The following is a 67,909-nucleotide window of genomic DNA, read 5'->3' as shown; positions in this document are numbered from 1 at the left end:
CCCCTCACTGCAGACGACATAAACTTCTAAACATTGTAAGTGACCAGGAGTTGATAAAAGACTGAATGTCAGGCAAAACATCAAACACGAGAGGCAAGAATACGCTCATGTTCTTGAGTTCTGTCCCTGATGGGACTGGCTTTGTGTTTAGCCAACATGAAGTTTAGAGTCACTTTCCTCTGAATATTTCAAGGGATGCTCAGAGAGGAGCACTGAGGTGTTTCAAACCAAAGAGCAGAAAGCCAGCATCAGGGTAGAAATGACCCTGCCCTTCAATTGTCCCACCAAGGTCAATGGGGTCTGGCCCCCCAGCCACGAGTGCAGTTCTCTGCAGCTGCCTCACCTCCCAGACCCAAGGCTAAGGGAGTTGGTGTTTCTCCCACACGCAGTTTTTGCAAATCCCACTCTGTTGTTGCCCCACTGAAACATCCCACGTCATTACCCCACTGAAACAGTGTAGGGTGGGGCACAGTGGCTCACACCTGTAATCCCAACATTAAGAAGCCAAGGCAAGAAGAGTGCTGGAGGCCAGGAGTTTGAGACCCACCTGGGCAACATAGTAAGACCCCATCTTTACAAAAAAAACTTAAAACTTAGCCAGGCATGGTGGCATGTGCCCATAGTCCCAGCTACTCAGAAGGCTAAGGCAAGAGGATGGCTTGAGCCTAGGAGGTCAAGGCGGCAGTGAGCTATGATCATGCCACTGTGCTCCAGCCAAGGTGACAAAGTGAGACTGTCTCCAAAATAAAACAAAATAAAACAAAAACATGCAGCAAAAATCAGATATAAATATGTCTCCTAGGATCCAGAGCTGTCCAGAGTTGATGGTGACATCTGAAACTGATATGCTTAATCCCCTCCCTCAGGGCCTTCTAGAGCCTAAAAGAGCAGATATAGGGTGGCGTGGGCATCACTGCCACCTGCATCCACAACACCTGCCAGCTGAGTACCAGCCACGCACCTTTCCTATGTACTTTTTAGCAGACAATGCATACTTCCCATCCTCTGCGGTCCATGATATACCAGGGGAGTAAGTTCTTCTTGTTTTTTGTGTGTTTGTTTGTTTTTCCTAAAGATGGATCTTGCTATGTTTCCCAGGCTGGCCTTGAACTCCTGGACTCAAGCAATCCTCCCACCTCAGCCTCTTGAGTAGCTAGGACTACTGGTACATGCCACTCTGCCTGGTTTATGAGCTCTGAGCTCTGATTTTACTTTACATTCCACCTATAAAACCAAATTTCAAACATGGCCTGATCAACCTTTGTGAAAAAGAGAGGTCTTTGAACATAAAGGTAAGGATATGAGCTTTGGGCGAGGTGTGGTGGCTCACGCCTGTAATCCCAACACTTTGTGAGGCCACGGTGGGCAGATCACCTGAGATCAGGAGTTCAAGAGCTGACTGGCCAACATGGCAAAACTCCATCTTTATTAAAAATACGAAAAAAAAAGTTAGCTGGGTGTGGTGGCAGGCACCTGCTACTTGGGAAGCTGAGGCAGAAGAATCACTTGAACCCAGGAGGCAGAGGTTGCGGTGAGCCGAGACCATGCCACTGCACTCCAGCCTGGGTGACAGAGTAAGACTCTGTCTCCAAAAAAAAAAAAAAAAGATGAGTTTTGGACTCAGATTTCATGGGTTCAAATCTTAGATAGATCATTTTTGGTGACAAATCACTTAACCTTTCTGTGATTCGGTTTCCTCACAGATAAAATGGAGATAATAGTAATACTTATTTTTGTGGGTATTAATAAACTCATACTGCTTGCCATATAGCATACACGATATATGCTTGCTGTCATGTGTATATCATATTATTAAATAGTATGGTGGTTAAGAGCTGAGGCACTGCTTAGTCGGGCTCAAACACTCACTAGCGTAAGACTTTGGGAAAGTTACCCTACACCCCTTAGCCTCAATTTCATCAATTACAAAATGGTGTTAATGCCAGAACCTTCCTCATCAGGTTGTTTGAAAAATTAAATTGTGAAGATAAAGCAATTAATACAGGGTCTGATGCAAAGTTATGACTCAATAATTATTAAGTATTTTTAATATTAGTTAATAAAATGGGCCACACTTTGGAGCAAAAGATTTCGGAATTTTTTTTCCTCCCCTTCCCACTCCTCAGATTTGAGAATTTTTAAGGTTTCTTCCCTGAAAGTATATAAATGACTATTTTGCAAAGTCAAATATCTATGGACATTATTTCTTAAATCTCCTGCCTTGGACCGATTTGATAAAAACAGCATGTAACAAACTCCACGTGGCGGAAGCAAAGGCCAAGAGAGGAACACCTGCGAGGGTTTCTCCATGCTGCCTCCAGGTGGCAGTACTTAGCACAGAGGGCGTCAAAAAGCCTAGATGACAGCCTCCACTTCAATCCATCTGAAACCAAGGGTGGAAGCTATGTTCATCCCTGAGAGTCACTGGAGGTTCTCAGATGCACTTGACATTGCCTCTAGGGAAGGCGACTTGGGACACGGATGGACAGGGTTGGGGAGATCAGGGCTGCCCCTAACATATGCAGAGCCCCTGTGTATGTAAATAATTTGAGTCATTCCAAATCAACATGTTCACACACACACACACACACACACACACACACACTCTGCACCAGACCCAGGAGTGACCCATGCATCAGTCAGGTTCTTCCTGGAACCAGAACCTGCAGGATAACCCTATACACCTTGTCCAGGTGGCATTGCCAGCCCTGCCAGTCCCAGGCAACCAGGGAGAGACTTGAACATGAGAAACTTTAGAGGAAGATGCTTCAAAGCACAGACGGGCTTCTGGGTGGGAATAGCCTTTCTTAGGGGCAGGGGTCCTGTATCCCTGGGTCTAAGATAATACGGGATTGGGACTATGGACAGCCCAAGCACACACACTTGAATTATTTCTTTAAGCTCTTGTTAATGTTTAAAATCCCTTCTAAATGAATCGCCTACCAAAGACAGAATCCAAGAAATTGGCAGCTGAGGGTCTTATCAGGAGGGGAAAATGAAGCAGCAAAGATGACTGTGTCCTCTGAGATCTGGAAAGTGACACAACAGTCCCCTCCAAGGTGTGCGCGTCACCTGGGGACATTACTCAGGTTGAGGAGGTGGATCAGCAGCAAGGGACAGAGACAAAGCCACATTCACAGAAGTCTAACACAATGACCTGGGCAGAGATGGGGAGCTTCAGCCTTCATGCACACCTTAGGGACCCTCAGGTCTAGCTGATTCTCTCTTCAAATCACTGGGGAATGTGGAATGGAGAGCTTCTTCGTTCACAGGACATCAAGGAATAGACCTCAGAGGCTGCTGATACCCACTGGCTCCACGCTGTTTGGAGTAAATGCATTCACAGTAGGTTTCCATTGTCACTGACCTGCCAGTCTTAGAACCTTGAGATGAGAAGGAAATTTTTGTGTCACCTGGTTCAGTGCCTTGTTGTGTGATAGAATTCTCTCTACAGTCACGCTGCCAAGATTCATCCAGCTAGAATTCCTTTAGTGAAAGACAATTCACCCTTCCTAAGACAACATACTGCGTGCTGGGACATCACACTCTTTAGAGGCCTTCTCCATGTTGAGCAAAAAGCTGTCCCCCAACAGCCAGATCCAACTGGTTCTCATTCTGCCTCTGGGCCCACGCCTAAGTCCATCCTCCTGCACACTCAGGACCTGCCCCAAACATCTGAAGACTATGATGCTTCTATACATGCCCCCAGCACACACACACACACATACACACACAAACACCATGCACACTTTGTTTCTTGAGACCAAACCTTGCCAAACAAAGAATCGAATTGTTCTTTACTTCTGATGATCTTAGTCCTACCACTGTACTGATCTGTCTCTACTGGTGGTGTCATAAATGGTCCTATTCAAATGTGTACCCAGAAGCAAGCACAATACTCCCCATATTTGGTGGGGGGGTTGGTTTTTTTTTGAGGTGGAGTCTCTGCCACCCAGCTGGAGTGCAATGGTACAATCTCAGCTCACTGCAATTTCCACCTTCCAGGTTCAAGCAATTCTCCTGCCTCAGCCTCCCCAGTAGTTAGGATTACAGACACGCACCACTATACTCGGCTAATTTTTGTATTTTTAGTAGAGATGGGGTTTAACGTTGTTGACCAGGCCGGTCTCAAACTTCTGACCTCAGGTGATCCACCTACCTCGGCCTCCCAAAGTGCTGGGATTATAGGCACGAGCCATGGAGCCCCATGGAATTATATTTTTTTAACCAGTGCACAGTAGAGCAGCAAAATCAGCCTCCATGTTAGGAGCACGCAGCTTCTATTCCTGTGGCCCATGATGCCAGGGGTCACGCCTGTTCCGTGGGCTGCTGTACCTCCCAGAGGCTAGACCATTGTCTGGCACCACATGGACACTCACGAAGTATTTGTTTAATATACACGAATGATATCTTGAAAGCGTAAGTTCATTTTTTGTTTTACCTTTTTGTAGTAGCAGTTACTGATTCTTGTTGCCAACAGTCAGGAGGAATTTTGGGATTCCATATCTGACAGACTCTGCAGTCTGGGCTACTGGCTACCTATAGCAAAGTCTACTAATTATCTCCCGGTATCCATTCTAGGGATCGCAAGGGACTACATTTGTGCAATAGAATGTGAGCAAAATGTAACAGGTGCAATTTGCAGATCATCCTGGAAGGAGAAGCTGCAGCGCTCCCTTTCCACACTCCTGCTGTCTGGGAGACGGGCGACTGGAGAGATCTTGGAAGCCATGTGTTGAGGGTGACAGCGCCACCCCCCTACCCTGGACCTGTTTCTTGACTTGTGTGACACTGAATTTGGGGGGATCTCTTTGTTACAGCATTTCAGCTGGAACCCTAACTATACAACAACACGTCCTGGAATTTTATCTCAAGAACTCTTCATAGCATCAGCCCTCTCTCCCATATTACCCTTTAGTAATATTCCAGAACCCATTACTGCCAATACCATGATCACAAGGTCTCTGAGCAACAATGACAATTCCAAGGACTAACCTTAGACTTACTGTTGTCAATCAACATGTGACACTCTTAACCAGGTGCAGTGGCTCACACCTGGAATCCCAGCATATTGAGAGGCCAATGTGGGCAGATCATTTGAGGTCAGGAGTTCAAGACCAGCCTGGCCAACACAGTGAAACCCCATCTCTACTGAAAATACAAAAATTAGCTGGGTGTGGTGGTGCACGCCCGTAATCCCAGATACTCAGGAGGCTGAGGCACAAGAATTGCTTGAACCTGGGAGGCGGTTACAGTGAGCCAAGATCACACCACTGCACTCCAGCCTGGGTAACAGAGTGAAACTACTTTCTCTCAAAAATCAAAAAAAAAAAAAAAATCTACAATCTAAAAGCTCCAAGGCAAAAATATCTGGACAATAGTTGAAAAATACAAAAATAGAATTTAATTAAAATATTGAAAGTGTTATTATAAGATGAAATCATCAAATAAAGACAAAGATCCCAACTTATTTTCTCATCAAGGTCACTACCAGAGACAGCTTTGCCTTTGATCCTGTTTTTCTTTGATCGATCTATGGCGCATCTACTAGTCTCACAGCAACCGTGCAGTGTCGGTCATTATTATTCACCGATGAAGAGTCTGAGGGTCAGGAAGGTTCACATCATTTCCTCAAAGCCACACAGCTTTCAGGCAGCAGAACAAGCATTCAAGCCTGCCAGTCTCCAGGCGGCAAGTTTCTGTTACCACCCCAACAAGTAAGACTCTGCCGGTAACAAATAGAACAGGGAGAGAACAGGACTGTGCTTTTTCCTCCTTGAGCTGAGTCTCCTCACTGAGGCTCTGGACGTGCCTTTTCAGTGGGTGTTGGCAGGCACCAAGACAGAAGCTGCTAAATTCGGAGAGGTCAGCAGTGAGGGAAGTGTCTGAATCTGCAGTGGTGTGGCAACCATTAAGACAAAAATTCAATTTGCCCTTGAATTTTCACACTCAGGGAAAATATGCATGTGCACATACACACACATCAAAAGAACGTTTGCCAAAGATTCGGGGTAGTAGGCCAGACGTAAGCTGTGATCAGAATCACAGAGGGCAGTGACAGCCTCCACGCTGAAGGCCAGGAGCATGCGACAGTCGTGGATGATGGAGACAACAGAGCAGGTACCTGGAGTGCCACAGAGACCCCGAGAGGGGCCCAGAGCCGCTGACAGCAACAGACGCAGCCCCGCCTGTGCCCACATCCCCTTACCTTGCTTTCGTATCCTCGAATACGCTATATTCAAAGCACTCTCCAGCCAATGGGGCAAACTATATTAAAGGATGTATCACAGCAAATTGCAGACAGAGTGAACTTTCAAAGCCTCAGGGCTCATTGTTTCTTTCAGCATTTTAAAAAATCTTTCAAAAAGACCAAAAGCAAAGCCCAAATTCCTCAATATGGCTCACAAAGCCCCCCAGCTCTGGCCCCTGATCCCCTTCTACCCCACATTTCTCACCACTCCCCTCCTCCTGCTCCCAACCGTCCCCCAGCCTCACTTTATACTGGCCTTTTCCAGCCTATCCACCCTTATTTCAGCTCTGCCAATGGCCTCCTATCTCTTCCAACCAAAACGTTTGTTTTTCTCCTGAGTGAAACCACCCAGCCCAAAAATGCCCTCCATCTGGTTGACTCCTACACATCCTTAAGGGGGTGGCTCTGATGTCACTTCATCTAGAAAGCTTTCCCATGCCTTCCAGGCCAGGGCAAGCTACAGAATTCCATATCTTCTGTCTCCCATATCACAGCACGTATTCCCTATTGGACGGAAGTTCTGTGATGGCACCAAATAAGATGGGACATCTCAATCAGTGCCCAACACACAGTAGGACCTTAATAAACACTTGTTGAATTTGTCTTTCTGAGACCATTCATGAGCTCTGTGAGGGTAGAGGCTACAGGCCCAGGACCTGGTGTGACGCCTTTCATATACTAACCATCATGACTGTTTTTAGATTAATGCTTTTCCCTCATCCCTCCTGCTACCCTGAATCTTCAGCAAACTTTATTTTGATGTGTGTGTATGTACATGTGTGTGTTTCCCCTGAGTGTAAAAATTCAAGGGCAAATTGACTTCTGTCCTGATGGTTGCCAAGGCCCATTCATCACAAGTTTCAATGTTATTGGCTCCCACTGAACCAAAGGCAGGGTTTAGTTGAAACTAACTCATTTGGCTTCCCAGGGAAAAAACTGCTCCAGGCTGGGCACAGTGGCTCACGCCTGTAATCCCAGCACTTTGGGAGGCTGAGGCAAGTGGATCACTTGAGGTCAGGAGTTCAAGACCGGCCTGGCCATCATGGTGAAACCCCATCTCTACTAAAAATACAAAAATTAGCCAGGCATGGTGGCTCATACTTGTAGTCCCAGCTACTCAGGAGGCTGCGGCAGGAGAATCGCTTAAACCCGGGAGGCAGAGGTTGCAGTGAGCAGAGATCACTTCACTGCACTCCAGCCTGGGCAACAGTAAGATTCCATCTCAAAAAAAAAAAAAGAAAAAAGAAAAAAATGCTCCACAAAACAATAGGGCCATTTTATCATGTGTTAATGTGGAACTTATTTTACTCCTAAGAGGTCCTCCTAAATCAACCAAATTAAACTTCCAAAGATACTCTCCCTCTTTGATTCCGTAAGAGTCCTTAAGAATCATGGCAACTCCCAACAACCTAGCACTGAATTCATTGTCAGCTGATAGCTGAGACTAATGTTATTAAGGAGATATGAGACATTTCCTAGACACATCAGAAAGACATGGTACTGAAAAGTCAACAGGTAAATAAAGCAAAAGAGCCCAGTTGAAACTTAGACACATTTCCATCATTGTGGCTTTGTGCACATTTATTGCCAGTAATCTGTCTTTAACATCTTTCCATGAGCTTGACCCAGTGAATTGATCCCGAATACAAGGGATGTTCAATACCTCCCAGAAGCAACTCATCATTGTAGGCTTTGCCATGACTGAGAAATGAAAAAACAGACATCAGGAAACCAAATGGCTTGCAACAGTGGAAAAAAAAAAAAAGGGAAAACTCACACCTCAAGACCATCCATCTGAGCTGGGCTGATTGTGTTTTGTGACAGAAGACCAAGGATTCCAAATCAGACTGACAATGACTGTGCCTCTGATCCGGAGGGCCTTTAACAGCCAGGTACCAAATCACCATGAATGACGCGTTCCTGGGAACACTGTCAACTCTGGAGATGAGGGAGAACGAGCATGGGGTGCAGAATAACAGGACCTGGGATTTTGTCCCATGGTGCCACTTATTGTGTGACCTTGGACAAGCCATTTCAATCCCTCTGGGCCTCAGCATTTCTTATATTAAAGAGTTGTTGAGTACTTATTGAGATAAAGCATACAGAACGCTTTTTAAAGCGCAAAGCGTAAGTATTCAGCACTATGTGATGGCGAACTTTATGTGTCAACTTGTCTGGGCCATGATGCCCAGATACTTGGTCAAATATTCTAATATTTATTTTCTTACAATTCTAGATTGTAGGAAAGGTAAGGAATTAAAAAAAAAAGGAAAATAATGACATCTGGAGAAAGAAGGAAATTATTTTCCGCTGGTACAGCAATCGTAAGCAGTAGTTCCGGATAGTGGAATTTACTCTGCACCAAGAGTGAGGACATTTCGTAAATAGACATAAAGACGGATGTTTGATGAAACATGATCTAAGCAAGTCAACATCATCTTGCATGCTGAATTGATTACAAATGTTAGCACTGACTGAAAAATTAAAATACATCTAATCTATTTCCTTCCTATTACAGATGAGAACTCTAAAGCTCAAGGCTGGAAAGTGGCTGGTCTAAGATTCTTAGGAGAGTTAGAAAGAACGGTTTGTTTAGAATATGCAACACTGCCTCCTGGAGTTTAGTCCTACAATCAGCACTGCAATTCAAGGAGTTCGTAACACTGTTCTCTAATACCACACCAGTATCTTAGTCAGTTGGGCTGCCATAACAAAGTACCATAGACTAGGTGGTTTATACACAACACAAATTTATTTCTCGCAGTTCCAGAGGCTGGAAAGCCCAAAATCGAGGTACCGAAAAATTTGGCATCTGGTGAGGGCCCTCTTCTTGGCTTGCAGACATCTAGCTATATCCGCACAGGGTGGAGAGAAGGCTCTCCTGTCTCGTAGTCTTTTAATGAGGGCATTATGAAGGTCCCACCCTTGTTACCCAGTCTAACCCTAATTATCTCTGAAGGCCTCAGCTCCAAATACCATCACATTAGGGATCAGGGATTTAACATAGGGCTTTGGAGGGATCACAAATACTCAATCCATACCAACCATCGATTACAAAATAAGTGAAATTCTTTCTAAAACACAAATCTCGGCCAGGTGCAGTGGTTCACGCCTGTAATCTCAGCCCTTTGGGCGGCCGAGGCAGGTGGATCACTTGAGGTTAGGAGTTCAAGACCAGCCTGGCCAACATGAGGAAACCTCATCTCTACTAAAAATACAAAAATTAGCTGGGCCTGGTGGTGCATGCCTGTAATCCCACCTACTGGGGAGGCTGAGGCAGGAGAATTGCTTGAACCCGGGAGGCAGAGGTTGCAGTGAGCCAAGATCACGTCACTGCACTCCAGCCTGGCACCTGGTAACAGAGCGAGACTCTGTCTCAAAAAAAAAAAAAAAAAAAAAAAAAAAAAAAAAAAAAAAAAAAAAAAAGATGGGCTAGGAAGTCACGCAGTCTGTAAGGAAGAATGTTCTAGATAAAGGAGACAGTGAGCACAGAGGCTGAGTTGGAGGAACCATCTTCCGGTCATCAGATCCATTTGCGAAAGGAAAATAAGCCTTGGGGCCCCAAAATCACAAAGCTAAAGGAGAAAGTCAAGCTGGGAACTGCTTAGGTCAAACCTGCCTCCCATTCTATTTAAAGTCATCTCTTTGCTCACTGAAATAAATGCATATCTGATTGCCTCCTTTGGAAAGGCTAATCAAAAACTCAAAAGAGGCCAAACTTGGTGGCTCATGCCTATAATCCCAGCACTTTGGGAGGCTGAGGTGGCGGATCACTTGAGGTCAGGAGTTCTAGACCAACCTGCCCAACATGGTGAAATCCCATCTCTACTAAAAATACAAAAATTAGCTAAGTGTTATGGTGCACACCTGTAGTTCCAGCTACTTGGGAGGCTGAGGCAGAAGAATCACTTGAACCCAGCAGGCGAAAGTTGCCGTGCTGAGAAGGAACTACTGCACTCCAGCCTGGGTAACGGAGTGAGGCCCTGTCTGAATTAGAACAAACAAAAACTCAAAAGAATGCAACCATTTGTCCCTTATCTATGACCTGGAAGCCTCCTCCCCACTTTGATTTGTCCTGCCTTTGCTTCCAGTCGTCCGGCCTTTCCAGACTGAATCAATGTTCATCTTACATATATTGATTGATGGCTCATGTCTTTCTAAAATGTACAAAACCAAGCTGTGCTTGGACTACCTTGGGCACGTGTTGTCAGGATCTCTTGAGGCTGTGTCATGGGCATGCATCTTTAACCATGGCAAAATAAACTTCCTAAACTGACTGAGACCCGTCTAAGATAATCAGGGTTCACACATTCATTTGATATTAAAAGCCTGCCTGTTCAGGAGAAAGGAAACTTGGTTTCTTCACCAATTCCTGATCTTTCGCCTTGTGAAGATGGGATAAGAAGTGGATCCTCCCGCTGACAGTGTTGGGTACGTTAGATTAAACACCGTCCAGCTGTGCCGGGACAAAGGTCATCCCAGCTCAAAGACGACTCTCTAAACCCTTATTCCATAATGCTAGTATTGCCAAGCTGTTTGTCACAAAGGTCAGAAAAAAGCCAAGGAAGGAAGAAGCACAAGCACCGCAGTGAGGCCACAGGGGAAGCTTCACAGGGTGGAGGCTTTGGTGTCTAAACTACCACAACCGGGCATGACATCCTATTAGGTACCGTACTGCACTCTACCGCGATCCCCGAGCCAGGCCCCACATACATGTACACGAATCATCTGGTCCTGCCTCCCCTTCACATCTGGCAGCCAACATGTCCCACATGCTGTTCCAGGAGCAAGATACGCAACAACGAACACGACTGACAACACCCTGCTTTTGTGCCATCTACGCCCGCTTGGGGGAAACAATCAAAACCTGGTAATGAGTGAACAAGATAATTTCAGAGCGTAATGAGGATATAAAGAAAATCAACAGAGCAACGTGGTGGTCATCATGAGGGACAGAGGGGTTTCTCACTCAGATGTCATGAGGGCTTGGGAAGATCAGGGAAGGTCTTGCGAGGAGCTGCCATTTGACCTGATAGTTGAGTACAGAAAGAGCTAACCATTGGAAGGTATTCCAGATAGAAGGAGCAGCGAGGTCCTGCTGTGGACAAGCGCTTTGTCTCTGAAAAACAGAGGTGAGTGCATTTGAATCAAAGCCTTGGGGAGGTGGGAGGAAGTGAGATCACACAGGCCTTGCAGTTTAGAGTGGGGAGTTTGGGTTTTATTCCAGGTACAGTATGAAGCCACTGGAGTTCTTACGCCAGTTTCTATGACCTGACCTAGCTTGTTAATGCAGCGCTCTGATTGCGGTGTAAAGAATGGTTTGGAAAGGCGTTAGTGGCTTGGACTGGACTACGGCACTAGAGGGAGGGAGTGGAGGACCTGGGGTGAGGACAGTATTCAGGATATATATCAGAGCCATTTGATGAACTGGATATGGTTGAGGAAAGGAGGAATTGAAGGTGACTCCAAAATTTTCCCTCAAGCAAGTAGGTAGTTTGTGGTGCTATTTTGAAAGAAGGAAAAGAGAGGAAGACTGGTAGGTTAAGGGCATGCCGAGCAAAGAGGAATAGAGTTTTGTTTGGGGTATATTAAACCCCATCCAAGTAGAGATGCCAAATAAACTGCTGTACATAGAACAGTTGTATATAAACAACTGTATATAAACAAGTCTTAGAGGAGAAGTGAGGGCTGGCTAGAGATAGTGGAGCGATCGACCCAAAGAAGGAAGCCATGTTACTGGATAAACTTGGCTAGGAGCTCAACCTTGGCCAGGTCCAGAATTCCACCCTCTTTTCACGTGGCCTCCCAGAGCCAGTGACCAGTAGAGCAGTGAGCATCTGCCTCTCCTCCAACCCCACACGCCACCCAACAGAGACGGCAGGCTTTCTCACCTGCCCCAACTCTCCTCCCCGTGTCCCCAGGAGACTCCTGGTGCTGTACTAAAGGGAGAAGGCCTGCCCTCTCTGCTGACAGGGAGGTTTGATTTGAGCGGCTGATGCATTCTGGGGAGCGAGAAGGTCAGCTTCTACTATCTCTAGGTAAAGGTCGCCACTTCTGACTCAAAAGCTGATTTCTCAGCTCATGGCTGGAAACTGACAGATCAGCAAACTAGGAAGTGGCATTTCTGCTTCCTCTTCACATCCATCAGCCTGCCACAGGCATACAATATTGGAATTGTGGTGTCTCATGGAATGGTGAACTCCCAGGTCCAGGGGTGTCCCAATGGTCCAACGCTGATGATGATGGTGATGGTGCTAATCACTATTACTGACCATTTGCCATGTGCTAGACTTACAGTAAAAATTTTACCCAGATTGTCCCATGTAATACTTAGACTAATCCTATAAAGTTCTACTGTTTTTCTACTGTTTCCCCCATTTTACAAAGGAGGAAACTTACAGAAAAGATTGGTATCTTCCTGGTTATCTACCCTCCTTCTGACTCGAGACAGACATAAGCTGTCCAAGAGGAAAAGGGGAAATTTTTAAATATATGTTGTGTATTATAAAAGTAAATGCGTTACATGTTTTGGAAATAACTGGGAAGAAAAAGAAGTCACCCATTATCATTTTCACAGGCTTCCTTCCAGTCTTTTTCTTTCCCCTTTCATCTTTTTTTCATAACTGTAATTAGTGTATAACCTAAATATATATAAGGTATAATATAAATTCTCCATTGAATTCTTATTTTTTTGAAACAGGGTCTCACTCTATCACCCAGGCTGGATTGCAGTGGCTTGATCACAGCTTACTGCAAACCCTGCCTCCTGGGCTTAAGTGATCCTCCCACCCCAGCCTCTGGAGTAGCTGGGACCACAGGTGTGCACCACCATGCTCAGCTAATTTTTGTATTTTGTGGTAGAGACAGGGTTTTATCATGTTGCCCAGCCTGTTCATTGAATAATATTTTTTAAAGATTTTGTTCAAGCTGGGCATGCCTGTAATCCCAGAACTTTGGGAGGCTGAGGCATGTGGATCACGAGGTGAAGAGATCAAGACCATGCTGGCCAACATGGTGAAACCCCATCTCCACTAAAAATACAAAAATTAGCCGGGCGTGGTGGTGCGCGCCTGTGGTCCCAGCTACTCAGGAGGCTGAGGCAGGAGAAATTCTTGAACCCGGGAGGCGGAGGTTGCAGTGAGCCGAGATCGCGCCACTGCACTCCAGCCTGGCGCCTGGCAATGGAACGAGACTCTGTCTCAAAAAAAAAAAAAAAAAAAAAAGATTTTGTTCAAGCACTTTCTATTGCTAAACGTGATTTCCACAGTTTGGGGTCGAGGGGTATTAGTCCATTCTCTCACTCCTATAAGAAATACCTGAGACTGGGTACTATGTAAGAAAAGAGGTTTAATTGGCTCATGATCCTGCAAGCTGCACAGGAAGCACAGCAGCTTCTGCTTCCGGAGAGGCCTCAAGAAACTTACAAACATAGTGGAAGGCAAAGGGGGAGCAGGCACACCTTTACATTGGCGGGGCAGGAGGGGAGTGGAGGGGTACCACACATTTTTAAACAAACAGATCTGGATAGAACTCTCACTGTCATGGGAACAGCACCTAGGGGGCAATCTGCCCCCATGATCCAATTGCTTCCACCAGACCCCACCCTCAGCATTGGGGATTACAATTCCGTGTAAGATTTGGCCAGTGACTGCAACAGGTATTTGCTTGGACATCCAGGACAGACTTCCATGGCAGGAGCTCTGTCTCATCCCAGCCTGGCCTAGCGCACATCCCACAGAGCCCAGAGACTGCGTATGGACGTGAAACCTCAGGACAGGTCACGGGGTCCACCTGAATGCACTATACTCAGGGCAGATGTCCCAGAGGGAACAAGTGGGGACTTGTGGCTGCCTCACTTCCAGCAGAGGCTAGCACAGAGAGTGACCCAGGCTCCAAGCCTGGTGAGTCCCAGGGCATGAGCCATCCATCGGGCCTGGGATCCTTTTGTCCTGGGCGCCAGAGGAACATGGCTTCCTCACCACACATTTTTTTTTTCACTTTTTTGCAGTTTCCTAAAAAGTGACCCCCTTGCTCATTCGTCAGAAGCCTCTGAGCCTGCAGCTCGCAGTGCCGAGACGTTCCCGACCGGGTGCTGTCCCTGTGAGGCTGTGGCTTCAGAGTCAGACTCGCAAGTCTGCCACTTACTCGCTCTGGGCCTGGGCACTCCTTAACCTCTCGGACTTGCCTCCTTATCTGAAAATGGGACTAATAATCATTCATACCTCACAGAGCTGCTAGGAGGGTTAAATGGGCATTTTCCTGGGTACTGAGCATATCATGGAGGTTCAACAAATGGTGGCTGTTGTTCTAGAAACTTTCTCCATGTAGATAGCTCATAAGGCAGCCATGGAGCAGTTGCCTGTGCAGTGGGTGGCTGGGCATGGAAACATCGCACCCTTCATCTGAAATGTTCAGAGCCCTGTGCCCCTCAGCACTATTCAGGTGTCAGGCGGAGACGGAGACTGCCTGAGTGCCCTCCTGCTCCTCCTGCCACTCTCCCCTCTTCCCTGTGCTATTTCCCAAGGACACAGGAAGGACTTTACCAGGGGTAAAACCAAATTATGTAAACGTTCAGACCAGTCATAGGACGCCAGTCATGGTGTTGACTAGGGGTCCTGGGAGCCCTCTGCTCCAGGTGTCACCCCCCTATTTCTTCACCTGACAGTGGAGACTATTCGAGTGTCTACCTTGGCCCCTAGTGGTGGTGTTCAAATGGGATTATATCCCTCAGCATGGTGATGGCATGGGGTCAACTCTTATTAGAAATACCTTCGTGGGCCAGGCGCAGTGGCTCATGCTGGTAATCCCAGCACTTTGAGAGGTGGAGGTGGGTGGATCACCTGAGGTCAGGAGTTTGAGACCAGCCTGGCCAACATGGCGAAACCCCCTCTCTACTAAAAATACAAAAGTTAGCAGGGCATGCTGGCTTGTGTCTGTAATCCTAGTTACTCGGGAGGCTGAGGCAGGAGTATCACTTGAACCTGGGAGGTGGAGGTTGCAGTGAGCCGAGATCATGCCACTGCACTCTAGCCTGGCATCAGAGTGAGACTCCATCAAAAAAAAAAAAAAAAGAAAAGAACGAACGAACTTCATGGAATCCATCCCCCAGCCTAAACATTATTTTGTGCTCAAGAATCTCAGCTGTTTCTTAGAACAGAAATTCAACCTAATCCAAACATCATAGCTAATGTTTATTGATCTACATGTAGGCGCCAGGCCTATTCCTCAGGCCTTCCATGAATTTCTTTATTCAACCCTCATGTCAACACAGTCATGGAGGTCCTACCATTTGTGTTTTACAAACTAAGAAGCCAAGGTAGAGAGGTTTAATGACTTGCCTCAGGTCATCAAAAGCTAAGAAGTAGCAAAAACAGGCTCCAAAAACCCAAAACACTGACAGCACCAAGTGCCCTGGAGGACATGGACCCACAGGGGCTTTTTTTAATTGCTGATGGAAAAGCAAAATGATACAGCTACTTTGGAAGACAGCTTGGCAGTTTCTTACAAAACTAAACCTTCTCTTACCCTATGATCCAGCAATCACATTTCTTGTTATTCACCCAGATGAATTGCAAACATGGCTGCACAAAAACCTGCACAGATGTTCATGGCATCTTTATTCATAATTGTCAACACTTAGAAGCAACCAAGATATCCTTCAGTGGGTGCATGAACAAATCACTGTGGTATAGCCAGACAATGGAATCTCATTTACTTCTAGAAAGAAAGGAGTTATCAAGTCACGAAAATACATAAAGATAACTTAAACGCATTTTACAAGTGAAAGAAGCTGATCCGAAAAGGCTGTATACTGTATGATTCCTATTGTATAATATTGTGGAACAGGCAAAACTATGGAGACAGTAAAAAGATCAGTGGTTTCCGGGAGGGAGGGATGGATGAATAGGCAGAGCACGGGGGATTTTTAGGGCAGTGAAAATACACCGTATGATACCACAATGATGGAAACATACATTGGTCAAAAGCCATAGAATCTACAACGCCAAGAGTGAACCCTAATGTAAACTCTGGATTTTGAGTGACAAGGGCATGTCAATGTGGGTTCATCAGCTTTAACTACATATACTCTGGAGGGGATGTTAATAGCAGGGGAGGTGACAAGGGGTATACAGGAACTCTGCACTTTCTGCTCAATTTTGCTGTGAACCTAAAACTACTCTAAAAGAACTAAGTTTGAGGCCGGGTGCAGTGGCTCATGCCTGTAATCCCAGCATTTTAGGAGGCCGAGGTGAGAGGATCCTTAAGGCCAGGAGTTCAAGACTAGGCTGGACAATGTAGTGAGACCCTGATCTTTACAAAAGAAAAAAAAAATAGAGTTATGTTTTGTTAATTTAAAACAAAAGAGAACAGGAAGGTTGCTTCAATCCAGGAAGTTGGCTCTGAAGCATCTGAAGCATACCCATTAACCACTGTGCTATACTGCCCTCCAACTTACGATGGAAGGAAAAATCCAACTTTTTCAGAAGTTAAACACACACATACACACACACACACACACACACACATAAAGGAAACTGCTGGGTTTGAGACTACAGTGACAAAACAGGTTGACAGCCCTCCCCGATCCATTCTGAAGTTCAGGCAAGGATTAGAGGCTGATTAGGCCAACTCCAGCCTCATGTGCCCTGTTTGATAACAAGCACCTGACACGTGGCATGATGCCGGCCTCCCCAGGGCGCTTTGGTCTGGAAACAGCTGTGAGTAATCTGGGACACCCAGAGCAGAAAGCTGCATCAGTCAGCCTGCCCCAAAGCTGCTGGGAGGACTCTATCTGCTGGGGCAGCCACGCCTCCAACTGCCCTATTTTTAGTGAAACGCATTCTTTCCAGGGCTGTGCTTCTGATGGAGGTACAAACCGGCTCTGTCTTAAGACATAGCCAGTGACGACCAAGCCACTTCCCCTCGTTTTCCTGAATGAGGGTTTTCTGCAGGTTTCTGGACCACCTTTCAAGGCATTTAGCTAGATTTATTGTGTGGTAATTGACACCCCACTTGGAAGGAACCCAACTGAATAACACTTTATGCCCTGGGAAGAGGGATATGAGACATGGTGAGGTACTGCTCAAACAAACGCATCTTGCCAACATCTCACAGAACACAATTCAAGGTCAATAAAAAGCTGTCTTTCTTTTGTAAGGAAGTGCATATCTGCATGAGAGACCACAGGACTACTTTACACGTTATGTGTTTCATGTTCTGGACATGAATTGGATCAAAGAAATCCCAAAAAGAGAGAAAAAGATGAGTGAGCTCACGGTGTCAGTCCCCTGCCCAGTTTCAAATCATCTCATTCCAGTGTCGGCCCTGCAGTGTGTGGGGGATGAGCCGCGACACCCAAGGAGAGATGACATCAAGGCCTCAAGCTACGCCCAGGTCCCCTTACCTCCCCATGCCCATGACAATCGGAAAGGACAGCAGAGCCACCGAGATCAGCTTCATTGCTCTCTCTACTCCTCAGGCTTCTTGATAGCTCATTGGTTCCCAAAATTGTGAGGCTGCTCAATTCTAAGAGGTTCTAAGTTGGCAGTTTTATGGACATGGCTGGACCACAGATTTGGGCAAATATGGACATTCTTTGAAGATGTGAGGTGATACCAGACGAGTACTCTGCTGGTGAGAGAGAAAGTTGGGGGGGCTGATGGGAGGAAACTGACATGTATTCAGCTTCAGCTGTATTCAGGTACTGTCATTTAATCCTTACGATGATTTTTTTTTAAGACAGTGTCTCACTCTGTTGCCCAGGCTAGAGTGTAATGGCATGATCTCGGCTCACTGCAACCTCTGCCTCTGGGCTCAAGAGATTCTCCTGCCTCAGCCTCCCAAGTAGCTGGGGATTACAGGCATGCACCACACTGCCCCGCTCATTTTTGTATTTTTAGTAGAGATGTGGTTTCACCACATTGGCCAGACTAGTTGTGAACTCCTAACCTCAGGTAAACTGCCCATCTCGGTCTCCCAAAGTGCTAGGATTACAGGCACGAGCCACCACGCCCAGCTCTTTATCATGATTATTTTCATCATCTCCGTTTACTTCTCTCTGTTTAATTTAGTTCTCATCATTATTATCTCCATTTGACAAATGTAGAAAGACTTCCAAAGAAGTTAAGCAACGTCTCCAAGGCCATACAGTCAAGAAATGGTAGAAATGAAATTCTATCCCAGATCCACCTGACTGCCAACCCACACACATCCTACCTTCCAGGGGCAGGCAGACACTGTGGGTTTCCTTCCTCACCTCCCCTTTCTTGCTTGCTGGAAGAACGCTGGTTGTACTGAGGCAGCAATATGCACAGCCCCAGGTGGCCCCAGATGGCATCTACCATCCTCTGAAACCACCTCTAGCTACTGGCTCTGTTGCTTAAGCTGCAGCTCAGAATCCGTTTCCACACAGAAACCACCTCACACACAGCAGTCAGTAAGACTGCAATCACTGCACCATCGCCGTACTGTTGTTCTGTGAATTAAGCCACCTTTTATAGACTGATGTGAAATACCATAATTTATAGCATTATTTCTACTGGAAAACGCATTGCAAGATCCACCACTCCTCCACCTCCCACTCCATCAAAATACAAACAAAAACAAAATGAAAAACCGTACAGGAGACTTCATGCATCTTTTATGAGGCTTATAATTGATTCAAATTTCATGAGTCCAAACTCAAAGCTGCCTGCACATTATCAGCCCTTTACCTGTCAAGAAGATTTGGAAATATCAAGGCTGCCAAAGGAAGCTCTTGAAAGCATAGTTGTATTTGATCCCACCCCACTTTATCAAATTGAAAGAAAAGCTTCCCTAAGACTGAAGACAAAATGCATTCCAGTCAGGAAGATAATACTAGTTGTTGTAACTATTTTGTGATGATGGGATGCACTTTCCTGGAAGACGGCTGGCTGGCATTACGGCCCAGGGGTTCTCAACCTGAGCAGTAACTGCCATTTGGGTCCAGATAAGATTTGTTGCTGGCAGCTGTCCTGTGCAATGTAGGATGTTTAGCAGCATCCTAGGCCCTCCTCGCTAGATGCCAGGAGCACCCCCTCAGGGTGACAACCAAAAATGTCTTCAGACATTGCCACCTTCCCCTGGCAGAGGCTGATATATTTGGAGGACGTGCTTAGGAGACTGCGTCAAACCCGACAGAACCACGGAAACGCTCTCATGAAGTGCTGAGCTGTGGGGTTTTGTCAGTTTTGTTTTCTTGTTTTTGTCCAAAGGCCACTCTGAGACTGCTGTGTGTTCTGATGGCAAACCCTACCTTTGTAAAGTAGAGAGCAGAAGGTCAGCAAAATGGACCTGAATGGCCTCCGGCTGTAATCCTGGACCAGGCCTCTCTCCAGGCCACCAAGAAGCCCAGCTTCAAAGAGCACATGCCCTCACTGCCGGTTCCTGGGGACTGTAAGGCAGAACTCTCCCAAGGGCTGACCTTGGTTTCTTTTGCGTACACACAGGTTGTGAGATACCACCCCTGGCCAGGCACAGTGGCTCATGCCTGTAATCCCAGCACTTTGGGAGGCTGAGGCAGGGGGCTCACTTGAGGTCAGTAGTTCGAGACCAGCCTGGCCAACATGGTGAAACCCCATCGCCACTAAAAATACAAAACAAAAAAAAAATTAGCTGGGCATGGTGGTGAGGACCTGTAATCCCAACTACTCAGGAGGTTGAGGCATGAGAATGGCTTGAACCACGAGGCAGAGGTTGCAGTGAGCCGAGATTGTGCCATTGCATCCCAGCCTAGGGATAGAGTAAGACTGCCTCAAAAAAAAAAAAAAAAAGCCACCCTTCCCTCCCACTTAGGCTCAACTTTGCCCAGCTCCTCACCCAGCCCCTCACCCTGTGAAGTGATGATGGAATTCCTTCAGGATTCAAGTTTCATTTCGCTGCGATTATTGAAGCTCATTTTTCTCAGAAAAATTTTCTTAGCACAGCAGTTGCTATTGAACAGTTTCCATCAGTTCAACCTTGAAAGAGAATCTAATTAACTTGCAGAATATCTTGGGAGACTTCTCTAGAATCCTGCTTTGGGTGTGTCCATACAGCAGGCTCAGCACATCTTCACAGTGGTGAGCTGAAGTCTCAGGGGAAGCCTTCAGCTTCCTCCCTGGCATGTTTTTTGGAAAGTCTAAGATTGGAGCTTATCTTATAGTTACCAAGCAAATGTGAATTTGTTTCTGGGTTCTTCCAGCCCTGTATATATCTTATTAACCCTTCTGAATAAATTTCATAAGTTCTTCTCAGAACCACTCTCCTTTACCTCAATGATAATCAAGGGTAGAAAAAAATGTTATTTATTCATAAACATATATTTTCAAGTCACTGGCTACCAGCGTAGTATATATTACGCTACCAGCGTAATATAAACTTGAGTTTATATTAGCAAACTAAGCATAATGCATCTTTTGTTCATTCAAATGCTCTGGAAGGGCAGCAAATAGTGTACCTTGTACACCACTTATTTATTGAATAGATGAATGCCCATACGGTTTGAAGTACTGTTCTTAGTGCTAAAAATATAACAGTGAACAGGATTGGCACAGTCCCTGGCCTCAGGGAGTTTACAGTCCAGCAGAGAAGTAAGAGAACTAAGAAATAAAACCATCACAAATTGTGATAAGTGCTAACATGGAGAGAAACTGAGAGTAGAGGCAGCCCAGCTTAAATAGGGTGGTCAGGAAGACCCTCCTTGAGAGATGCCCATGAAGGAGTTGGCCTAAAAAGGTTTTCAGGGAACCATACACACGTGCACACACACACACACACACACATGCATATACATACACACATAAAGGCACATACACACATGCATGTACACACATACACATACACGTATGCACACATAAATACATAGACATGCATGTGCATACAGATACACATAAATACACATGTGCACACACCACACACACACACTTTGCTTCAAGGGAATTTCAGGGCTGAGGGAAAAAGACTTCAGTGCAAAGGCCCTGAGACTAACTTGTTTACTCAGTAAAAAGAAAGTGAAAAGACACAGTATTTTCCACACCAATTGAATTTACCATAACACAGGGTGGTAAATATGTAAGAAAACCTTGAGCCAGTAATAACGCTGGAGGTGAAAAGCCTTTATTCTGGGTCTAAGCCTGGATTTACTCCTAAATGTACAGATTTTATCACTATGGTCTTAGACACATTTTTTCTTTTTTCTTTCTTTGAGACAAGGTCTTTCTAAGTTGCCCAGACTGGTCTCAAACTCCTGGTCTCAAGCAATCCTCCTACCTCAGTCTCCCAAGTAGCTGGGACTACAGGTGCATGCCATGATGCCTGGCTGGAAGTATTTTTTATCTGGGAAAATAAACCTTTGTGATTAAAATACCACTGAGAAAAATAACCTTATTATGGTTGATTATTCTGTGGCAAAGCTATTTACTTCTACTCTCATTTTCCCAATGAAATAACTTTTATGTTAAACTACATATATGCTACATATCATGTTACACAAGGTGCTTACACAAGGTACTATCTAAAGCAGTGCTGAGTGGGGGATAATAAGTTGAATTTGTGTTCTTCCCTATATTTATTGCTGTCTTTAGTAATTAACATGTTTTAGATGTTTGTCCCCTCCAAATCTCCTGTTGAAATGTGATCCCCAAGGCCGGGTGCAATGGCTCATGCCTGTAATCCCAGCACTTTGGGGGGTCAAGGCAGGTGGATAGCTTGAGGCCCAGGAGTTCAAGACCAGCCTGGCCAACATGGTGAAACTCTCTCTGTACTAAAAATACAAAATTAGCTGGGTAGGTGGAGTGTGCCTGTAATCCCAGCTACTCAGGAGGCTAAAGCACAAGAATCACTTGAAGCCAGGAGGTGTAAGTTGCAGTGAGTTGAGATCGTGCCACTCCACTCCATCCCGGGTGACAGAGCAAGACTCTGTCTCAGAAAAAGAAAGAAAAGAAGAAAAATGATCCCGCATGTTGGAGATGTGGCTGAGTGGGAGGTGTGTGGGTCATAAGAGGAGATCCCTCATGAATGGCTTGGTACCCTCCACATGAATCAATTCTCTGTTCGTTCTCACGAAACCCAGTTAGTTGTTAAAGAGTCTGATGCCCCCTCCTCTCTCTCTCTTGCTCCCTCTCTGCCATGTGATGTGCCTGCTTCATCTTCCACTCTGGAGGCTTCCTGAGGTCCTCTCCAGAACCAGATGCTGGTGCCATATTTCTTAAACAGCCTGCAGAACTGCTAAATAAACCTCTTTTCTTTATAAATTATCCAGTCTCAGGTATTCCTTTACAGCAACACAGATGGACTAAGATAGTAATTAAACATAAGTTTCCAGGTGCAAATCAATTCGTCTTTCCATAGCAGTCGGCAAGAGCTCATTTGTTTATATTTGCTGAGGGCCTACCATGTGCCAGGCATTGAGCTATAAACTGAGGGATACAATAGCGAGCAACTTCCACGGGAGATTACAGTCTCGTGGCAGAAGACAGGCAATCAACAAACATTTACAGAGAGTGTTGCTAGCACATTCTAAAATCACTAACCCAGTCCAGGCACGGAGGCTTGTACCTGTCATCCCAGCAACTGGGCAGGTCAAAGCAGGAGGATTACTTGACCCCAAAAGTTTGAGACCAGCCTAAGCAACACAGGGAGATCCTCATCTTTCTTTCTTTTTTTTTTTTTTTAAAGATGGGGTTTCACCATGATGGCCAGGCTGGTCTTGAACTTCTGACCTCAGGTGATCCACCCACCTCAGCCTCCCAAAGTGCTAGGATTACAGTTGTGAGCCACTGTGCCCGGCCAGGAGATCCTCAACTCTACAAATAATTTTAAAATGAGCCTGGTGTGGTGGCACACACTTATGGCCCCAGCTACTTGGGAGGCTGAGGTGGGAGGATTGCTTAAAACCAGGAGGTAGAGGCTGCAGTGAGCCATGATCATGCCACTGTCCTCCAGCCTGAGTGACAGACCAAGATCCTGTCTCAAAAATATTTTTAAAATAAAATAAAATTACTAACCCACTTTGAGAAGTCAGGAAATGACATATAAGTTGGGACTCCACAGATGAGTCAGAGTTGGCATTAGCAAGTGAAGGCCAGGTTTAGGGGGCTCATTCCAGGCAGAAGGGGCTGCCTAAGGGACACCTTGGGGTTGTGGGGTGAACACTGGCACTTTCAATGAGCCAAGAGACAGAGTGCCTGCAGGCAAGTGTAAAAGAAAAATCTGAGGCACAATATCTTTTTTTTTGTTTTGTTTTTGAGATGGAGTTTCACTCTTGTCTCCCAGGCTGGAGTGCAATGGGCGATCTCGGCTCACTGCAACCTCTGACTCCCAGGTTCAAGCAATTCTACTGCCTCAGCCTCCCAAATAGCTGGGATTACAGGCACCTGCCACCATAAGCCCAGCTAATTTTTGTATTTTTAGCAGAGACAGGGTTTCGCCATGTTAGCCAGGCTGGTCTCAAACTCCTGACCTCAGGTGATCCACCCACCTCAGCCTCCCAATGTGCTGGGATTACAGGTGTGAGCCACCGCGCCCAGCCAAAACTTCAAAGAGTTTATCTGAGTAAAAAGCAATTCACGAATTGGAGAGCCCAAGACCAACAGAGGTCGTCTAAGTGTCCCAGCGACGGAACACCTGAGGCACGCATTCATTGGGAAAATGCAGGGGTAAAACAAAGAAATCTGACTGCTTTCCAAGAAGATGGTTATCTTCTAGGGGGTATCTTGTTGAAAACCCCCCGTTATATTATATGTTAGCCGGCTGCTTATGATTGGCCGGGTTGTCTTATTAACTATAATACAAGCATTAACCAGAAATAACTCAAGTAAAGTTTCACTTACATTTGCAGTTATGACCCAGTCAGGTTTCACTTATGTGCGCAATTTAAGCTAGACTGAGGCTACTTTTAAGGCCTACCTGCTTCTGCTGGCTTAGGAATTTTTCAGGCCAGGTCTCCTAAACCAGGAAATGAGGAGGAGAGTAGCACCTGCTGAGCTGAGCAGATGGGCAGGGCCGAAACCTGGAGGGTCCGGAAAGCCATGTTAGGAGTCTGGGCTCCGTTGCTTGGGGAATTGGAAGTCCCTGCACAGGCTGGAGGTGGGGGCGACACAGCTTTGCACTTTAGGAAGATCCCCGCACCCAGGGCTGCTCCGGCTGCGGGCACCTGGAGTTGAGCGCAGCCACCCCGCATAGGCCCACCAGGAGGCGCTGCAGCTAACAGGAAGGAAATAGGTAGAATGGGACGGGTGAGGGCGCTTCCGAGTCCAGAAGAGAGAGAGCAGTGGACGCTTCCATTTAGAAGAGGTCAGGCTCCCTCCCTGCAGCCTCCAGACCTCAACCCTGCCTGAGGGGAGCGACAGGGAGGGGGGACTCTGGAGCTAGACCTCCCAGGAAGCAGTCAGCCGGGAGCAGCGGGCTGCGCTTCCCCATCTCCAGCTGAAATAGCTGCCTTCTAGTTTCGGGAGGAAGAGGGAGGAGGATGGCTTGAGGCCAGGAGTTCCAGGCTGCAGTGATCTGTGATCCCGCCACTGCACTCCAGCCTGGGCAACAGAGCAAGATCCTGCCTCTAAAATACATAAATAAATAGCTGTCTTCTTACACACAGGTCACCTGTCTGCCATTCCTATTCAGAGACTTTTATCATGATCTTCATTCCTTAGCTGAACCAAGTCCTGTACACCTTCTGTGTGTCCCTTAGATAAACCAGTGAGAGTGCTCTGGAGCCTTGAAACCCTGACATAGGTGGTAATCCAGGGTGATTGTCCCACACCTCAAACACATGCCGTGTTCAGTGTTCACGGACATCTGTGGGCAGAGGTTATCATCCTTCCAGTGACTTCATGAAGGAGATCACGTGGGTCTGTGAAATGCTGTGGAACCAGCAGCCTGTCCCTTGGTCAGTCAATAAACCCATGATTTATTGGCAGTGGTTTAATAGCAATGATTAATTCATACCCCCGGATTTTCCAAGGAACATTTAAGTCGCTTTAAACATGATACAAATACATGAAATGGGAAGGCCAGGCAAACACCAATGGCAGCTAAAATCCAGGAGCAAGGGTCAAATTGTTTCAATCCCCACACGCTGAGCTTTGAGGGGTCATGGGGACTTCAGGACTGCCCATCTGCTAGGTCAGTAAGATGCTGCTCACAAGGAAAGAAAGTGTGATCCTTTTTTGTGCTCAAAAGTGGCTTCCTAGGAAATCCTGGTTTCATCCAGGGAAAAGAGAAGGAAGGGAGAAAGAGGATCCTGAAAGAGGACACCATCAGTTGAAGCACAAGAACCACACGTGCAACAGGACATTCAAGATTTGTCTGGACTTCGCGGTCTCGGTGGCCTCCGGGGGAAATGCCCGCCTGCATTGTGTCTTCGTTGATGCAAACTGAGATCATGCAGTCTAGAGAAAGGCCTGGATGGGCTACATGTGTGTAATTCCAGAAGAGCAGAGAGAGCTGCTTGGGGGAGAGAAAGAATAGCTAGAAAAGGAGACCAGGAGAGAGTGAGGCCACAGCATGTGAGGGGTGTCCACAAGGGCTGCAGAGCTGCCTCCTGGTGCCTGGGGTGCCTGGAGCTCACGTGTTTTTCTCTGTAAGGCCCTGGGTGGTGCAGAGGCTGCAGTCAAGAAGTGGGCCTTAAAGGCACCCACGCTGGGTAGGAGAGGCAGGGCGAGAAAGGCACGCAGGAAGAGTCTTAGGAAGAATCACTAGACGTCAGAAAAATAATCCTCCTTTGTCATTTTCTCAAGCAGCAGTGATAATGATTTTAATTGAATTTCTTTATTTTTGGACACTGTATGACTTCTTTAAATGAAATATCATGTCAAAAGAAGGTCCCAAGTTAGCTCAGTTTACCAGGATTGCAAAAGCATACATGTGCCTCTCATCAAATACTTGTTATCCATTCCATCAATTCACCAACACTTAGCAAGCACCAACTATGTGCTTGCTCTCCTCATTTCCCATCTCAGTCAAGTCTTAAAAACTCTAGATCTGCTCCAGGTCACAGGCATCGCTTGAGCCAGGCACTTGCTCAGTGCTCAGCCTGCTTATAGACTGTGTGGATTCCCAAGTCACTCAGTAAAAAGCCCTTGAGCATGGCAATAATACCAGCTCCTAGTTAGTAAGCACGACTGTCAGAGTCTGTGCTCATTACCATAAGTACATTATCTCATTTAATCCTCACAGTAGCATAATGAGAGGGACAAGGAATGATCCCATTTTACAGATGAGGAGCCAAGGCACAGGAACTTTGTCCAAAGCCCTGAAACAAATGTATGGCAGAGTTCAGATTCAACCCGTAAGATGTCTCTAATTCGTCAAAGTCTTTGCTGTTAACACTAAAAATTCTACTGCCACCTCTTTAACCAAAATACAATAGTAAAGAGGCTGAATTAATCAAAAGTCTAAATTATAAAATGAGTAAAAAGAAATTTTTTTTACTTTTAAGTACATAACAGAGCCAGGTTAACCAAATGCTACCAAGCGGTTCTGTTTTGATGGATTGTTTATTAGTAACTGATAGAAACAATTCTTATTCGTTAATGTTTGACATCTCATATTCCTGCCTAAGTAGCATGGTCAACTGCTAATACATCTATCACGTTGAATGTCACTAGATTCTGTTGAAGCTCTTAGGATTATAAACATTCCATTTAAAATCTTTTAACAGTATACAATTGTTTAGCAAACAAGTCCTGTTCCAGCTGTGGGAAATCATCATGTATTCCATAGTAATTAAAACTGCTTTAATAAACTGCTCATAGTAGTCCCATAGATACAGAGAAAAAAATGAGCTGTGCAGGGTCAGCCAGCCATGGAAGCGTGGGAGTGAACCACAGGCTAGTTGTGGTGAGTTCTGTGATTTTTTTTTTGTGGACTGTCAGTTTTCCACGTTTGGGGAATTTCTCACCTTATAAATCTTGGTGGTGGAAAATAACCACTCCCCATTATAGAAGCGGAAAGCTCCCTTTTGGCTTGACTGTGGCATGTGACAAATGAGTCTACCCCATTGGCCCCTGATTCAAAAGCTAGACAGCCAAAAAAGCAGGACTTACGCAAAATCCTGTCTGAAGAGGGAGGTAGCCAGGGTGGAGGCTACACCAGGTTTGGAGGCAGCAGCCAGCACCAGTGGGGGGGAGGTACAAGCAGCAGGGGTCTGGGTCCAGAGGTGGTGACAAGGATGCCTTCACAGGACCAGTTCTTCACTGCAGCTTAGGACATTGGTCCTCGCTTAGCATCCATGCCCAGTTCCATAGCACAGGCAAGGAGGTCTGTGAGCTTCCTAACATAATAAATTCCTTTTCATCCCAATCATTCAAAGATGGTTTATATTGCACCGAAATTAAGAACCTCAACACTAGAACTGCACCTTGAAGTATTTGAAGACCCAACACCAATTAGCTTGAAACCAAGGTTTGGGCAAACACCTCCACGGAGCAGTTGAATTCGAAACCAACCCAGTGCAAATGGTCAGACCCAAGCTTGGTGGGACAAGGTTGCCTCTGGACTGCTCTTCTGGGAGGCCCAGGACTCTGCCTGTGGGGCTCTTCTCTGTATCAAGCACCAGCGTCACCATGAATTCAAACCAAGGAGAAGCCAGCTGCACCTCAAAGCTAATTAGCCAGAAACAGAGCAATTCACTTTATGGTCTTTATTTTCAACACTTTTTCTTCTATCTTTTGCAATATGGTTTGTAAAAATTCAAGCCCTGTTTGTCCTCTGTTCTCACACCACCACCACAACGATCATCAACAAAGAAGACTTCTGTGACCCCAAAATATGCATGGGGATTTCTCCCCACCAGCCAGCAAGGGAGTGGCATTGCAGTGGAGATCAGCTGGGTGTCCTCCAATTCAATTTCAACTGCCTTCCTGGTGAGAGTATCAGATCCCACAGGTTGAATTTTCAGTCCCCAAAACTGCCACCCCACCTTCAGACACCAGTCACAAGTTCCAGCCTCCAGAACTTATGATTGATCAGCTTCAAGTTAGGGTTCCCACAATCCCCCTCTAGGTTCAATTAGTTTGCTGGAGCAGCTCACGGAACTCAGGGAAACACTTACTTGCAGTTACCGGTTTATTATAGAGGATATTACAAAGGGTACAGATGAAGCGATGCATAGCGTGAGGCATGGGGGAAGGGTGTGGAGCTTCCTGCCCTCCCTGGGCGCAGCCCTCCGGGAACCTCCACGCGCTTAGGGAGGGCAAGCTCACCAGACCCTCTCCTCTTGGGCCTTTTATGGAGACTTAACTGGACAAATGATTGACAATCATGTAGAAATGAAACTGGACAAAAAGCATATGCTCTAAACCCAGCAAGACCCATCTGTTTAGATTCTTCTTGGTCTCTGTTCAGCCTTCTTTCCTCCAGAGAATAAGACAAAACCCTCTCTAGAATGAAGGTCTTTCGATCCACAAGCAGATTTGAGTCCTGAGATTCTATTTCCTTAGACCTGCTCTTGGCACCTAAAGTGCCCCAACATTACAACAAAGAACTATGACAGGGGCTGTGGGAGTTATGAGCCAGGAGCCACGGTGAAACCCATACCTACAGTTATATCGCCAATGCACATTGTTTTTTTCCTTGGGATGTAGGTGTGTGCACATGAGTGTGTTTTCCATTTGGCTTAGGCTGTTTTGAGTTTTTCTGGGGGTCACCTTGATTATTTTATTCCTGATGATGTGGGTTTCTTATGGGGGCTGAACCCAGTGGGGAGTAACCCACCATCAGCCCGTCCCTCCTCCTCCTTCCTCACATACGCTCTGTGAAATCCCTACCCACACCCTGGCCCCTGGATCACACCTTGGGTAGATTGTACAGCCTTCTCGACACTTGGGGGTATTAAAATTTTCAGTCAAATGTACGTCAGAATTTTAGTGTCTCATTCAAACTTGTAATATCTCATTCAATTTAAAACCTCCTTCTCCCAGGTGAGGCCTGGCCTGTGGCTTGAGGATCAGCAATGAGAAAGAGCTGAGGTTGGGGAGAGGGTCTCGGGCTGAAAACAACAGAGCTTGCTGTTTTCCCTCTTTGCTCCACACCTTCTCCCCTGGCCCCTGCTCCTAGACCCTCTAGGCTTGGGCACAGAAGGAGGGCAAGGATGTTTCACTCACTGGTTCTGTTTTCAGTTCCCCTTAGGCAGGTACGTGCCTTCTGTTGCAGCAGATGCACAAATATTCAGGCCCTTTCCTCAGGGTGCTCTCATGGGCCATTCAGAGACACCCTCCAACCAGGGCGCTCCGCAGTGCACTCCTCAGGGACAGCGATGCACTCCCTGCCAGGCTCTGCCCTGACCGCCAGCATAGCCAGCTGTCACCTGAAATCTGTCTTGTTTCCTTTGCTGGGGCTGTTGGTTCCTGGATTCTGTGTCTTCCATTTTGATAAAGCACTTCCTTGAGTAGCTTTCTGAGAAGTTGTGCCTGGGAGGGAAACTTTCTGACATCTTTTCTGCTTGAAAAAAAAAAAATCATTCTATATCCTACTTTGACTGGGTCTGAGATTCTATACTGGAGATTATTTTACCTTAAAACTTTGAAGGCATTGCTCTGTTATCTTCCAGTTTCCAACAGTGTTACTGAAATGCCCAATGACGTTCTCGTCTCTAGCTGTGGGTGTGTTCACTCTGTTATCTTCCAGCCAGAAAGCTTTAGGCTTTTCTTTCCAGTGTCTTGAAATTGTCCAGTGGTGTTGGCCTTTTTCAGTTATCGTGCTATGAAGTGCACAAGTTCAGTGGTGTGGTCTCGGCTCACTGCAACCTCTGTGTGCTGGGTTCAAGCAAGTCTCCTGCCTCAGCCTCCCGAGTAGTTGGGACTACAGGTGCCCGCCACGACACTCAGGTAATTTTTATATTTTTAGTAGGGACAGGGTTTCACCATGTTGGCCAGGCTGGTCTCAAACTCCTGACCTCAGGTAATCCGCCTGCCTCAGCCTCCCGAAGAGCTGGGATTACAGGCATGAGCCACCACGCCCAGCCTGTCTCTCTTTTTTAATTTAATTAATTTTATTTTTGAGACAGCGTCTCACTCAGTTGCTCAGTCTGGAGCACAGTGGCATGATCATGGCTCACTGTAGCCTCAACCTCCCAGGCTCAAGTAATCCTCCCGCCTCAGTCTCTCAAGTAGCTGGGACTACAGGCAAGTGCGCCACCACGCCCAGTTAATTTTTACATTTTTTGTAGAGTCAGGGTCTGTGTTGTCCAGGCTGGTTTTGAACTCCTTTCACCTTGGCCTCCCAAACTGCTGGGATTACAGGCATGAGCCACCACACCCAGCCTCTTCTTCAACTTTTGATGAGATGTTCTCAAGCCTTCTATTGTATTTTTTTAATTTTATTTTTTGAATTGTGAGAAAATATGCGTAAAATTTGCCATCTTAACCATTTTTTAGTGTTCAGCTCAAAAACATTAAGTATGTTCACATTGTTGTACCATCAATCTCCAGTCTTGCAAAATGAAAACTCTATACCTGTTCTCCTCCCTCCCCAGCCCCGGGTAACCACCACTCTACTTTCTGTTTCTATGAATTTAGCTACTCTAAGTACCTCAAATAAGTGAAACCATGCAGCATTTGTCTTTTTGAGACTGGCTTATTTCACTTAGCGTAATGTCTTCAAGGTTCACCCTGCCTTTTTAAGGCTGAGTAATATTCCACCATATGTTCAATAACTGTGAAAGCTCAGCACGGTGGCTCACGCCTGTAATCCCAACACTTTCGGAGACCGAGGCAGGCAGATCATGAGGTCAGGAGTTCAAGACCAGCCTGGCCAACATAGTGAAACCCAATCTCTACTAAAAATGCAAAAATTAGCCAGGTGTGGTGGTGCACACCTGTAGTCCCAGCTATTCAGGAGGCTAAGGCACGAGATTCGCTTCAACATGGGAGGCGGATGTGGCAGTGAGCCAAGATCGTGCCATTACACTCCAGCCTGGGCAACAAAAGGAGACTCTGTAACAACAACAACAAAAAATCCTGCTTTCTTTTTGTTTGGGTAAATACCCAGAATTGGAACTGTTGGATCATTTTTAATTTTCTGAGAAACCATCTAGCATTTTTCTTTTTATTTTTAACTGTGCTTTTTTCATATGTTATTTCTTTTTTCTTTTTCTTTTTCTTTTTTTTTTTTTCTGAGATGGGGTCTCACTCTGTTGCCCAGGCTGGAGTGCAGTGGCACAATCTCGGCTCACTGCAAGCTCTGCCCCCCAAGTTCAAGTGATTCTCTTGCCTCAGCCTCCTGAGTAGCTGGAATTACAGGTGTCTGCCACCATGCCTGGCTAATTTTTGTATTTTTAGTAGACAGAGGGTTTCATCATCTTGGCCAGGCTCGTCTTGAACTGCTGACCTTGTGATCCACACACCTCAGCTTCCCAAAGTGCTGGGATTACAGGTATGAGCCACCACACCCAGGCCATATCTTTATTTCTAAGACCCTTTTCTTATTTTTAGAATATTTCTTTCTTTCTAATAGCATCCTACTCTTTTTATGGATTTTATGTCATCCAAGATAGGCACAGTATTTGGAACACAGACTACAGGGCAAGATGATCTGGGTTCAAATCCTACCTTGTTCAGGTTGTATGAACTCCTTCTTCCCCGATTTCTTTCTTTATCAAGTGGAAACAATAACAGTACATACATTTTAGGATTGCTATAAGGATTAAATGACCTAATAATACCACATCCAGCATATGAGTGCTATAGTTAACGCTCTGAAAATATTACAGTACAGTTTATTATTTTCTTCTATTCTCTTCATTTTTTGGTCTTGATTTTTAAAATTCTCCTTATTTCAATCTCTGATTTTCACGTAAGAGATCTTCTTCAAGTGTTTTGTTATCTAAAGTGCTGCATGGAAGGTCCGTTTGGTGGCGCAAAGTATGTCACCTTGTGTGGCTCAACAGGAACTCACTGTGATAAAATCATACTCTGTGAGATCAGGGTTTATCTATCTTGCTAGTCACTTGATTACCTGCATCTAAAGCATAGTAGATGTTCAATCAATATTTGATGTTATCATTAAACCTCTCTGACTCACACACAGTTTTCCCATCTGAAAAGTAAGGTAAAGCGTATCTATCGGGCTGGTGTTGTAAGAACAGATAATAGCCGGGCGCGGTGGCTCAAGCCTGTAATCCCAGCACTTTGGGAGGTCGAGGCGGGTGGATCACAAGGTCAAGAGATCGAGACCATCCTGGTCAACATGGTGAAACCCCGTCTCTACTAAAGCTACAAAAAATTAGCTGGGCATGGTGGTGCGTGCCTGTAATCCCAGCTACTCAGGAGGCTGAGGCAGGAAAATTGCTTGAACCCAGGAGGCGGAGGTTGCGGTGAGCCGAGATCGCGCCATTGCACTCCAGCCTGGGTAACAAGAGCGAAACTCCATCTCAAAAAAAAAAAAAAAAAAAAAAAAAAGAACAGATAATATACGTAAGGCACCTGGTAGCAACATTATTACCATTATCCTTTCTAGGGAGGGTATTAGGGCAGCTTCTTCATAACCATTTGTGTCACCACTGACCATGCTAAATATAGCAGCAAAGCAGAGTTGACAGGCCAGTTATTTTAATACAAATAAGCAAGTAAGAAGAGGGCTCAAGATAATAGCCCTTGACATTCAATGTGTAGAAAGTCCAGGAAGAACACTGGCTTCAGTCGTGACCCGTGAGCAGAAAGTGGGTATCTCTGCTGCATCACCAAATGGCTCTGCAGAATCCCCGTTAACAAGGGGCTCCTCAGCGGTGTGGTCCATGGCACGCGATTCAGCAGCGAAGTCACTGGACAAGGAGCGAGGGTGTGCCGGCGCCTCACCCACCCTGGCATTCTATTCAGAGAGCAGGCAGGCTGATAGATTGGTTGTTTCTGGACTAGAGTTTTCAAATTTAAAATGATAAATGCTTCTAGTTAAAAAATATTCAGCTAGGTGCAGTGGCTCACGCCTATAATCCCAACACTTTGGGAGGCCCAGGCGAGTGAATCACAAGGTCAGGAGTTCGAGACCAGCCTGGCCAACATAGTGAAACTCCGTCTCTACTAAAAATACAAAAATTAGCCGGGTGTGGTGGCGCACACCTGCAATCCTAGCTACTCAGGAGGCTGAGGCAGGAGAATTGCTTAAACCTGGGATGCAGAGGTTGCGGTGAGCCGAGATCTCACCATTGTACACCAGCCTGAGCAGCAAGAGTGAAACTACATCTCAAAGAAAAAAAAATTCAAGAGTACAAAAGGATGTAAATAGAAAAGTCAGCATCCCTATCACCCACAAACCTTCAGGTAGATTTTCCAGAGTTAATCAACATTATTTCTTACAGATACTTTTATGCACACACAAAGACATACGTATATTTTTTCACAGATGGGAACCATAAAAACTATTCTGAAATTTGCTTTTTTCCTTCCCTATTTATTTATCCAGAATAACTTCCTGTATCAGAATACGTGGATTTATCTCCTTATTTTTAACAACTGCTGTATGTATAAAGTAATATAACAGATAAGCCCCCAATCTAAATGACTTCACATAATTAATATTTATTTCTCATTTACCTCAGTCTAACTGAGGATCAAGTGGGAGTGAGGAGGGTAAGGAGATGCTTTGCTCTTAGCACATATTCAGGGATCCAGGAGGACCACAGCCCTGCCACCTTCAACATATGACTTCCACGTACTTGGTGGCTCCTAAAGTCACTCTGGGTGATAATATCCAGCCAGCAGGTGGGGAAGGAGAGTGTGGAGAAGGGTGAAAGGTTTATTTTGCAATGAGCCAAGTCTAGAGGTGACATCTAACACTTCTGCCCACATTACTTCCATTGGCCAAAACAGGAAGAGTTTCTCCTCTAGATCAGCACTAGGAAATTCTCCTGACCTGACAGCTGCTTGCCTGGAACAACTGGACACTATGGAAGGGAAGTGCACACCTTTCACAGGTGATCAACCATACCTGACACAGGTGCCCTGTAGGAATACATTCGAATTTATTTAAGATCCAGAAGGCTAGCTTTCTTCTCTTCCTTCTGCTTTTCTACTTATCTGTTGTCAATGGCAAGTTTTTAAACTGTGGAAAGATAAAATCTGATAAGAACGAAGACACAAGAAAGTAGACACCTGTAACCATTGCTGGTGGGAGCGTGTACTGGTTCGGATTTGGTGGGTAGAGAGGAGCCATCGATGAAAAACCTGTCAACAATGTGTATATGTGACCCAGCAACACTTTTTTTTTTTTTTTTGAGATGGAGTCTCACTCTGTCACTCAGCCTGAGTGCAATGGCTCCATCTCAGCTCACTGCAACCTCTGCCTCTCAGGTTCAAGCAATTCTCCTCCTTTAGCCTCCTGGGTAGCTGGGATTACAGGCATGCACCACCACACCTAGCTAATTTTTATATTCTTTAGTAGAAATGGGGTTTTACCATGTGGCCCAGGCTGGTTTCAAACACCTGGGTTTAAGTGATCTGGCTGCCTCAGCCTCCCAAAGTGCTGGGATTACAGGCATGAGCCACCACACCTGGCCTGATCCAGCAACGCTTCTAAGGACGGTTTCTAAAGAAATGAGTGAATCGCTGCTCACATCAGTATGCGCGTGGATGTTTATAACAGTCCTGCATTGTAAATAACCTAGATGCCTAACCACAGAGAACTGTTTAAATTACTGTAATCCCAGCATTTTGGGAGGCCAAGGTGGGAGACTGCTTGAGCCCAGGAGTTCAAGATCAGCTTGGGCAACATGGTGAAACCTCATCTCTATAAAAAATAAAAAAATTAGCCGGCCATGGTGGTGTGCGCTGATAGTCCCAGCTACTCAAGAGGCTGAGATGAGAGGGTCACTGGAGCCAGGGAGGTCGAGGCTGCAGTGAGCCAAGATTGCACCACTGCACTCCAGCCTGTGTGGCAGAATGAGACCCTGTCTCAAAAAAAAAAACAAAAAACCTCCTAAAGTGCAATTTTAAAAAAAGCAAATGATTACTTGTAGCAAAAAGGCTAGAGAACACATTCAAACGTGTACAGTATTTATCTGTGGGTAATAGAACTATGGGTGTTTTTCATTTTCTTCTTTCACACCTTTATGTAATGTGTTAATATTTTATCATTAGGAAAGAAACAGCAAAGCTATTTTCAGCTTGAAATGAAAAAAGTTGATAAAGGGGATTGGGGCTTAGGTGATTAAAAGCAAGCATGTGAGTCAGACATGGCCTCCCAGCCCCTGCTGGTCTGTTGCGATGTCGCAGGACACTCAAGTTGCTATCAGAAGCACTTTTCTCTGTCAAAGTGACTGGCTTTTGTCACGCAATCCCCAGGTTATAATGGGAAAGTAGGATAGGGCCCAGAGCACTCAGCCGAGCCAGCCCTGCTGGGTGAGTCGGTCCTCTGGGGTTCGCTATGCCCCTGACCTCCGCATGGGGAACACCATCAGGGCCCTTGTGGCCTTCATCCCTGCTGACCGCTGCCAGAACTATGTGGTCAGGGACCTCCATGAGATGCCGCTGGACAAGATGGTGGATCTGAGTGGGAGCCAGCTACGGCGCTTCCCCGTGCATGTGTGCTCCTTCAGGGAGCTGGTCAAGCTCTACCTAAGCAACAACCACCTCAACAGCCTGCCCCTGGAGCTGGGGCAGCTACAGAACCTGCAGATTCTGGCCCTGGATTTCAACAACTTCAAGGCTCTGCCCCAGGTGGTGTGCACCTTGAAACAGCTCTGCATCCTCTACCTGGGCAACAACAAACTCTGCGACCTCCCCAGTGAGCTGAGCCTGCTCCAGAACCTCAGGACCCTGTGGATCGAGGCCAACTGCCTCACCCAGCTGCCGGATGTGGTTTGTGAGCTGAGTCTCCTTAAGACTCTGCATGCCGGCTCCAATGCCCTGCGTCTGCTGCCAGGGCAGCTCCGGCGCCTCCAGGAGCTGAGGACCATCTGGCTCTCAGGCAACCGACTAACCGACTTCCCCGCTGTGCTGCTTCACATGCCCTTCCTGGAGGTGATTGATGTGGACCGGAACAGCATCCACTACTTTCCCAGCCTGGCCCACCTGTCAAGTCTGAAGCTGGTCATCTATGACCACAATCCTTGCAGGAACGCACCCAAGGTGGCCAAAGGTGTGCGCCGTGTGGGGAGATGGGCAGAGGAGACCCCAGAGCCTGACCCCAGAAAAGCCAGGCGCTATGCACTGGTCAGAGAGGAAAGCCTTGAGCCACAGGCACCTGCCCCACCTCCTCCACTTCCTCCTACTGACTCCTGAGGAGCTTCAGTTGCATGTCAATGCCAAGGACCCAACTGCAGCCTGTTGAGGATGCCTCTTTATTGGAGTGAAAAGGATGGTGCTGGGTCCTTCAGGTGTGGCTCTGCTAGTAGAGGTTGATGGAGAGAGCCAGGTGGAATGTCATAAATCACACTGAGAAGAAAACATTTCTGGCCAACAGCACCTCTTCCAGAGGGGAGTTGTGTGCCAGTGATGGCATGACAATCCAGAGATCCTAACTTCTTTGCAAGAAAATAGCTTCTACATGCAGATATTTTGAAACACTGAAGAGCAAAAAGAGCTGGGACACTGAACTCCTGCACTCTCCAGAAGTGACTGGTCATGAGGCTCATGAGCTCCTCAAATAAGGTATTTGTCATAGAACTCAATATTCTGGTGGTCTGTCCCTCTGCAGGACATATTTTCTTTACTGTAAATGACCATAAACAGTATCAATGTATCATTGATTGAGGCCACCGAAAAGGATATTTCCACTTAGTCAATCAGTAAGATTCACAGAAAAAAGTTATTGCAAAGGCTCGAGATCAAACTCTTTCCCTAGCAGTTTAGTGCCTGCTGAAAAGATCCCTGATGGACAATACCTCTTGGTGAACTCCAGCTGCCCCTTTTATTATTCTTAGAGACCAGGTTTCACTCTGTTGCTAGGCTGCAGTGCAGTGGCACAATCATGGCTCATTGCAACCCAAACTACAGGGCTCAAGCCTTCCTCCCGCTTCAGCCTCCCAGTAACTGGTACTACAGATGTGAGTACTGGGTTAAGTCTTTAATTTTTTTTGTAGAGATGAGGTCTTGCTATGTTGCCTAAGCTAGTTTCAAACTCCTGGGCTCAAGCAATGCTCCTGCTTCAGCCTCCCAAAGTGCTGGGGTTATAGGCATGAACTACCACACCCAGCCTTCACCTGTCACCTTAAACTTGACAGTGATTCATGCTGGTTTAGTTCATTTTCCCTAAAAGGTTTGACCCAAGATCTGCTCCCAACAGTTTACTGTGACTGACGTTGGAAGTCATCTGGAAGATAGAACCTCTGTGGCAATACGGTCTCATTAAAGTCAAGCCTTGTAATGTCTGGCTCTCTCCCTGGAGCAAAGCCCTTCTGTTTATTCACACTAATGAGCCAGAGCTGAGCTAAACTGAATCCCCATCCTTGGAGGAAAACCACATTTCCAGAAGCATATTAGTTTAAAGACAGTAGGTGAGAAATGTGTTCACTTGAAACAAGCACTTTGAAATTTGAATAGCAAGGTGTAGTGTATATAGGAAGTCTCTGCCTCTTTAGCTAGTATCTCTGCCTTTGTTTCAATGTGTTTTGATTTTTATAGACTATTTTGACAGTGTATAAACGGAGGTATTTTGTTTTGGAAAGTATGTAAATTGTGACCTTCTCACAAATATATAAACTTTAAAGAAATTGTCAGTGGGTGATTTAATAATACAATTCTTTATGTACTTGAACCTTTTCAGCAAACAAGGACACAAAAAATGTCATCTTAATGAAAACATACACTACTGAGTTTTTAAAAGGACCTTTTCCATAAAAGCATCTTAACCCAGCAAAGTTTGGTTCCAAAATGACATTACACAGCAGACTTGTTTTCATGTTTGTCTTCCTACCAGAAATATTTCCTGTTAACCAGAGGAAGTTCCATGATTTTGCATAATTCCTTCCTATCGCCACATCCCATCTGCACAGCATTTGCAACCCATTGATCAGACTACCAAAAAAGGCCCCTTTAATCATTTAATGTAATAGGTTTAAACTTTTAGGTCAAACATATTCAACTCCTTTTGAAACAAGTCCAGATTTCTGTTGGACAGTTAGGATTTATCTCATTTCTAGTAACTGAAGCCAAATTATACTCAGCTGATGCTAGAAACTTCTGTCAACAGAACTTGCATTCTAAGCTTAATCTATAGCAAGGTTTATAGATTGCTGACTTTCTCTTGACCCTGTCTTCCCCTTCCCAAGATTAATGGGCCACCTTTTCCCATGTAGTTGCAGATTATAACCATAAAACAGAGTGAAGCCAATTGATCCATACAGAGTTCTCATCTAATGAGCTAACTGGTCTGAATCAATAGTCAAATTATAAACATTTTGGCCCATAATCAAGCTGTTTTCTTCTAAAACAATCAATACTCAACAAACATTTCTCAAACAGTATGGTGAAGTGTTTGCTACTGAATTTGCTTTCCAAAAATGTTTTCACTGCAGGTTTTCAATCAATTTTATAAAGTATATAAATGCATACTTATATTTCTGTAACCCTTCTGATGTTTCCTAGAAATGCTGGCATAATTAGAAAATATTGAAGCACCAAATGTAACCTTTTTGTTCCTGATTTTAAATCTTGAAACTCAAAGTGTTAATGCATCAAAGGGAAAATATCTTCAATTTTACATAGGATTTTAGATTCCATAAATAAGAGTGATGCCAACTGAAATCTTTAACATGGAATCAATGGAAATGAATCAGCAACCAAGTTTACTTCTTTTTCTCCTAAAATGCAACATCTCTAGAGTTAGTAATTTTACACTTTAAAGGGAGTTTGTGCCCTAAAAATAAACTGAACTCAAATGAAAAGCACATATCCAACACAGCGACCCAGAAGCAATGTAGCATAGAGGCTAAGAGCATGGCCCTTTAGACTCCCTGGGTTCAAATCCCACACTTACCACTTACTAGTCAGTTATCATCTGTGTGCCTCAGTTTCCTCATCCATAAAATGGTAACAGTTTCTACAGGCCACTCTAAGGATTAAACCGATTACTTGTATAAAATACATAGAACAGCGCCTGGCATGTGGCAGTGAGTGTTTATATAAAATATTCTTTTACTAAGTATTATGCCATGCAGCACAACACCTATATTTACCATAAAAGCAAGTGTAATTTTTTGCTTTTTTAAAAAAAAGTTACATGATTTGAAGAAGAAAAAAAAATGTGGCAATAGACCAAAAAAGCTGTTTTCCCTTCAGCAAAATTTTCAACCATAATATCTAAAGTCCTGAATATAAAAAATATAACCAGTTTGGTCAAATGCTTCTGGCTTACCAACATAGGAAAACACAGACATGATTACCAAGAATTAATTTGCAAATTTCTAAATTAATATACTTTAATCCTTCCCTATTATTCTAGAATTAACTTAATCATCAAAGTCCTTGAAAACATGGGACAATTCCTTGGCATTAAACCCGTTTCTTAAGGGGCAGAAGGCACGTGACTGTAGATATGGGTCCTGTTAGAAACTTTTACTCGGGCTTTTGACTGTTTTTTGTTTTTTTTTTTAAAGCATATACTTGTCATCTCAGTACCATAGAAAGGATACTACCAATATTATTTGAAAACAAGGTATACATGCCTTTCTTTCCTTTGACCGTCCACTTCTGGCAAACACTAAGTAGGTCTTAGCATTGAATCATCAGTGCCTTGCACAGTTCCACCACACTTATTGAAGGTGGGAGATTTTATCATGTACCCAGCCCATAGGACAGGAGGACAGGCTGAGACATGGAGCACTGCTAGAGGCCAGGTACTTCCTCAGGTTCTTGTTTAATTCATGTCATCTTTTCAATGCTCTTTTGAAAAGAGCTGTTACATACTGCTCACAATTTTAAAATCACAAATTTGAAATCAGGGTTATCTTCAGTCTTCCTATTGAGAATCTGAAAAGTTCCATAGTAATTGTGATTTTTAAAGAGGTTAAATTATCTTCATATGTCTATTGATCTAATATGCTAGTAGGGTACAAGGCAAACTTATAAAGGGTTTTGTATTTTGTTGACTTCTATTATTCAGAGTCGTAGCAAGAAATTGCATTCAGCCCATGTGATTACATGGAGAGACTTTAGTGAAGACAGGATGAAGTCGGGGGAAAAAAAAAGGTAATAGCAACCCAAACAGTCGCAATAGCACCAGCTGTTATCACCTGTAAGACTGAACAGGGTGAAACAAAGATATAGACCAATGGAACAGAACAGAGGTCTCAGAGGCAACACAACATATCTACAACCATCTGATCTTTGACAAACCAGACAAAAACAAGCAATGGGGAAAGGATTCCCTGTTCAATAAATGGTGTTGGGAAAGCTGGCTAGCCATGTGCAGAAAGCAGAAACTGGATTCCTTCCTGACACCTTACACTAAAATTAACTCCAGATGGATTAAAGACTTAAACATAAGACCTAACACCATAAAAACCCTAGAAGAAAATCTAGGCAAAACCATTCAGGACATAGGTGTAGGCAAGGACTTCATGACCAAAACACCAAAAGCATTGACAACAAAAGCCAAAATAGACAAATGGGACCTAATCAAACTCCACAGCTTCTGCACGGCAAAAGAAACAATCATTAGAGTGAATCGGCAACCAACAGAATGGGAAAAAATTTTTGCAGGTTACCCATCTGACAAAGGGCTGATATCCAGAATTTACAAAGAACTAAAACAGATTTACAAGAAAAAAACTAACAAGCCCATTCAAAAGTGGGCAAAGGATATGAACAGGCACTTTACAAAAGAAGACATACATCAGGCCAACAAACATATGAAAAAATGCTCATCATCACTGGTCATCAGAAAAATGCAAATCAAAACAACATTGAGATACCATCTCACGCCAGTTAGAATGGCGATCATTAAAAAATCTGGAGACAACAGATGCTGGAGAGGATGTGGAGAAATAGGAACACTTTTACACTGTTGGTGGGAGTGTGAATTAGTTCAACCATTGTGGAAGACAGTGTGGCGATTCCTCAAGGACCTAGAAACAGAAATTCCTTTTGACCCAGCAATCCCATTACTGGGTATATATCCAAAGGATTACAAATCATTCTACTATAAGGACACGTGCACACGAATGTTCACTGCAGCACTGTTTACAATAGCAAAGACCTGGAACCAACCCAAATGCCCACCGATGATAGACTGGATAGGGAAAATGTGGCACATATACACCATGGAATATTATGCAGCTATCAAAAACGATGAGTTTGGGTCCTTTGTAGGGACATGGATGAACCTGGAAACCATCATTCTCAGCAAACTGACAGAAGAGCAGAAGATCAAACACCGCATGTTCTCACTCATAGGCGGGTGTTGAACAATGAGAACACATGGACACAGGGAGGGGAGCACTACACACTGGGGTCAGTTGGGGGGAAATAGGGGAGGGACGGTGGGGGGTGGGGAGCTGGGGAGAGATAGCAAGGGGAGAAATGCCAGATGTAGGTGATGGGGAGGAAGGCAGCAAATCACACAGCCACGTGTGTACCTATGCAACAATTTCACGTGTTCTTCACATGTACCCCAAAACCTAAAATGCAATAAAATAAATGGGGAAAAAAAAAAAAAAAAAAAGACTGAACAGGGTGAAAAAAAAAAAGTTTCCCAAATCTGTTAAGAGCTGAGAGCCAGCCGGGCGCGGTGGCTCAAGCCTGTAATCCCAGCACTTTGGGAGGCTGAGGCGGGTGGATCACGAGGTCAAGAGATCGAGACCATCCTGGTCAACATGGTGAAACCCCGTCTCTACTAAAAATACAAAACATTAGCTGGGCATGGTGGCGCATGCCTGTAATCCCAGCTACTCAGGAGGCTGAGGCAGGAGAATTGCTGGAATCCAGGAGGCGGAGGTTGTGGTGAGCCGAGATCACGCCATTGCACTCCAGCCTGGGTAACAAGAATGAAACTCCGTCTCAAAAAAAAAAAAAAAAAAAAAAAGAGCTGAGAGCCACTGCAGAGGTGCTGCCTAACGAAGATGTAGCAGCAGGTCTTGCAGGGATGCAGTTACCTTCAGAGACACAGAGCAAAGGCAGAAAGAGGATAGATTCTGTCTCCCCTTCTCTTGCCAGTGCATCCTCAGTTAAAGCAATAGAAAACCAATCCACAGGGAGCTGTGAGCAAGGCAGCTAGCAGGGGTAAGTCTGCACAGCCTTGGTGCAGGCAAAGACTGGATTTGGGGCTGAAGAGTATAAAATATCAAACCCAAATTATCCTTCCTCAGAGAAAAACTGAAGGTTAACTAGGATAGATTTTAAACTCCTAAGCACTTAGACAAATTTCTATGCAGTAACAATTAATTTATGTTCCGAATTTATGTTTTCACGTCACAAGCCTGGTGAAAATAAATTCCCTGCTTCCATACTTGCTATTTCTTTTAATTTGAATTAAAAAAAAAACAAAAAACCAGGCCAGGCGCGGTGGCTCAAGCCTGTAATCCCAGCACTTTGAGAGGCCGAGGCGGGTGGATCACAAAGTCAAGAGATCGAGACCATCCTGGTCAATATGGTGAAACCCCGTCTCTACTAAAAATACAAAAAATTAGCTGGGCATGGTGGCGCCTGCCTGTAATCCCAGCGACTCAGGAGGCTGGGGCAGGAGAATTGCCTGAACCTAGGAGGCGGAGGTTGCGGTGAGCCGAGATCGCGCCATTGCACTCCAGCCTGGGTAACAAGAGCAAAACTCCGTCTCAAAAAAAAAAACAAAAAAAACTCCACCCATCACTCATACACTGTTGGTGGGAATGTACATCAGCTCCACCTTTATGGAAAATAGTATGGAGACATCCCAAAGAAATAGATAAAACTACCATTTGACCCAGCAATCCCACTACTATGTATCTACCCAAAAAAAAAATATATGTATCATTTTATCAGACACCTGCTCTCGCAGCACTATTTACTGTAGCAAAACCATAAAGCCAACGTTAAGTGTCCACCAAAAATTGACTGGACTTTTAAAAACATGGTACATATACACCAATGGAATATAACACAGCCATAAAAAAAGAAAAACCAATGTCCTTTGCAACAACACAGATGGAACTGGAGGCCATCATCCTAAGTGAACACAGAAGCAGAAAATCAAGTATCACATGTTCTCACTTCTAAGTGGGAATTAAACAAAAGTGACACATGGACACAAATATGGGAGAAATGGACTCTGGGGACTGCAAGTAGAGGGTGAGATGGGGTGAGGGTTGAAAAATAACCTGCTGGTCTGGGGTCCAATATTTGGGTGACAGATATGCTAGAAACTCAACCCCCACCATCACACGTAATACCCATTTAACAAATCAGCACATGTACCCCAAATCTAAAATTGTAAAAACTCCATCCTAAAATCATTAACAAGAGCTAGGTCTAGGTCATACTTAACTCTGAAACTGAAAAGATTTTAAAATTTGTGAATCTGTAAGGGCTAGGGGTTTCCAAAGATATGAACTTGAAGGCAAGGTATGGCTATATTCTTGAATACAGTAAAAGTTTCCGTATTTTTACCTTTTTACACTTTATTGGCCAATCCTAAGGTCTTTGGAGAAAATGTGCCTAAGTACCCTTTCAATTTATGACCTAACTCCATGCCATCTGTTCCCTCAGGATAAACTCACTTGTCCCACCAAATCCTTTGTGGGTTCTGTCATATGCACTCCTGCTCCAATCTACCTCAGTTGTGAGGATTACAACTGTGTGAGAAAGCACTTAAAAAATTACACAGCAGGGGCCGGGCGCGGTGGCTCAAGCCTGTAATCCCAGCACTTTGGGAGGCCGAGGCGGGTGGATCACGAGGTCAAGAGATCGAGACCATCCTGGTCAACATGGTGAAACCCCGTCTCTACTAAAAATACAAAACATTAGCTGGGCATGGTGGTGCGTGCCTGTAATCCCAGCTACTCAGGAGGCTGAGGCAGGAGAATTGCTGCACCCAGGAGGCGGAGGTTGCGGTGAGCCGAGATAGCGCCATTGCACTCCAGCCTGGGTAACATGAGTGAAACTCCGTCTCAAAAAAAAAAAAAAAAAATTACACAGCAGATGCTATTCAGTGTAATTCTCTTTGATAATACATTTTCTAGTTTTAATCGTATCTACAAGGTAGTATTAAAATATTGAAATCAATTTTTAGATGTCTCAAGTTCTCCCCTCCCCCAACAAAAAAATTTGGTCTATCAATATTTCTTTGAAAATCCTTTGCTCCTTTATGTGATGTCCCTTCAAGATGTTAGCACAGATGTCCAATAAAAACTCCACCTACTGTTGGGTTCTCACTTCTTTTTTTTTTAATTTTTTTTTTTTTTGGGTTCTCACTTCTTGTGTATTCTGCTACATACTGAGGCATTAACAGCCTCCAAAACTAGAGTTGCCTTTAAACCAGCAAACTCAGTCCATACTTACACCCGTTCTCATCTCTTATCCACTTACCCCAAACAAAAATATCCTTTAAAAAAAAAAAAAAAAAAGCCCAATCAATAACAATACTTAAGTCTCACCATAATCTTCTTTAGAAAATTATTACCTCACAAAGCATTAGAACGAGGTACTGAGAGCCAGCCTGGGCAGCACAGCAAAACCTGTCTCTACAATTAAAAAAAAAAAAAATCAGTCAGGCATGGTGCCATGCACCTGTAGTTCCAGCTGCTTGGGAGGCTGAGGTGGACGAATCGCTTGAGCTCAGGAGGCAGAGGCTGTAGTGAGCTGTGATCGTTACCACTGCACTCTAGCCGGGGTGACAGTGAGATCTTGTTTTGGAAAAAAAAAGGTACTTAGAGCACATCATCTTGCAACAACGTTTAAAACATGATGTTTTCAAGCTTAAAAACATCACGTAACGTAGAGACCAGCCAGGCCAACATGGCAAAACCCCATCTCTACTAAAAATACAAAAATTAGCCAGGCATGGTGGCAGGCTACCGATCATGTAATCCCAGCCACTTGAAAGGCTAAGGCAAGAGAATCATTTGAAAACAGGAGGTGGAGGTTGCAGTGAGCCAAGATTGCGCCACTGCACTCCAGCCTGGGTAACAGAGTGAGACTCCATCTCAAAAAAATTTTAAAAATAAAATAAAAATAAATACATAACAGAAAGCATCGCAATTTTTTCCAATGCAAGAGAAAGTACTTAGGCTACACAAAATTAAATGAGTACCAGTTTATATCATTTTTGCTACACCAAATTATATACCATTAAGCAAAACTTAACACTTTTTTTTTTTTTTGAGACAGAACTTGACTGTCACCCAGGTTGGAATGCAGTGGTGCGATCTTGGCTCACTGCAAGCTCTGCCCCTGAGGCTCAAGCAATTCTCCTGTCTCAGTCTCCCAAGTAACTGTGATTCCAGGCACCCACCACCATGTCCAGATAATTTTTGTATTGTTAGTATACTGAGACAGGGTTTCTCCATATTGCCCAGGCTGGTCTCAAATTCCTGACCTCAAGTGACCCACCCATCTTGGCCTCCCAACATGTTGGGGTTACAGGCACGACCCACTGCGCCGGGCCATGATTGAGTGTTCTTATGGCTCAAGAACAAAACCAAAAGATTAATATATGGTGTGTTTATCATATTTGACTTGGGCTTAATCAAGGTAATTATTTCAAAAATGTAGATGGTCAATCATTAAGCTGGAAAATGCTATACTGAAAATAATAATTAATTTCCATTAAGTAGAATACACACAAATCAGTAAGACATAAGAACCAAGTAATTGTTCAAATTTTTATTTTAATGCACAGTATGAGAAATGAACTTTTAAATCAAGTGATTTGTATGGAAAATTACGTGGCAAATAAATTAGACCCATGTTAAAAGAGAAGGTCAGCTAAATGTCCAAATTTAAGGATATAATGGGCACCGATAAACAGATTGCACTGTCTTCTTTAAGAGGCTATCTTTCAAACACAACTTTGCTAGAAACTGGTCCAGTGATCAACAGCACATGGGAATGCTTAACAAGGGTGGTGATCAGGGACACGTTTCCTATGAGAGTAAGAAAAAAGTCAGTAGTAAAAAATGAAAAGCATGATTTTATCCAAAGTATTATAATAAATACAAACACAATTAGAATCCTGTATTAAAACTATTATAACTCTGCAATGGACTGAATGTTTTTCCCCTATAAAACTCACATAGAAACTTAATCCCCAACGCGGCAATACTGGAAGTTGGGCCTTTAAGTGACCAGGTCATGTCATGGACTAGTGGGTTACATAGGAACGGGACTGCTGGCTTTAGAAGAGGAGGAAGACAGGCCTGAGCTAGCCACTCAGCCCCTCTCGGTGTGATGCCCTGCACATCAGGACTGTTCCGCCTTGGGACTCTGCAGAAACCCCCACCAACAAGAAGCACCTCACCACATGCAGCCAGCCTCCTTCAACCTTGAGCTTCACAGTGTCTGTAAGAAATTTTGGCTGGGCATGGTGGCTCACACCTGTAATCCCAGCACCATGGGAGGCCAAGGTAGGTGAATTACGAGGTCAGGAGATTGAGACTATCCTGGCTAACATGGTGAAACCCTATCTCTACTAAAAATACAAAAAAATTAGCTGAGCGTGGTGGCATCTGCCTGTAGTCCCAGCTACTTAGGAAGCTGAGGCAGAAGAATCGCTTCAACCCGGGAAGCAGAGGTTGCAGTCAGCAGAAATAGACAATCGCACCAGTGCACACTATCCTGGGTGACAGAGTAGGACTCTGTCTCAAAAAAAACCAAAACTGTCACTTATAAACTACCTAGGTCCCGGTATTGTTATAAAGCACAAAAAATGGACTAAGGCACCCCGATTCTCTGTAAAACGGATGTTTCTACCTCATGATTAACATTATTCAATTACTATGTTGTTTTTAAGAAGAAAACACGTGGAATGTGAAGGCCTGCAGGTATTTAGCAGCTCTCAACTTCTCATCCAAACAACATACCTAACAGAGATGAATTCTCCAGAAAAGGTTAATTCGTGTTTTTGACTATAGCATGTTTTAGGGAATTTTACTAAATTAAGCAAAAACAATTATTTTAAATCAGAGGTTGTTACTGCCAAGGCTCTTAGGGCTTCTGGGCATAGAACAATCTTTTGGAAAGATGGGATGATAAGGGTACTAGTAAATTTTTTTTACTTAATGCTTGTTCAATGATCTAAAGCTTGACACAACAGTTAAAAGAAGCTGAAGAAGCTTAAGAACAGATCAAAGAATACAGCATATACAAGGATCATATAAAGAGATAAACTTCTCAACCTTAGTAGCTTATGGGGGAACTAGGATGTTAACCATTGTCAAAAAAAGTTATGAAACAGCTGTCACAGGGCACTGATCTGAAAAGCAAGTCCCCTGGAATAAGGTTACTAAGGAATACGAAAAAGAAGCCCATGGTCTGGTTAAGTTTGGAAGGATGGGTTAAACAAAATTAAGTTTCTTTACTGCAAATCACTCAGAATTTGCAGTAATTTGCTAATAAAAGATACCCACCCTCTATCAGACCAAATAAAGTATTATACATTTTTAAAGTATATTTCAATTGCAGGTGAGGGTACTGACTTATTGTGAAGATTTCTGGAAGTAGGTGTGGCTATATGACCTTGCCCCTAATCAGAACACTTTAGTTACAGAACTCAATTTCCTTTTGCTATCATTCTATTTAAAGACAATAGAAAGCATCACAGCATTCTATCAACTGCCCAACCCTCAAGTTTTTCTGGCCTAAGTGTTAAGAGTTGTGATATTTTAAATAACTTATACAATACTTTTTATGTATTTTTATTTTGAGATGGGAGTCTCACTCTGTCACCCAGGCTGGAGTGCAATGGAGTGATCTCAGCTCACTGCAATCTCTGCCTCCTGGGTTCAAGAGATTCTCTTGCCTAAGCCTTCCAAGTAGCTGGGACTATAGGCGCACACCACCACACCTGGCTAATTTTTGTATTTTTAGTAGAGATTGGGTTTCACTATGTTGGCCAGGCTGGTTTCAAACTCCTGACCTCATAATCCACCCGCCCTGGCCTCTCAAAGTGCTGGGATTACAGGCATGAGCCACCATGCCCAGCCAACTTACATACTTTTATCCAAGCAAAACTGTCTCTGCCTTTCATTCATTATAAAATAAATATAGCTCCCTATTATTTGTTTTGCTGTTAATAATTTTTTCTGAGAAAGTGTTACTGTACCTGGGTGCCGCTTTGATGATGTTGTCCACACGCAGAATCACCTCTGCTGCTTCAGCTGCACTTAGAAGAACTTGACGCTTTACTTGAAAACTTTCTGTTATACCCAGGAGAGCCATATCTCCAATGGTGCCTTCCCTCATATCTGCAAAGAAAAAAATGTTTACTAAAAAGTACTTTTACGGCTAGGCGCAATGGCTCACACCTCCCAGCACTTTGGGAGGCTGAGGCGGGTGGGTCATATGAGGTCATGAGTTCAAGACCAACATGACCAACATGGTGAAACCTCATCTCTACTAAAAAAAAAACAGCCAGGTGTGGTGGCGGGTGCCTGTAATCCCAGCTACTCTGGAGGCTTAGGAAGGAGAATCGCTTGAACCTAGGAAGCAGAGGTTGCAGTGAGCCAAGATCGCACCATTGTACTCCAGCCTGGGCAACAAGAGCAAAACTCCGTCTCAAACAAAAAAAATGTAGTTTTAACAACTAAAGTATCGAAACATCTCTAACGATTTATGATAAAAATTAATCCTGTTATTTATAAAATTAGGATACCCAATTTCTTACTCAGCAGGTGGATTAGCCTACAAATGAGCTCAGAGTCTTTAAAAAAAGTTAAAAGGGGCCGGGCACAGCGGCTCAGGCCTGTAATCCCATCACTTTGGTAGGCTGAAGCAGGGGGATCACCTGAGGTCAGGAGTTCAAGACCAGCCTAGCAAATGTGGTGAAAACCTAGCTCTACTAAAAATACAAAAAAATTAGCCAGGTATGGTGATGGGCGTCTGTAATCCCACCTACTTGAGAGGCTGAAGCAGAAGAATCATTTGAACACAGGAGGCAGTGAGCCAAGATTACGCCACTGCACTCCAGCCTGTGCAACAAGAGCAAAACTCCATCTCAAAAAAACAAACAGAATTAAAAGGGGCCAGGCTCAGTGGCTCACACCTACAATCCTAGCATTTTTGGAGGCTCAGGCAGGAGGACTGCTTGAGGCTAGCCTGAACAACACAGTGAGACCCCCCCACATCTTTAAGAAAATAAAAATAATTTAGCCAGGCATTGTGGCACGTGCCTTTAGCCCTAACTAGTTGGGAGGCTGAGGAAGGAGAACTGCTTGAGACAAGAGTTCAAGGTTCTAGTGAAATATAATTGTGCCACTGCACTCCAGCCTGGGGAAAAGAGCAACACCACTGTCTCAGTAATAATAATAATAACAATAATAATGTCAACTATTGATCATCCATGTTAATAGAAAACAATGTCAATTAACAAAAAACAAATGGGAGAGAATTCAGAAGTCATCTACCCAACTTCTCTTATGAGAATCTGCTTCATCTTCTCACAGATTAAGCGGTGCTCCCTCTTGTTCAAATTGACAGGATTATCTACCTTCTTAAGACTACTCTATAATGTCCTGCACAGCTTGTCAGAAAATTTTTCAATATGAATTAAAGCTGCCTCATTGGCCACTTTTTTATCTGTGGACTGGAAAACTGTGATCTGTGCTCAAGAAGATTATCTCACAGTAAGTTTACTGTGAAATTAGGAGTTAACACTGATTGTATAAGCAACATAGTAGTTTATGTTATTTTTCAAAATGTAAGTACTACTTATATTTAAATCCTATAGTTGTTATACACCAAATAGTTACAAATTTTCTAACCAGTTTTATATCTCTTATGGAATAACAAAGTTTGGGAAGTATCAAGGATACAAAGTCACAAATTTCCCCAGCACATGTAAGGTTACAAGGACAAAGGCCAGGAATAGTCTTTTACACGGTTATCATGATAACCCTTTATGTTCCAAAAGAAAAAAAAAAAAAGCTTGGTGAGAAGAGTCATTTTTAGCAACAGCCACCAAGTTCCCCTTGATTGCTTACCCAGTCCAGCAGTGGTATTGCCTTCACTGTGAGCAGCTCTGAGCTGTGCCACTAGGTCTGCACTGTCATAGCCTGCGTTGTCAGCTATGATGGTTGGCAACTATGAAATGAAGAAAACAAGTAACTACTCACCCTGCTATAAGAACCACTGATTTACTCCTAACTAAAAGGATGGCTTTTTAAAATTACACATTTAGAGACAATGGAAAATCTGTTTCCTTCAAATTACTGCTCATGAAGAGGAGAAACTCCAGAATCAAATTTAAAAGCAGTATTAACCAGTTTATTTTCTACTCATTTAAAAACTATCAATAACCACAAAATTTAAGTTCAGATCTCTTATTTTTATTAACTTACCATTCTCAGTGCTTTAGCATAAGACTCCATTGCAACAGCTTCTTTGCCTGGTGTTCTATTGGCAAGCTGTGTCACAGCATGAGCCATCAACATCTCCGAACAGCCTAAAGATTAAAATTCCAATAAAATATTGTAATGCTGTCTCCAAGATACTGAATAACTAACTGACTTTCCTTAAGATATGCCAAGCATTTTAAATATAGTGCAAAGGCAATATAAAGTTTCTATAAGAAACATTAAAACCACTTATGACTTAAGTTGTACTTTAAGAAATTAAAATATGTTCATTATTTTTCAAATGCTTACCTCCTCCATAAACTGTTCTAGAGTCCTTTACAGTTTGTGCAAGAACACAAAGAGCGTCATGCAAAGATCTTTCAGCTTCATCTAAAATTTGTTGAGTGGCACCACGTAAAACAATGGTACAAGCCTCACCTAAAATTAAAAGTCACAGGGACACTTAGGGATAAAAAGTTTGCCTTCTATTATTTATGCAGGTATTGGTTATATTATTGGGTCTTCCCGTATTATACATTCTCTAACAATCAAGGTTCATAATGGTTCTAAGTTATCAAGGAAAAAAACTATGTTGAACATGCACTGTTCACAAAGACACAGTAAAGATGAGGTTGACCTCAAGAGACTGAAACAAAACGTACATCATATTTCTAAAGTTAAGACTTGTAATATGTGCTATTCTAGTAACTACACTAACCTTTACTTCAACAGAGCCTAGGAAGAATTTAAAAACCTTAACCAGGATCTACATAATCACTCACCAAGGGCAACCCCAGAAAAGTGAATGAGTTTGTCTTCTCCAATCATGACTTCCTCAATAAGTTTGCAACTTCCAAGCTTTACCAATTCTGGGTGATCAAAGGTAGAGGCAATTTCACCACCTATAAACATAAACGTTTATTAGTTCAATGCACAGCAGGCTTAAAATTCCTGTTTTCTAATAAGCAGTAATGGATAATGATAGATAATGTGTATCTTAACATTTTAAAAATTGATTGCTTATTATATGCCAGGCAGTCTTTTTAAGTACTTCATATGGACTAATTATTTAATCTTTAAAACAATCCTTAGATAGGTTCATTATCCCATTTTACACATGATAAAAATGAGGCCAAGAGGTTTACTTTCCTATCCAAAGTTACCTAACTTGGATGAATATCAAAAGTTGGGGTTCAAACTCAAGCAGTCTGGCTTCAGATCTGTAGGCACATGCTATACAATACTACTACCTCCCAAAGGTTAAACTGAGTCTTAAAGCAGTTACTTTGAGTTTAAATTCAGATTCTCTTCTGAATCCAATCCTAAAACTAAGCCCTCATGATACAATCCCAGCTCAAGACATGAAAATATTTGTCCTATGTCAAGTACTATACACTTCATGAACTGCTTAAAATAGTAAGCACCTGATCTAATTATCACAATGGAAACATCATAAGGCCTTTAAAAAAAAAAGCATACTAAGAATTTCCCAGAGCAAATTCAATAAGAACAAATTAATTACAGTCCTCATGTCTCATTTCTATTCCTATTTTCCCTCCATTTTCCATGTTGTAAACTGAACAGGTCAGCCATTTCATTCCCTATTTCCTAACTAAGCAAAAGTTAGGTTTCCATGTCAAAATCCTTTTCTCTAGCTGACTACTCATTTCATAATGTGGATTCCATATACTATCAATCAACTCTTCTTTTCCTATTCCTTACTGATAAATCTGCCAATGCTCTATTATTTATTTTACAATAAAATTATAAAGACCCTGGTCTTAGGACTTTTTTTCTTTCTTTTTAAAGAGACAGTGTCTTGCTATGTTGCCTAGACTGGAGTGCAATGACTATTCACTAGACATCATCATAGCACACTGCAGACCCAACCTTCTGGGCTCAAGCAATCTTTCTGCCTCAGCCTCCTGAACAGATGAGACTGCAGGCACAAGCCACCATGCCCAACACAAGACAATTAATGACACTTCCAAGAACCAATGTCATCATACAACTTGACAACTACTGGGCTTTTAAGGATGGGAGCCACCATGTGGTCAACTTCATAGACATATAGTTGGTGTACTTAATAAAACATTCTTCTGGGTACATATGGCAATTTCAGATGTCAAGTCCTTGTGATATGTTTATCCCATTAATATATTATTACCCTTTATTTCTTTTATCTTCATTTTGCGGCACTAAAAAAATTACATAAACATGAGCATCTTAAATTTATGTGTCACCTTAAAGCATCAAGTACGCAACGGCTCCTAAAGAACTTTAAAGGAGGCAAACCCCCTTCAAGTCATTAAAGGAAAATGTCTCTTGGTCAGAGGAAGACTATGCTTCTCAAATTATTAAAAAAAAAAAATGTCTGAAGAGTTCATTCTGAGATGAGGCCAACTCTACTCTTCAAATGTTAGTACGCTTTAATTTCTTCTAATATTCATGGCCGTTCCAAACAGTATGACAGTCTTACTGACTTCATAGCTCATAACACAGGTTTCCAGGTCTCCTTAATTCCCATTCCCAAACCAACTTTCCAAGCTATTCATTCATTTTCAAGGGCCTAAAATCTGGAAAAATCTGTTAAACTTACTTTTCTAGGGCTACTTAGAGTTTACTATGAAAACCATTAACAAAACTATACTTATACCCCCCTCAATCTGTAAAAATTTAATAAAACAAATTTTTTTAAACCATTACCAGAATAAAGAGCAACAAGTTACACTTTTTTTTGAGACGGAGTTTCACTCGTTACCCAGGCTGGAGTGCAATGGCGTGATCTCGGCTCACTGCAACCTCCGCCTCCTGGGTTCAAGCAATTCTCCTGCCTCAGCCTCCTGAGTAGCTGGGACTACAGGCACTCGCCACCATGCCCAGCTAATTTTTGTATTTTTAGTAGAGATGGGGTTTCACCATGTTGACCAGGATGGTCTTGATCTCTTGACCTCGTGATCCACCCACCTCGGCCTCCCAAAGTGCTGGGATTGTAGGCGTGAGCCATGGTGCCCGGCCAAGTTACACTTTTTTTAAGAGACAGGGTCTTGCTCTGTCACTTAGGATAGAGTGTAGTGATGGGATCGTAGCTCCCTGCAGCCTTGAACTCCTGGGCTTAAGAGATCCTCCTGCCTCAACTTCCCAAGTAGCTAGGACTACAGGCATATGCCACTACGCCTAGCTAACTTTTCGTAGAGGCAGTCTTACTATGTTACCCAGGTTGGTCTTAAACTCCTGGCTTCAGGTGATCTTCCTGCCTTGGCCTCCCACAGCAATGGGATTATGTCATGAGCCACTGCAATCAGCCTGCACCATTATATCATTTTGATGTAAACAGATATATCTAATTTATAAACACAATTTCTATTTGACACAACTGGGACTATATCACTCACACTTCTATTAAAGGGTATTGAGGTATACTAATTTTCATTATACAATGTTGACTGTTTTCACTTATTCTAACACTTACTGCTTTCAGAAATTTTTAAAAATTAACAAAAGCAATGTTTCAGTACTTGACACACTCTCCAGCATACAGTAAGTGTTCAATAAAGGTTATTATTTTAACTGTACTACTACTACACAGGACATAAAACACTCAACTACTTGGCAATAAAAATAAATGAACAAATTAGATAAAGGTAAGGAGACTTAAGACTTCTTTGTAAAGCTCTAGTTTGTTCTGATTTTTACAGTGGTCTTACAACTTTGTGAGTGAAAAAAAAAAGTTTTTTTTTTGGGCCGGGCGCGGTGGCTCAAGCCTGTAATCCCAGCACTTTGGGAGGCCGAGGCGGGTGGATCACGAGGTCAAGAGATCGAGACCATCCTGGTCAACACGGTGAAACCCCGTCTCTACTAAAAATACAAAAAATTAGCTGGGCATGGTGGTGCGTGCCTGTAATCCCAGCTACTCAGTTTGCTGAGCAGGGTCTCACTCTGTTGCCAAGGCTGGAGCACAGTGGCATGATCTCAGCTCACTGCAACCTCCACCTCCTGGGCTCAAGCAATTCTCATGCTTCAGCCTCCCAGACAGCTGCGCTCACAGTGCTCGCCACCATATCTGGCTAATTTTTTTTTTTTTTGGTAGGAACAGGTTTCACCATGTTGCCCAGGTTAGTTTCAAACTCCTGAGCTCAACTGATCTGCCTGCCTTAGCCTCCCCAAGTGCTGGGATTACAGGCATAAGCAACTGCACCCAGCCAAAAATCTACCTTTAAAACAATGACACAATGAAAAAAATCTGTGCCAATGGCAAATGTGGCATATAATTTGGTATAGTAAATATAATGTATCTACATTAAAGGTATTGAAGAGTATGAACTAGATTTCAGAATAACTGTTGAAATTCTTTTTTTTTTTTTTTTTGAGACGGAGTTTCGCTCTTGTTACCCAGGCTGGAGTGCAATGGCGCGATCTCGGCTCACCGCAACCTCCGCCTCCTGGGTTCAGGCAATTCTCCTGCCTCAGCCTCCTGAGTAGCTGGGATTACAGGCACGCACCACCATGCCCAGCTAATTTTTTGTATTTTTAGTAGAGACGGGGTTTCACCATGTTGACCAGGATGGTCTCGATCTGTTGACCTCGTGATCCACCCGCCTCGGCCTCCCAAAGTGCTGGGATTACAGGCTTGAGCCACCGCGCCCGGCCAACTGTTGAAATTCTAACTCCTTAAAGAGACTCATTTGTTTTCTCAGCAAATTGTATATAGTAACAAATAATAAATCCAAGAGTGACTACTGTGTTCGTTAGAAAGCAATACCTTTTTCTAAAAAAAATACCTTTTTTCCATACCTGTGACAAGAGCTAGGCGTTCCACACCTGCAAAATCTGCATGCTCAATAGCCATGACACCAGCAGCACCAAAGAGCTGTTCAGGATAATTATAAATTAACTGCCTGTAAATAAAATACATAAAAACATTATGCTCAAAACTGTTACAAGATAAACTACGTTAGACTAAAAACATGTAAACATTTTTACATTAGAACAAGACTGCACTTCTTACCTGTATAATTGGAATTTATCAATTATGATACTAACACATCCATGCTAGCACTGAAAACAGGTGTTCTTTATTAAAGTAACTGTATACATTGATCCCATAATTCTGGCCACCATGTGTATAAATCATAATTTACTGATTATGAAAATCCATAATTTAAGTGAAGTTATGTACAGCAGTTCCTAAGTAACAAATCACTAATTCAATGTAAGTAAACTATTCCTTACATTTTCATTTAAAAAAATCCTTTCTTGCAAGCAAACACAGACCTGTTAATGAAGCAATTTATTCCATGCTTAAGAATACGTTCAACTTTCTCCTTCATTTTTTCCTTTTCTGCATGTTCTATTTCTGCAACCTTTGCTGTAGAATCAACTCTTACCCGGGAACCAAATATCTACGATAAGGAAAAGCGTAAAAAGGGCATCAATTTTACTACTCTTTTTAAAAAAGAATCCCATAGCATATTTCAACATTTTTACTAACATATATATCAAAAAGTAACATGTGTATGTATACAACAGATTCATACATATTTCATGCTTTTTAGTGCAACTGATTCTTCAGTTTACGGAAACCAGCAATTTGAATTTTTAAGAAGTAGAGTTACATACCTTTATTTTGTCTGTATCCATACCAGTATTTGCAATAAGAATTTTAGCATTTTCAATTCGTTTTGGTTGATTTACTCCAATTTTCTTATCCAACAGAAAGCCTATAATAAATATAAGAACGGTATCACATTTAATACTTCAAACCAGCCTTAGTAAATCTTATAAAGCTGTCTGCTTTATGTTAATACTATTTCAAAAAAGCTAAAGCTATTAAAGTCCAATTTTCCAAGCTCTCAGACGGTATAAAAGCAAGCTTGTCCAACCCGCCTTATTTTGTTGTTGCTGTTTTGCTTTGTTTTAGGTTTTTAGCAGCTTGAAAGCCATGGATTTTAGTTTCTCTCTCTAGTGACAAGCAGAAAGGAGGGATGATGAAGGAGCTTTACTGGCCCAACCAGAAACAGAAACCAAGAACCCATGATTGTATTCCCTCCCTTGGGCATTCCTGGTATAAAGCATCCCACTGGAAGAGTTACTACTAAATCAAAAAATAATGTATAAAACAGAAAATATGAGAGCACAGCACAGACAGTAAAATTAAATAGCATTTTGAAACTTTTGTTTCAGATATATACTACACACACATCTGTATGGGTTGCAATATAAAGACAATAGGTTAAGTCCACTTTTATTAGCTTAAAATTATCACAAGAGAAAAACTGAAGGATCAGACATTCAAGTATTGAGGCTGGGGGTAAAAATGGAAAAACCATGGACAATGGAGTCAGATAAACTTGACCCCAATTATGCCCTTGCTGCTGGCTATATAACCTTGGACGAATTATCCAGCCACAGATACTAATTTATACAACAGGAATGTAACCAGTGGCAGAGGTGCTAGTTACCAACTTAGTCCTCTTGCTTTGGAACCAAACCGTCATATAAACTACCCAGTACCACCTGTCTTTCCAGGCCTTTTCTGGATACATTAGAAACTTTTCTCTTATAAACCCACCATTATCTTGGGTTTTCTACTCTACTGAAGTACACCTGATCCTCATTCACCGGATCATCATGATGACTAAATGACTCAAGTTCCTACTACAATTCCTAGTACACAGCAGACGTTCAGGAATGCTGCTGCTTATGCTACTTTTCTTGCTTTAATGCTTCTTCCCTACAAAAGTCCCTATTAGAAACACTACACAGCAGCCGGGCATGGTGGCTCATGCCTTTAATCCCAGCACTTTGAGAGGCCAAGGCAGGTGGATCGCCTTAGATCAGGAGTTTGAGATGAGCCTGGCCAACATGGCAAAACCCTACCTCTACTAAAAATACAAAAAAGTTAGTTAAGCATAGTGGCACACGCCTGTAATCCCAGCTACTCGAGAGGCCGAGGCAGGAGTGAATTCAGGAGGCAGAGGTTGCAGTGAGGCGAGATCACACTGATGCACAGGCGACAGAGCCAGACTCTGTCTCAAAAATAAAAAAAAGAAAGGCTACACACCTCTTATATATAAACTTAACCAGGAGTATTTTCAGAATTATGACACTCTCTTAAAATAAATCAAGACATATGACATAGAGCAAAACCAGGACTCCAAACGACTGGTAAAAGCAGAAGTTGTAAAGCACTATCTAAGCCTTTATTTTTCCTTCTCTGAGAATGTCTATACTTTTTGACAGGCCATTTTGTGAAATAAATACAATGTGAAAATGATTTGGAAAACTACACTCTATAAACAAAATGTACAAAGAAAACAGTACTCAAGGCTCATTTATCACTCTTGAAGAACTAGATCCTCTTGCCCTATAAACATATATAATTATTTGTTAAAGAATTTTTTTAAATTCTTTTTTAAAAAAATTAGTCATCCCCGGTATACAAACAAGGGGGACCAGTTCCAGAATGGCCACATACACCAAAATCCACATATACTCAAGTTCCAGGCTGACCCTGGAACCAGTAAATTTGAAAAGTTGACCCTCTATATACACGTGCTTCAAATTCTGCAAATACTGCATGTTCCATGCATGTTTGGTTGCACATGTGCAAACTACAGATATAAAGAGTTGACTATTTTTATTGAAAAAAAAAACCTGTGTTGAGTGAACCTATACAGTTCAAACCCATGTTGTTCAAGAGTCAACTGTACATCCTCAGTGATCTGACTGACCCAGACCCTTCCTGGAGAATACATATAATCCTGGTAAAAATACTATTTGAGAACAGATGATTTCTAGTAAAAGAAAGCTGTATTTCCTCTTTATCAGAGTGCAAATAACTTCATCGTAGTTAAATAAATTCTAGAGATTATCGACAATGCTGGAATATGTGGGAAGAAGACTACACTGACAATAAAATGACAGAAATGGTTGCACATATGATATGTCCTTAAAGACAAGTTCACTGGCTTTGTAAAGTGCCACTGGTCCCAAAACAGAATTCACTCAGCATTCAGCCCTCAGCATCTAACCAAAGTTTCTTGTATCTGACATTCATACATACCTTCATCTAAATAGGAATCTGCCAAACTTCCTCCTAGCTTCTTGATAATATGAATTGCCTCCAGGTTGCCAGAGCCTTTCAGTCTAAGAACCGCTTCTACAGCTAATTTCGTAAAGTGGTCTTTGTGATGAGTAAGAAGTTTTGAGGATAACGTTGTGCCCGCAATATTCATTAAATCTTGACGGAATTTAACTTCATCGGAACTAAATAAAACCAACCAAATACACATATTAACCCTACTTTACTTTCAAAATTTATCTAGATATTCACATCAATAGATAATTTTACCCTAATTGGTCAAGTTTGTAAGCTATATGAAAAGAAGTAAACCTCAGCAGTAATCAGAAAACACAAATTAAAGGATATTATTTTCCCCCACCAAACTGGCAACATGTCAAAAAAAAAGCGGGAGGGGGTTGGGAGGCAGGGGATGAGGCACACAAGCAAACAAAAATCTAATGTTGGAAAGAATGAGAAACAGCCGGGCGCAGTGGCTCATACCTGTAATCCCAGTACTTTGGGGGCTGAGGAGGGTGGATCACCTGAGGTGATCAAGACCAGTTCAAGACCAGCCTGACCAACACCGTGAAACCCCATCTATACTAAAGATACAAAATCAGCTGGGCGCATGCCTAAAGTGCCAGCTACTTGAGTGGCTGAGGCAAGAGACTCACTTGAACCTAGGAGGCAGAGGTTGCGGTGAGCCGAGATCATGCCACTGCACTCTATTCTGGGCAACTCTAAGAGCAAGACTCCATCTCAAAATAAATAAATAAATAAAAGAATGTGGAAAATAAACATTATTATACAGCTGTAGATGGGTAAATCAATAATTTTTTTTTTCAGAGGCTTATTTCATAATGTATGTGGAAAGTGCCTTAAAACAGTGGTCCCTGGTCTTTCTGGCACCACAGACTGGTTTCATGGAAAACAATTTTTCCACCTGCTGCTCACCTGCTGCGCAGCCCAGGTTTGGGGGTGGGGAACCCTGCCTTAAAACACACACACCTACCTTTGGACCCAACAATTACACTTTAGAAACTTGTGGGCTATGTCACACAGTTATTATAAAGCTAAAAATAATTGAATACACAAATCTCCCCCTAGAGACAGGTTAAGTAAATACAGTCATTCCAGCCACATACTCAAATGGGTAACTCTACTAAAATACCACATAGAAAACTGACATCCAAAAATGTGCTAAATATTTAACTAAGTTAAAAAGAGGCTAATAAATCCTCTACACAGTATTATACTCTGTTTGCTTTATTTGCTTATTTTGATTATAGATACAAAAAGACTAAAAACCCAAACTTTAGTGGTCATCTCCGGAGGCTGATCTAGGTTTGACTGTTGGAGTGGGGTGAGGCAGCAAGACGATCTTTGTCTATGCTTTTCAGTATCCTCTAGATTTCTTGCATTAAGCATGTTATGAAAGAACACTAAATGTTTAAAACAGTAGTACTCTGGTATACCAACCCATGATCAACTGCAGAACTCAACAGAGCCTCTCTTGCAGCCTTTGTGGCTTCTCTCCAACCCGCTATGATGGTCTGTGGATGAATCTTTTTTGCAATTAAAGATTCTGCTTCCTATCAATAAAGTTATAAAAGTTATAAAAGAAAAATTATTAAGCACTCAGTAGTAAAGATGAAATAAGGACTTGAATATCTGACATTCAAAAACACAGTAGAAAAAAAGTTGCTCAGTTGCTCTTACCCTTAATAATTCTGCTGCTAAAACGGTAACAGAGGTAGTGCCATCACCAACTTCATCATCTTGAACCCTTGACATATCTAGAAAAAGAAATTTGTTATTAACTCAAAATTGCTTCTTAGCACTATATTCTTCAAAAATATTCACTTCCAATCTAAACATAACTTATCAAGCTTCCTCATCCAACAAATTCTTTAGAACTCTGAGGTCTAAAATGCAACAGTTTTACCACCAATATATGGCATTCCTGAAGCTTGTATTTTAATGATGACAATTAAAAAGTAGTGGACATCAATTGATTTGACAGTACAGTTGGTCAACACAGCCTATTTAAAAAGTTATTTTAAAATGTTAATAAACAGTATTATTAGGTTGGTGAAAAAGTATATTCAGACTTACCAACTAAAACTTTAGCTGCTGGATTGTCAACACCAATGTTTTTTAGAATAGTGGCACCATCATTGGTTACCATAAGAGAGGCATCTCGTCCACTGCTTAGAAGAATTTTGTCCTAAAGGAAACATAATTGGTTCAAGTTAAGATATAAGTACATCTTGAAGAATGCATGCATCAATCAGTATTATCATACAATGCTAGTGTATAAACACTCTGGATGGCCATTTTGTGGTATCCATCCATCAGATGTTTTCAATACATACACCATGTAACGAAACCATGGTATCTACCCCTAGAAACACTAGAAGCACAGGGAGACACTAGTTTTTGTTTCAGCACTGTAACTGCAAAAACAATGAAAAAAACTATCAATACAGCCATAATTAAATTATAAAATAATTAAGGTGCAACATACTATTTGTTAAAGAGCCTGTATTATCTACTTACCCTGAAAAGAATTTAAAAGAGCAAGCCACAAAAAAGTATTTGTAAATAGTATCTATTTTTTAAAAACACTTTAAAGATTAAAAAGCATTATAAAATGTTTATTAATATATTTCCACTAAAGGCTCTAAAACAATATTAAAACACAAAACTTTTCTATTTTTCTTACCATGCCTTTGGGTCCCAAGGTGCTCTTTACCAAGTCTCCAATGGCGATGGCACCAATAAAAGAAGACTAGAGTAAAAACCAAGGAGATTATCAGAATCACCTTTACAGTCTTAGAGAATAGTAGTTTTATCTTTATTTACGAGGCAGAGTCTTGCTCTCTCGCCCAGGCTGGTGTGCAATGGCAAGATCTCAGCTCACCGCAACCTGAGCCTCCAGGGTCCAGGAGATTCTCCTGCCACAGCCCCCCCCCCCCAAGTAGCTGGGATTACAGCTGCCCAACACCACGTCAACTTTTTTTTTTTTTTAAAGAAGGTGTCTCACTCCGTCACCCAGGCTGGAGTGCAGTGGTGCGATCTTGGCTCACTGCAACCTCTACCTCCCGGTTCAAGAGATTCTCCTGCCTCAGCCTCCTGAGTAGCTGGGATTACAGGCGCACTCCACCACGCCCGATTAATTTTTGTATTTTTAGTAGGGACTAAAAATACATCATGGGCTGGTCTTGAACTCCTGACTTCGTGATCCGCCCACCTTTGCCTCCCAAAGTGGTGGGATTACACGCGTGAGCCACAGAGCCCGGCTAATTTTATACTTTTAGAAGAAGCGGGGTTTCGCCAGGTTGGCCAGGCTGGTCTCGAACTCCTGACCTCAGTTCATCCGCCCACGGCGGCCTCCCAAAGCACAGGGATTACAAGAGTGAGCCACTGCGCCCGGCCTCCATTTTTATCTTTAAAACAATGGTTAGAACAAGGCTTACCAGACGAGCTGTCTCTGCTCTCTCTTCATCAGCTCCTGCCTTGAAGATGTTAACAGGTGTAAGGGAAAGGGACGCCTAAAAAGGAAAACCAAAAGGCATTCTGTTTAAGTACCAATACACTATACTGAGGAGCCATCCACTAGTCTTACAAATGGAATCTACCCAAAAACTCATTTACAATAATGTTTTCAAACAAATGAAGCTTCCATCATCGGAGAAGGCATTTAAGTGCAGTGAAGGACTTGAAGAAAAGCGACATGGCTTTTCGGATTTACAAGGGCCCCAGGAGTATTAACTATATACCAGCGAGATTGACAGTTACGTATAGCGATACTAAAGACCATCTGGAACAAAGAATGAGGCACGGAGGGGTTGCAGGCCATCAAGGGTACAGCCGCCCAGCAGGCGAGTGAACGCGGTGGACTCCATCTTCCACCCTCGGGTGGCTCCGCCCCTAGGGGGAGGGCAGAGCGGGACCCGCACTAGAAATTTCTTCGCTTGGGCTGAGGCGTAGGCGTGGGAGTGGGTTCCCGCAACTATGGAAACCCGGTCTGGGCAGAAGGAGACGCTGGTCTTGTGGCCCACCCCTCCCCCTCGTAGTGGGCTTCACCGGCTGGCCTGGCACAGGCCGCACGCCCCAAGGCCCGCACCATGCTTGGCGGGCCCGGGAGACAGGAATGGAGCCTACGACACTAGCGGGACAGAGGGAGCAATAGGGTGGCAAGGGCACGCGGGGCAGGAGCAGGGTAAGAGGCTGGGGGCCAGGCTCACCATGTTTCTGAGGGATTCCGCACGCAAGTGGATCCCCTCACAGCTCGTGCTCCGGGGCCGACAGACAGGAGGAAGCCGGAAGTGACGCCACACGCCCTACTGTCTAGGGCGGAGCCTCGGCCTGCGCGCCCCGCCGACCAGCCGTTGCCGCCAGCAGGTGTCTCATTTTGATTCGAGACCCACGGGCCGGAAACGCAGCCTTTCGCACTGGAGGGGGCGTGGCCACCGCTGGAGGAGGAGGAGGAAGGGGCGGGTTGAGAGAAGAACAACCCAAGAACAAAGAGGTGGCCGCTGCGCGGGTTGTCATAGCAAGGGAGTTCTTGCTCACACTTTTATTTTCTTAAATTTAATCTTGAAACATTTGTATTAAAGTCACATATGTACACAGTTTAAAATGTTATATACCATTGCTTTCAACTTTTTCAGTTTTTGGGGGGGCTATTTACCATCATATTACCAGATAATATTACTGCTATTTTAATTTTAAACATTATTTACTGAGTATTACAGAAGAAGACTTCCTTTTCTCTTATTAAATTTTCAAACGTTATTTCTAATTGGACGTTGACTGCCCGGGATAAGGTCTTGTGAACTGACAGAGACATTTGTAGTATTTTATCTTTGCCTTATTTGCTCATTTTCAGGAATTTTTGCATTTCAGTCTATTTTTTTTCCTCCAATAGTAGAGACGACTTATTAGTCTTTGTTTATAATAAACTGAAATATTTGGGACTGATCTCGATCTCTGCCAAAACACTCTCACATGATTTGGCCGAGATCGAGATCAGTCCCAAATATTTCAGTTTATTAGAGACAGTTTTCTACTTTAAGTTGATGGATGTCTAAAGCAAAATTAGTTCTCTAGAAAAATTTGTTTTCTGTCATCTGGTGATACCCACTTTTCTCCCTTTGACTAACTGATCACTTAACAAGCTCCCGGATTTTTCTTTTCCTGTTTTTTTGTTTTGTTTAGTTTAGTTTTTTTAAGAGATGGGGTCTCCCATGTTGCCCATGCTGGCCTGGAACTCCTGGGCTCAAGCAATCTTCCTGCCTCGGTCTCCTGAGTATCTGGGGGTCTCCTGGATTTTTGACATTGCTAACATTGTCAGGAATTTTCAATTTTTAGTTGTTTCTACCCTTCAGATTTCCTCTAGGTGGACTGATTTCCACCAGGGGTTGGCAAGCTATGAGGAGTCAAACCCAGCCTGCCAACTGTCTTTCTATGGCCTGAGAGCTAAGAACAGTTTTTACATTTTTAAGTGGTTGAGAGAAATAAACAATTTCCTGACACATGAAGATTCTGTGAAATTAATATTTCAGGGCCCATAAAGCTTCACTGGAATCCATGGGCATACCCATTTATATTTACCATCACAATACAATAGCAGAGTTACACAATGGCAGAGTTGAGTAGTCATGACAAGTTGTATGGGCCCACAAAGCCTGAAACATTTATTATTTGATTCTTTACAGAAAAAGTTTGCTGACCCTGGTTTACGGTATTCCTCAGGTCCAACGTGAAAAGTGGGGTTCGGGCTGGACAAATTGTTATTTTAAATCTCCTAAGAGCTTTCTGTTCTTTGTAGGAAAAGTTGGTCTTCTTTCAGGAAATGTACTTTACTAGGCAAATCCCAAATTGCATTCTGGAATGAGAAGATTCACAATGAAAAACTAAGATGCCTGCACAATATTGAAAAAGGTTGTTTTTATTGTGGGTAAAATTACGTACCTGAAGATGTTTATTATGTCCTCTGGTAGGCAAGTCTGAGACTGTGTGTGATGGGGAGACCAATGACTGCTCCCTGCTGGGCTTTAATGTGGCCGGAAGCATTTGGGTGAGGAGAAGGAGGCAGGCCCTGAGGCTAGAGGCAGCCAGGAAGAGATCCTATAATGGGACCCTGGAAATATGTTCTTTCTCCATTGCGTCTTTTGACACTTATTTCTTTCCTACTTCCCCCTCCTTTGATGCCACCCCTGCACCCAGAGGCTAAACACTCAGCTTCTAGACCCAGACTATATGAGTTTGAATTTCAACCATTTTACATACTTGCTTTGTAATCTTTGTAATCTTGGGTGGGTTTCACAGGCTCTTTACATCAGTTCCTTGAAGGACATTCAGAGTGTGATCAATTTAGTGGCTTACCAAAAACTCTCTTTTAGCTGCTTATACTTTTTTTTTTTTTTCTGAGATGGAGTTTCTCTCTGCCACCCAGGCTAGAATACAATGTGATGATCTCAGCTACCTGCAACCTCCACTTCCCGGGTTCAAGCAACTGTCTTGCCTCAGCCTCCCGAATGGCTGGGACTGCAGGCATGCACCACCATGGCCAGCTTGTATTTTTAGTAGAGATGGGGTTTAACCATGTTGGCCAGGCTGGACTCGAACTTCTGACCTCAAGCAATCTGCCAACCTCAGCCTCCCAAAGTGCTGGGTTGTGCAGTGGCGTGATTTCCATTCACTGCAGCCTCTGCTTCCTGGCCTCAAACAATCCTCCCACCTATCTCCCGGGTAGCTGAGAATACAGGCATGTGCCACCACACCTGGCTAATTTTTTGTATTTTTGGTGGAGACAGATTTTTGCCGTGTTGCTCAGGCTGGTCTTGAAATTCTGAGCTCATGAGATCTGCCCACCTTGACCTCTCAAAGTGCTGGAGTTACAGGCGGAATCCACCGCGCCCAGCCTATTTATACATTTTATAGCAATTTGTATTAGATAGGTTACAGAGCCTAGGGAGGTAGTGAGACCTTGGGAATCCATGTTTCTGTGATTAAACACGTTGTGTGACTTTCTCCTGGCTCATCATCTGTCCTCTACTCTCAAGTCCCTTGGTCTTTGCTTCTCTTAACCTCTTCTCCTCCCTCAGAGTCTTTGTGACCCTCTACTCTCTATGACCCTATGTCCTCCTCTCTCTTCCCCTTGGTATAATTTGGCTTTCAGTGAGTTGGCTTTTTGTTAACTGGCCAGCCTCCAGTTATATAATCTCTCTGTGCCTCAATTTTCTTTTGTGTAAAATGGAGATAATTATCACAAAGATTGAATAGCTTAGAACAGTGCCTGGACTACTGTAAGCTGTTTAGCTTAGCTATTGTTATATCCCAGTCTTCTAATAAGCTTTGTGGAATATAGCTGAGGTTGGGTATGCTTGCACTATGGCATATCATTATTTGATGGCTAGAGGTGATTTGGGAGCAAGGGTGGATTCATTATCTGGAGTGAAATAACTAGCTGAAGTAGCAAACAACCACCAGAATAGAGTTATGGGACTTGTCTACATTCCTCAGGAACACTCAGAATACCTGGGAAAGGAAACCAAATAAAGGACCAGGAGTCCACAGTCACACTGAGTTGGGTCCATCCAGATTACTGTTTGGGTAATAAGGTGAAGGTTAAAAGACTTGATATTTCTCCTGTTGCAGACTGTGATAATTTGTACACAGAAACCAGTCTGTGGTGCACACTTAGAGTAGCACTTAAAAAAAAAAAAAAACAACAGGGTCTCATTATGTTGCCCAGGCTGGACCACAGTGGCACGATCACAGTTCATTGCAGCTTCAACCTGCCAAGCTTAATGTATCTTCCTGCCTCAGTTTCTTGAGTAGCTGGGACTACAAGCACACACCACCACACCATTGATTTGTACTTTTTCATAGAGACAGGTTTTCACCATGTTGCCGAGGCTGGTCTCAAACTTCTTGACTGAAGTGATCCACCCTCCTCAACCTCCCAAAGTTCTGGGATTACAGGCGTGAGCCACTGCACCTGGCAGAGTAGCCAAACATCTTTAGGCCTTTGCATATCACCAATCTTTTCAAATCAGAAAATAAGTAAAATGTTTCTGGTCTTGAGTAGGTAGTTATCTTAGGAGTGAAGATGGGACAAGATCATAATTACATCCTGCAAGAGAGTCACCCAAAAGGAAAGCAGAGATGGATAAAGACTTCTCAGTACTTAGATCAAGTGTGTAGAATGAGAAACAAACTGCATTCAAGAACATCTCCATAGAAAAGTGCCTAGGTTCCAAATCCTGGCTCTAAATTACAAGATGGGACCTGGAACAAGTTACTTAACAAATCTGTGTTTTATTTTTGTGTATAATAGGAATAATCAAAATGATCTCCTATGGTTATCCTGAGGTTGAAAAGCATTAATAAAGTACCTAGCACATAAGAAACAGTATATAGCCAGGCGCAGTGGCTCATGCCTGTAATCCCAACACTTTGGGAGGCTGAGGCAAGCAGATCACCTGAAGTCAGGAGATCAAGACCATCCTGGCCAACATGGTGAAACCCTGTCTCTACTAAAAATACAAAATTAGCCAGGCACAGTGGTGCGCGACTGTAGTCTCAACTACTTGGGAGCCTGAGGCAGGGAGTCGCTTGAACCTGGGAGGCGGAGGTTGCAGTAAGCTGAGATCGCACCATTGCACTCCAGCCTGGCAACAGAGTAAGACTCGGTCTAAATAAATAAATAAATAAATAAATAAAAAGCACTATGTAAATGTTAGCTTTTATTATGGCTGTGCACAGAAAGGGATGAATGTCAGCACGGGAGAGAGAGAGGTAAGGTAGAAATACCTAGCTTTCCATTTCTGTGCTTTGAGCCTGTCTAGTTTGAGTGAAGCTTTGTTTTGTACAGTTTTGAGAAGTGTTGTAATAAAACAGGGTATTCTGGAGGGCTGTCATTTATAACATCTTTAAAAATTGTCTTTAAAAAGATTGTCCAGTTTTATCACTGGGGAAATTCCTGCTGACAGAAACCATCTATCTATCCTACCACCTACTAGACATCTCCATGTAGGTGACCCACAGACCATGAACTAAGTCCCCGGTGGAACCCACCATCTTTCTCTTCAAATCTCTAGCCCCCAAGTGCACATAAATATATGTAAGTTTATATATATATATATATATATATATATATATATAGAGAGAGAGAGAGAGAGAGAGATAA

General features: G+C 43.4%; 2 protein-coding genes across 3 annotated transcripts; one reads left to right on the top strand and one right to left on the bottom strand.

Moving 5' to 3' along the window:
• Nucleotides 1–35,305: 35,305 nt before the first annotated feature.
• LRRC10 (leucine rich repeat containing 10) lies at nucleotides 35,306–37,892 on the top strand. The gene has a single exon (XM_032295359.1). It carries the CDS (start codon nucleotides 35,623–35,625, stop codon nucleotides 36,460–36,462), a length of 840 nt encoding a protein of 279 aa, XP_032151250.1. The 5' UTR covers nucleotides 35,306–35,622; the 3' UTR covers nucleotides 36,463–37,892.
• An 8,068-nt stretch (nucleotides 37,893–45,960) lies between these two features.
• CCT2 (chaperonin containing TCP1 subunit 2) lies at nucleotides 45,961–63,125 on the bottom strand. Of its 2 annotated transcripts, none has more exons than XM_032295337.1 (16): nucleotides 62,958–63,125; nucleotides 62,187–62,261; nucleotides 61,433–61,498; nucleotides 60,823–60,934; nucleotides 60,427–60,503; nucleotides 60,187–60,299; nucleotides 58,708–58,910; nucleotides 56,262–56,362; nucleotides 55,917–56,044; nucleotides 55,437–55,540; nucleotides 51,425–51,544; nucleotides 50,952–51,080; nucleotides 50,646–50,749; nucleotides 50,289–50,388; nucleotides 48,413–48,554; nucleotides 45,961–46,235 (listed from the first exon to the last, which is right to left on the bottom strand). In XM_032295337.1, the coding sequence occupies exons 1-16, from the start codon at nucleotides 62,958–62,960 to the stop codon at nucleotides 46,205–46,207; spliced, it is 1,608 nt and encodes a 535-aa protein (XP_032151228.1). In that variant the 5' UTR covers nucleotides 62,961–63,125; the 3' UTR covers nucleotides 45,961–46,204. The 2 variants fall into 2 exon arrangements, with proteins under 2 accessions (XP_032151228.1, XP_032151236.1); XM_032295345.1 differs by lacking the exon at nucleotides 62,958–63,125 and adding an exon at nucleotides 62,516–62,619 and having other exon boundaries at nucleotides 62,187–62,262.
• Nucleotides 63,126–67,909: the final 4,784 nt, after the last annotated feature.

The sequence above is a fragment of the Sapajus apella genome, unplaced genomic scaffold, assembly GCF_009761245.1.
Source record: "Sapajus apella isolate SASKATOON/1434 unplaced genomic scaffold, GSC_monkey_1.0 scaffold2, whole genome shotgun sequence".
In the NCBI taxonomy this organism is placed as follows: domain Eukaryota; kingdom Metazoa; phylum Chordata; class Mammalia; order Primates; family Cebidae; genus Sapajus; species Sapajus apella.
Note: the sequence above shows the minus strand (reverse complement) of the source record. Positions and strands in the feature narration are given on the sequence as shown.

Excerpts from the sequence above, each read along its gene's own strand:
- LRRC10 (XM_032295359.1), top strand. The coding sequence starts at position 35,623 with ATGGGGAACACCATCAGGGCCCTTGTGGCCTTCATCCCTGCTGACCGC.
- CCT2 (XM_032295337.1), bottom strand. Across the intron at positions 51,081-51,424 it reads CTTTTCTGGGGTTGCCCTTG|GTGAGGCTTGTACCATTGTT; the intron begins GTGAGTGATTAT and ends TTTTAATTTTAG. Across the intron at positions 48,555-50,288 it reads CAATACCACTGCTGGACTGG|ATATGAGGGAAGGCACCATT; the intron begins GTAAGCAATCAA and ends TTTTCTTTGCAG.